Source organism: Biomphalaria glabrata, chromosome 9, assembly GCF_947242115.1.
Source record: "Biomphalaria glabrata chromosome 9, xgBioGlab47.1, whole genome shotgun sequence".
NCBI classification, from domain to species: domain Eukaryota; kingdom Metazoa; phylum Mollusca; class Gastropoda; family Planorbidae; genus Biomphalaria; species Biomphalaria glabrata.
The window spans coordinates 6,639,470-6,711,558 of record NC_074719.1 but is presented as its reverse complement, the minus strand read 5'-3'; the positions used below and the strand labels follow the sequence as shown (position 1 = coordinate 6,711,558).

The following is a 72,089-nucleotide window of genomic DNA, read 5'->3' as shown; positions in this document are numbered from 1 at the left end:
CATAACTAGAGTAGAAGATAATTTCTTTAGATAAAGTATATTCCTAAAGTATCTTTATATATTATCAATTTATTTTGAATTTTGTGTCAAAGTACCTAGATTTTCCCTCCATGGGAAAGGCTTACTCTCAAACTAGTAATACATACGACTAGGAGCACCGTTATTTTTATTGCCCATTAGTTGAAGAAGAAGAATCTGCAGTTAAGGTAAAACTTTCCATCGAAGGCCCCTATTTTTTCAGGTCAATTATTTGGCAGCTGTCAATCCGCACGTTTGATGACATACTGACGTGACCTCACCTGCGCATGCACACTCTACTAGCAGAGTGCGCCCGGTCACTGTCCCTCTCTCTCTCTCCTCTTTTAGTAAATCTTAGATCTATGTAATATAGATTTAGATTTTTTAAAATTAATTAATTATCTTCTCTTTGCTAAAAAAAATAATAGAACAACAAATTTGTATATGAAACATAATATCTGTAGTTGTGTAGTTTTAAATTACTTTTTCACTCTTCAACTCATTACAGTTAGAAATTTGTTTTAAAAAATGTTGATGAATTTGCCAAAATTTGCAAGTTGAGCAGGGGGTCTACCGAAAATCAGAAAACATGGCAGGGGGTCTACGAGACAAAAAAGTTTGGGAACCACTGGTGTAGCCTGTAGTGACCTTGTGACCTGATTACCGTAGCAATAGACAGCGCGGTGCTGCCACTTGCATAACATTCTTCAAAAGGGTCCTTCAATGGAAAGTTTTACAGAATCTGCTTTCAGTTGTTTTTTTTTTATGATAAAGTTAAACCTTCACCAAATAAAAAAAAATTGACCTCTAGAGTCTAGTTCCCAAGCCCAAGGTGTGCCAATATATGAATCTATAAGTATGTTAGTCAATATTATTATAATTATAAAATTCTATTTAGAATTATTATTAATATTAATTATATTTAATTATTTTAATACTATTAATAGATATAGATTCTAGAATCTAGATCTAAGTCTCTATAACTAGATCTAGAGAGTCTAGACTACTCTAGATGGCAAGTCTAGTCTTAAGAAAGTATTGAGTATAAGTTATATAAGTTTCAATAAGTTTTATAAAATAAATAAGACTTATTATAAGTAGCTAAGAATTCAATGAGTCAATGAGTTGTGATTATGATTATCATTTATGTATTCATTTTCAATGAGTAATCTGAGTAGAGACGAGTAATACTAGATTCTAGATCTAGTAGAAGTAGAATGACTTATTATAAGTCTTATATTCATAATATAAAATAATAAATATTGACTACATCTAGATCTAAACTTACACAGTAATCACAGTTAACACTAACACTCAGTAACGTCAGTTACAATACTCAATTGTCAATAGACTCACCTTCACAGAGAACTAGATCTAGATCTAGATCTACTTCTAGACTAGATCTAGTCAATCTAGAATTATATCATCTGTAGTAAGCCAAGGTTAATTAGAATCTAGATCTAGTCTAGACTAGAAAAAAAAACTTTTAAAATTAAACGAAGCACTTAACACAGAATGCGAATTTCCTGACTTACTTTTTTAATTATTATTATTTCATTCGGTTTATTCAAGGTTCATTGTCTCCTCTGTCAAATTTTTTATATAACCACAAAATTAAAAAAAAAAACTTGCAATGGAAATTCTCCTGAAGAAATGTCAACAAATCAAGACCAAGAACATTGACACTTAAATCCTTGAACATGTCTTACATGATTAAATCATTATAGTAGATCTATTCTGATTGATCTCATTCAGTTTGAAAAAATAAGACTATACAGCGGATCTCACATTTTTGTACAATCACAATGAGTAGTACAAGTCCTAGAGGCGAGGAAGGGCTTATTGAAAAATTTCCTGTAAGTGTAAATCATCATTTTTATTTAATTTTTAATCATCATTTAAGTAAGACATTTTAATTTTACATTTATCATCGTCTAGATCTAGATCTAGAATCTAGAAAATCTAGATCTAAGTCTAGAATCTATATAGATGTAGTGGTAGATCTAGATCTAGATCTAAATCTAATTATAAATAATCTAGACATTCTAGAATCTATAATGTATTTCTGGCCATACTTATATTATAATACTTGTACTGATCATCACTGATGATGACAATATTATTAATATTTTATAATTAATATTAAGGGTACAAAATTAAAATTATAATCATGTAGATCTAGATCTATCATTTTAAAGATTCTAGTGATATATATTCTATATATTAATTTATAGTCATAGGTCTAGTCAGTTTAGATCTAACTAGTCTATATTTAGACATAGAGTCTATTCTATCCTATGGCCTATGGACCTCATTCACCAATCGTAAACAAACAATATTTTGTCACGTGTCAACATCAAAGGAGCATTCACATCTCGTGAAAAGCCACCACTAGGATCATCGGACCACAAAACAATACAACTGCTGCCTACTTACCGTACAAAACTTAAAGAAGGAAAAATCATTCAAAAAAACGTACAAGAATGGACACAAGACAATATTCTCAAACTACAGGGATGTCTAGACTGCACTGACTGGAGTTTGTTCAAAGAGACCACTTCAAATCTGGAAGAATGGGTCGACGCAGTGACAAATTACATCAAATTCTGTGAAAACATGTGTGTCAGTACTAAGAGCATCAAGATATACCCCAACAATAAACCATGGGTCACTGCAAAAATAAAACGGGAAATAATCAAAAAGAAAAGAGCATTTATGAGTGGCGATGGACAGACAAGGAAAATTGCTCAACGAAATCTCAACGTCGTTCTTGAGGAAGGGAGGAGAAACTACCGCACCAAGCTGGAAGACTCAATTAATACAAGTGACATGAGACAGGCGTGGGGCATCATGAACAAAATGGCAGGAGTACAAGTCAAATTTAAAAATAATCTTGCTACAAGAGACGAAAAAACATTGGCCAACGAGTTAAATGATTTCTATTGTCGCTTCGACACGAAAGATTTTAATTATTTAAGACTCAAAGCCCTTGAGGATGTCAATGTTAACAACTGCTTAGAATTAGCGATTACTAAAGAGCAAGTTTGTAACATTTTCAAAAACGTCAACCCAATGAAAGCTGGTGGGCCTGATGGAATAAAAGGGCGAATCTTAAAAGAATGTGCTGAACAACTAGCTGAACCTTTCCAAGATATTTTTTCTACTTCATTACTAAACCATGAGATACCACCTGTGTGGAAGTCATCTATAATTGTACCTGTGCCAAAGGTTTCCAAACCGAAGGAAATGAATGACTATAGACCTGTTTCACTTACTTCCATTGTGTCTAAATGTTTAGAAAAATTGGTTAAAATGTTTCTTCTGAATGACCTTTGTAATAAGTTAGACCCTTTACAATTTGCTTACCAAAAGGGTAAAGGTGTAGACGATGCCATCCTAAATATTTTAAACTGTGTCTACAAACATCTGGACTTACCGAACACTTATGTAGGATTGCTCTTTATGGATTTCTCATCAGCTTTTAACACTATACAACTTCATTTACTCATTGAAAAGATGAAAGCGTTGCAGATTAGTCCATACATAATACTATGGGCTAATGAATTTTTGACCCAGAGAGCTCAGAGGGTTAGGGTAAACAATGTTATATCTAATGAACGCATAGTTAACACAGGGGCGCCCCAGGGGGCTGTAACATCGCCATTGTGGTTCATTTTGTACACCAATGATTTTCAATCCGATAGTTCTTGTTGCTCCTTCACAAAATTCGCTGATGATGCGGCTCTTCTTGCCCTGCTCTCAGAGAGCTCAGACGTAAATGAGTATTTCAAAGAACTAGAACACATTGAGGAATACTGTAAAGATAATTTTTTATTATTAAATGTAAAAAAAACCAAAGAAATGATAATCGATTTTCGTAGGGACAAGAAGGGAAATGATATTGTTTCTGTAGCTGGAGAGACTATTGAAATTGTGCAAACCTTTAAATACCTTGGTACTATCCTAGACAATAAACTAAATTTTACTGCAAATACTAATTATATCAGCAAAAAAGGGCAGCAAAGATTACGACTACTAAGAAAACTGTCCTCGTTTAATGTTAGCGAAAAGGCCTTGGCTATGTTTTATCACGCTCACATCTGCAATATTTTAAGTTTCAATATCACTGCCTGGTATGGCAATCTGAGCATTAAAAATAGGAATAAACTTTATAGAATCCTAAATGCTGCTGGCAAAATCATTGGCAAAAAACAAACCCCATTTGGTCAGTTGTTTGAGACAAACATCTATAAAAAAGCTAACAAGATCCTCGAAATAAAGAATCACCCTTTGTGTCAGGATTTTGTGATTTTACCATCACAAAAGAGATACAAGACACCGATAGCAAAGACAAACAGACACAAACACTCTTTTGTTCCCCTGGCAATCAAATCATTAAATAAGAACAATCTGGTATAAACTTTGTCACATGTAAATTATGAGTGAGTCTGGTGTGAATGTACACTTTGGTTTCTTATAGTTATAATGTTTTTTGTTTGGTGTAATGCACAAATTGTAAGACAAATTTCCTTACGGATAATAAAGATTATTATTATTATTATTATTATTATTTATAGACCTATGCAGTATGAGATATATCTAGACTAGAATCTAGATTTTCCATCTATTATGATCTATCTATATTATTTAAATCTAGATAGAGGCCTTTTTAGATTCAGTAAAGTGGTCTATAGGAAAATATCTCAAACTTTTAGATGAGCCCAGATCTAGATCTTAATATTCCTGCTGGATGGCAGGGGATGGTGGTGGGTATGGTTGGAACATGGGACCATTGTAATGACAGTCTATTGAGTACATACAGAATGACCATTTAAAAATCTCCACTAGTAGATCTACATTAGATCATTCATCTGTAGATATAGTAGGTAAATGAATCCGCAGATAACATTTAATAAATCTAGAGTATGAGCAGAACTAGATCCAGATATATATATGCTAAAACTAAAATATTTGAAATGTTTGTTTGTAAAATATTTTACATGTTTCGGATATTCCTTCTGAGTGTGAGATATTCTACTTCCTAGTCCAAACCTCCTGTAGGACATCAGGGAATGGCAGCAGGCAGGGTATTAATCTAGGACCATCAAGACGATCAAGGCACAACCAGACAGCCATCCTATGATTATTTATTAGAACTTTCCTTTGTCTGTGGCACTTTATGTCTCTAGAGACCATCTTTTTCTCTATGCTACTTCTCATTTGACTAAAAGATACCAATTCTTGATACACAACAGCAGTCACAGGTTGGGCATCTGTGATCACCAGACACTGTATTTGAACTACATGCATAATAATGTAGTATTATTTTAATATAGATTGGAGAGTCTTCTTTTCAAAATGTCCTTTGCACTGATTAGCTTTTAAACTAAAGATGCTTTGTAAATAAAAGATGATTCCATCTTATTTCTCTGATTGAAACTCTATACCCATATTGGTGTTTGTTTTAAAAATAACTTTTTCCTGTCTGTCACATTCCTGTATTGTTAGAAAATCTATAACGAATAAGTGAACCAGTCTAAACCAGGATACTCATTCATGGTGTGATCTAACCATCTTCTCTTTTTTTTTTCTAACCTTTTATTGTTACTTTTATCAGAACACTATATTAATATGTTTTATAACTTGTATTTCAGCATTATAAAACTTACAAAGCTTGCCAGTCTCAAGCTCTGATGTCGAGTTCTTTTGCGTTGCTTATGGGTAAGTGATTTTTGGAGCATTGACTCCTTGGCTGCGGCTTTTCCATGAGATATTTAGTGCAGGCACGAAATATTATTAATAAACTTGCCTTCTAAGAGATGACTAAACATTTTGTAAATGCAAGCCTATGGAAAAGAGGCACTTTTTAATAGCATGGATAGTTGCTTGCAATTATTTGTATTATAATCTCTAGGGCAATGCCCCATTGGGGAGGGGAAATTGATACCTGTGTGAGTTGACATTTCCATTAAAGGCCCTAAAGAGGAACTTTATCACTATCAAAGGACAAATGTGTGAAGTTGATAAAGCAATATTGTATTTGAGTACTTTGAAAGAAATATCAAATTAATTTATAAAAAATTGTCTTGATTTCAACAGATGTAGTAAAAAGTATGAAATGCACAAGGGATGGGCTTGTATTTTGAAAGAAAAATTAATCACAAAATACTTACAAGTACCAACCACTGTACTATTCATCGAGAAGCACAATGTGCGCAGATATTTCCTGAAGAAATGTGCCATGTAATTGAAGTGTTAATTAAGAATATCAACTTCATTGTGACTAAAGCTCTTTACCCTCACCAATTTACAGAGTCTGAGGACGAGTGTGAGTATGGAGATCTTCTGCTGTATAACTAAGTTTGTTGGTTATCAAGAGGAAATTAAATATTTTGCAACACTGATTAATGAAATAAAAGCATTTCTCATTCACTATGCAAAGCAAAACAAATGATCTACAAATCAAAAAAATGTTTTCGATGGTGGATGTTCCTTCACCACATTGCCTTTCCATTTGTCTGTTGAACTATTGGGGCACCACACATTTTGTAAAATGTTTTACATGTTTCGGATGTTCCTTCAGAGTTGAAGATAGTTTACTTCCTAGTCCAAACCTCCCACAGGACTATGGGGGATGGGAGAGGGCAGGGTTTGAACCTTCGACCATCGATAAATCCAAACGACAGTTCAGGCAGCCATCTATGATGATCTTTTGACTGTTTTTTCATTCCTTTCATCTAAAATAATAGTCTTTTTAGGGAGTTTCCTTCTTTACTTTATCAATGCTTTTTTTTATTAGAAGCAAGGGTGTCAATGTCCCATTAAGAAATTGACTTTTACTCATTTCAAATCAGTCATTATCTGGACAATTAGTCCAAATATACAATAGACCGACCACATGCACTAATATTAACTAGTTCAAGCTTCTAAAAATAATGTCAATTGTTTTTTTTTTTTTTTTATCCTGAAATAAATCTGTAGTTAATGAATTTAATTTTTTATGATAACATAATTGTATTTTAAATGTCAGTCAATTGCTTTTTTATGTCACATCTTAGCATCTTACTAAAGATTTATACCCATTCAATCATTTGTAGTTGAAAATGTCTCTTTTTCTCTCTCTAGTCTTAGCAATTCATTCTAGCTGATTGTAAAAAAAATGTTTTACATGTTTCGGATGTTCCTTCAGAGTTGAAGATAATTACTTCCTAGTCCAAACCTCCCGCAGGACGACGGGGGATGGGAGCGGGCAGGGTTTGAACCCTTGACCATCGATAAATCTGAACGACAGTCCAGCGCGCAAACCGCACGACCGTGCAGCCATCCACTAGGTACTGGCACTAACCTGCAAGCATTAAAACAATTTTTGAAAATAAGTATGGTATTTAAAATAACTTTTCAAAATGTGTATTTTTAGTTTATCCATTACATTACAAGAGCACTACAAGCCCCTATCACAGAGAGAGACCTATGCACATTTAATTTAAAAGATTACATTGTAGTGTCATGTAGTGTGGAAAAACATTTAAAAAAGGAAATGATAAGCATTATATTCAAGTCTGAAAGTTAAAGATTTAGTGCAATCTTTCACATGGCCACTTAGATCCAGTTGTGATCTGTATATTTTGCCACTCATGATACAGACAGAGCCATTTTTTGTTAGGGATCTATTCAAATCCCCCCCCCTAAGTGTTTTTCTTCTGCATGAGGTTTTCTTTGGGTCTCAAATGTCCATCTTGTGATCTTTGTAAGAATTTTCAGCTGTTCAGAAGCCATAAATGGTCATAATGAAGAAAGTAGTGAACGCAATATGTACATTTTATTGACTATGGTTTTAGTTTTTGGCTATAACTCAATTCTGATTAAATAAAGTAGCAGTCCTGATGCCTCTGTTGGATTGCGGTTATACAGTTATACTGTAATATACAATTTCAAAAGTAATTTATAAGCCACTTTGCTTTTTTTTTGGTTTTATTTTTAGCTTCTATGTGTAGTTATCTAGCAATGAATGCTTTCAATCAAAGATTCAAACCGAATATCAACAAAAATTGGCTGGTGGCTGGGCCTGTTCTGTTTGGTGTTTTATCTGCCTATGTCGTAGTACAGCACAAGACTACAAACTGCCAAAACATGTGGATGGCTATGGAAGAGAAACATTCTGTACTGACACCAGCAAGTGGTAAGAGAAATTATTTATTTACAACCATGTGATGCCACATTAAAGAGAAGCTCATATTACATAGAATGTGTTTATTTTATAACACATTTATATCAAAATAGTTCTTTTTTTTTTAACAGCATTTAAGCTTTTGATAAACAGTATAAATTAATAGATTTCACTCATTATATCAAGCCTGATTATGTTGTTTTTTTTTAAAATGGCTTTCTGTGTCCAGATGCCTTATAACTTTGAGCTAAATCGACATTCCACCACCCATTGACATTTACTATGAAATTCTGGGCAATTGAAGCCACTGTAGCATTAGATGATGTAATATTATGAAATTTAGTACACTACAGATCAGAAGAGGAGACTATCAGTTATAGGTATGGTCTCTGTAGAGCATTATGTACAACAACCTTTAAAAAAAGATATTTCAATCAGAAAATTATTCCCTAGTGTTACCCCTGTGCATTGTGCATTGTTCTTTCTCTCTGTAGTTACAGTATTTTCCATGTTTTGAATGAATTGTTCATTTTTCGTTTTAGTATTTCACTACCCTTTTTTTTTTTTACTAAGCTTCAATAACATTTTCACTCGTTGTTATAGAATTAAAGGGGAAGGCATGTTTTTTTTTTTATATATAAGACATAGTAAAGTTTGTAAAATCAAACATTAATTTAACTTAATGAGTTTGAATCAACGATGGTATTGTCAATTTGGAGAGAAAGAGTGTATGTTCAACTTACTTTTATACAGTCAAATTTATAAGAATGCACAGAAAGAGATGGGGGTCTATATTTGATTATAATGTCAACAAATCTTAATTTGACTCTGCTTAAAGGTTAGTTTACTACTGTATTTCTTTTCCAGACTGTAGGGTATAAATATTCCCACATTTTCTATTTTGTTTTCGGACACACAATTCAATTTCAAACTATCTTAGTCATACTCAGCATGAACATGTACATAAACATGCATGTCAACTAAATTTTTTTTGTTTCTTTTTATTCTAAAAATTCAAGAACGAGCAGCCATGAGAGAGAAAACATAAGATGATCAACTATTATGTTTTAACAGAGCTCATGTGATTCATATGATGTAAATTTGTTAATAAATTAGTAAGTTTTAATTGCCACTTAATTTCAATACATGTGTATTTTTTTTACATAAACATCTAAATAATCCTGTTTGTATGCCCTTTGTATTGATAATGTAAATATTTATTTGAGATGACAATAGGCACAAGACATTCACACATTTTGTAAGGTTACTTTTTGTTACAATTTAATTTGGACACATCTGTCCAAACCCGTTTTGCAATCTATGAATACCCAAACACGGTGTCATTGGATTCTTCTTTGAATTGCTTAATTGTGTTTAGTTCTTAGATGTAAATAGGTGTTCAGAATATATATAATATACAGTTTGTACAATAAAATTTTTTTTAAATGGCAGAATTAGATTACTTTAGCTTTCTTACACAATTGTAATGAAATTTGAAGTTTTGTTTCTGGTTGACTATATACTTTATGAGGTAATAACTAAGTGTTAAACACATTTAAAATGTTAAAATTTTTTTTTAATGAAGTCACTGAAATATAAACTTGGTAATATTTTTGGTGGAAAAAGTTGTCAATTGATTTGTTAAGTGGTGGACACCCTGTTGATGGAAAAAACGCCTAGCAGTATAAGTTTATATTTGAAAAAAAAAAAAAATCCCATTTTCAAATCTCTTTTTATTATTTTTAGTTAGCACATTTGACATTTGTAAATTCTTTTTTGTTTTAAATTGCTTTGCGATATTTTTTTTTTTTTTCTGTGTAATATCGTATAATGTAAAATGACTTAGAGATTTGCTATGATAGTTGAACATCCAATATTATTCTATTTGGATTTATGTTTGACACAATATACATCTCCTGATGGCTGGATTGCGAAGTTATTATGTACTATTTTGAATGATTATTAAATATTTGTCTGCTGAGAAAGTGTTAATTCTTAATACTTGTTTCGTAATCTGATTACTCAGCAGTCTTAGCAGCACTACGTCACAACAAGTTTGATAAAGGCAAAGTAATTTAATTGCAGCACAGAGAACATTCTGATAAGGCCAGAAGAGGCCCTGATATACTACTTTATCAAATCACCCTAGGACTTGACAACATTTAATAATAATAATAATAATCTTTATTGTCCGTATGGAAATTTGTCTTACAATTTGTGCATTACACCAAACAAATAGCCTATATTACATATATTAACATCTAAGATTTTAAAATTAGAAACAAATTAAACATCAAATGAACATGCTTTCCTTATTAAACGTTAAACAGCTCTTAGTGAAAACTTTGTAACATTATAGTGGTAGTTTCCTGAGGACGACTAATGAAAAACAAAATGGAACTTTATGAAAAGTATATTGATCGTTACAAAAACTTAAAAAAAAATATTTTTTAACATTTAAAAGTTCACAATAACTTTAGAAAATAAAAACTTAAATTTCCTTTTCAGGATTTCAAATATGAAATCTTCTAAATAACTTTAAACTCAATATATTTTGCGCCTTCGTTTTCAATGGACAGAATTGCTTGATTTAAAATCCGTTTTTCAAAAGTTATTAATAGTTGTTAGTTAACTTTAGTTTTGAAAAGCTTCTTTCACATGACGCCACGTAAACATGCATTTGGCAAGAAACAGTTAAAAGTCTAAATCAAAGGCTGGTAGAGATTCGTTGACGTCCTTCCAAACTTTGTTGCCTTCTAGTTTTAGTATTTCTGTTTACATATATCTTGTCGTCTGGCCCAGTATAAAAGAGATTGATGCACTCAGTATCTTTTATTTTTCTGTTGCAATTAAATGCTAATTTGATTTGACAAAAGTTATCTCAATAACATTTTGAGCTAAGTTGTCACACAGTTCGTAGAGTAAATGTGGAAGTGCTCAAACTAAGCCACCACTTTTCCAATAATTAACACTTTAATTTGAAGGTACTCTTGTGTTTAGTTGACTTTTTCCCCAGCACACCTGCCAACAAGAAAGTCAAGCAATGAAAGGTCTGCATGTATTCACAGAAAGCTGTCTTTGCGTTGCTCTTCTATTGTTTGTATTTTCAGAGCGACGGCAACAATTTTCGCCGTCACACTTTCATAAAATCTTTCTTACATGGGTCTAACAGCAACACGATGAGCACACCAGCGAGTTGTTCCTATGACACTCTAGCATTCATTAAAATATCCCATCGATTGGTAATAGGGGCAAAGAAAGAAAACCTTTTTTTTTAGAAAAACCAAGAACATTTTTGTTGGAAGTATTCTCTGATTAAGAATTTTGACCAAATAGCTGAAGTAAACTTTGTACACTTCCATTCAAGTTTCTTTTCTGTTCTTCATTAATTACTGCCTTCACGCCTTCATAAATCCTTGACATTGTAGCTGCATTACCATGTCCCCGAGCTCATCATATCAATACATTAAGCCCATCTCTTTCCAGGCGTTTTAAATTATCAGAACTGATACCATCAGCTTTTGGTCCACTTAAAGAGGAATATCCTACAACATTTCTGTCCTTTCAACATTGCCATTGCTACTGTTAATAGATCTTACAACTTCAGAGATCTGTGTTAGGTGTGCTGTAGTACAAGACACCAGAGTACCTTGCAGCATTATGTCTCTGATAAGTATATCCCTTGAGTGGTTTGCTCAAACATTTATAAACTCTCTGAGTTTTGGTACAAGCTTGGAAAGTAACTTTTTTTTTTTTTGGCATTGCTGCCTTGCAATCGTATAAGTTATTATTTCAGCACTGGGTCTTTTTTGGATAACATTTCCACAATCCCAAGAAAAAAATTCCAATATTCAATGAAAAGTCTTCTTCAATTCGCCACCGTATACCAACTTTTGTTTTGCTAAAAAAAATGCGATAGTAAGCAATCTTTAAGTGCAAGATGTTCCTTTGTTTTCCCATCTATACGTCAGTCATAGTAATGACTTCCCTGTCAATTTTTTAAGCTAAAGTCCGGCTACCAAAATATTCTTGCTATTGATTTTTTTCCCCATTAAGAAAAGGTTTATTCAAGCATTCTTATGCTTTATGATCTTGCTTTTGTCACGTTTTAAAGTTGATATTTTTTTTTGGAAAAGGGCATTTTTTCCCACTCGGGTGTCACCCCCTATCGGGTGTCACCCGGTACGGACCGTACCCCCCGCACCACCCAGTGACGCCACTGATTGTATAGATTGTCATTAACTGGAGAAATTCTGATAGGATTGAAACAGGGGATGCCTAGAATTCTGGAAACTTTGATTAACAAGCAAGTGACAGAGGCTTTGATGTACCTAGGCTGTAGACTGGAAAGGGTGTCCACGCGGACAAAAATAAAAACCAAACTGTCGGAACTAGAACATGTTCTTCTGTTTTGTTCTGAAGCCGTTTGATTTCAAAGTATTTAGAAAAATAGTCAACAACTAGGAATTAGTCATTATTTCGCCATTCAGATAAATGAATTGAAACATTTTCCCTTGATCTGTTTGGAACATACGAAGAAGCAATTTAAAAAAAAAATATAGGCCTATTATTTATTTTGAAAGCTGCCAATGATGAGCATTTCTTAACAACTAGCCGGATATTACCCATGGGATGCGGACCTTAGTTCGGGTATTATTGATCTAGTGGATTGGATGTAGATCCAAGTCAAACATGGCGAGTGTTTTCTTTTTTTTCTTTTTTTAAAATTTCGCCACGAAAATGAAACTAGAGTGTGAAAATGGGTTTACCCGTTCAGCCGATGTTGTCCACATCTAATATAAAATACTGTGAACAACGGATTTACCTGATTAGTTAAAAATATTTCGTCCTTCAATAGAGATATATTTAGTCGTTTTTTTAATATTATTTTTAGGGCCTTTCGGTTGCAGGTGGCACATTAAACATACACTACGGTCTCCGCCATGATCTAAGGAACATTTATGCCAAGTTTTATCAAGATTGATTAAACAGTTTTGATTTATATGCAGGACATAATACATGCTTACTTTCTGCTTTATATATTAGAGTGTCGAAAAAATACAATAAGAAACAATAGACTTACTTATTTAAACATCAAATACATCATCAAATACAATTTAGTTTTAAAAGTATCACTGATCTGATGTTCATCGATCTACAAAAAAATAATAATTCACAGTTGGATATAAACATATTGCAAAATATGTTATTACATACTATCTTTTTACAATTAAAACATTTATATTGAAATTAATTAACTTAATCGATACATCTAAACTACAACTGTTTTTTAAGGTCACTAAAAGTTAAACAGTTGTATTTCAAAATTTTGACTCAAACGACGCGCATTTCTATAAAAAGAAACACAATGCAATGGAAGTCACTAGTCCCAACCAATGCCACTGTAATTTATTCCAGATTTTAAACTTCCACCGTGAACAAGATCAGATACCAGCCAACTATATCCCAAACACTGGACATTGGCTCCACTACTTCCTGGACACGTGGATGTTGCGTATGTCAACCTTTTATGATATTTACTGTCGCCCACCTTGAATTTATTCTCCCAATGACCGACACTGACCTGTTTAGAACATCCATGAGGATGTGATACTATAAACATGAACTTATCGATATTCCTGGAGGCAATATATTTACTTCTGACTTGAATCCTGATATCTTTGTAATGTTTCCACATCGTCTCTAGCTTTTGACCCAAAGCTTTGTCACATGTCACACATTTCAACTTGCACAAGTCGTACTCAATATTGACTGTATCAACACTAACCTTGTCAACAATAGCAACTTGACAATCATCATTATCATAGAACAATTTTAAAGACGTGTGCACCGCCTCAATCTCATCAAACACGACGTGAGTTGCTGTGGTCACATAAAACTCCCACCACACCATGCTGGGAGAATTATTTTGTTCGCAATTTGTGCACCAACATTTTGTGTATTTCTCCCAATGCTTATCTCCATCTTGACCAACCCCATTTGTAAACTTGTAAACATATCCCATCATTCCACTTCCTGTTCTCAATGCGATATTTCCTCTGATGGTGTAGAAGGGATACACGTACTTTGACTTTGGCCAAACTTCCGGTCTGCGTGGACTGGTCATCGTAACATCCACCCTGACTGTTAGGGCCGCAACAGCTTTGATGATTTTATACAATTCATAGTCACGAAAACCTTCTGGTAGAGATTTTAAAGTGAATATATTAATAGGGATAAACTTTTCATGACCTGGATTCTTCTTACAACCTGTCATATATTTGTGTAGATCAGCTTCTCCAACTTCACACTCTTGAGTTTCATGATCACCTAGAGAAAATATAGATATTCTAAAGAAAGTTATACATTATCTTAACTTAAATTGTCTTAAGTTTAAAAATGCCGGTAATCATTGCATTGTTCAACAAGCACATATATTTGGACTTGCAGAAATATTCATTTTAATCAATAAGAAGGACATTTTTTAATGCTACACATTTTTGTTTCAACGACTAAAAGCTAGAGTAGCTAATAAAAGCACAAGAGACATAACAATTAATTTAACAATAATCAGAATCCAGATATGTATAGATGTCTTTTTAGATCATAGATAAAAGGGAGAAAATCTGATTTATTCATTGGTCTCCTTCAGTCGTAGAACGACTATAGTTCATTTCAGAGCACACGTCCTCGTGTGGCTGTGGAGTCCTATTTTGGAGAGACACTCCCGTCCACAGATAGAGCAGGTTAAAGTGGCTTTTGCTTCGGTGGTAGAGGAGCTGGCTGTTTTTTTGGATTGTACGTTTTTCTTCCTGAGTTAAGACCCACGTACTTTCACTGTCCATAGCTTTCTTGGACATTGTCTCTCTCCATCTGGCGCTGTCTAGAGCCATGTCTTCCCAATGGTCAGTATTGATGTTCACTGATTTGAGGTCACGTTTTATTACATCTATGTAACAGAGGTGGGGGCGTCCAGTTTTTCTTGTGCCAGTCGCGAGTTGACCGTAGAGGATGACTTTTGGGATGCGCTTGTCCTCCATCCGGCGAACATGTCCAAGCCAGCACAACGTCATTGTCTGAGGGCTGTAGAGATGCTGGGAATACCTGTTCGCGCAAGGATCTCAATATTGCACACCTTTTCTTTCCATGTGACTTTTAAGATCCTACGGAGACATCGCAAATGGATTGAGTTTAGTTTTCTCTCTTGCTTTGCGTAGGTGGTCCACGATTCACTGCCATACAGCAGTGTACTCATAACGCATGCCTTGAAGACTTCCATTTTGGTCACCATAGTTAGTTTATGGTTTTCCCAAACTCTTGGCCTGAGTCTAGCGAAGGTCGAGGCAGCCTTCCATATGCGTTTTTTTATCTCCTCTTCTAATTGTGGATCCCAGATAGCAGTATATATATATATATATATATATATATATATATATATATATATATATATATATATATATATATATATATATATATATATTTATATATTCATTGTAATTCATTTCAAAAGATTGACTGTGATTTTATTATTTAATTTTATATTTAAATTGTGCATTTATAGTTGAAGTATTTTGTGCCATTATTTTATATGCAATTTAAGTATTTGATATTGAATTACTTAATCTTTGACACATCAATGGCAGTTGTTTACAAAGTAACAATCCCTTAAGCTTCTGACGAGAAATTGACTTAATTAACGGTACCATCAATTTTATCTACATGCAGTGATTCATCATCTGTTATATCCGTATTGAATTAAGTCAAATTTTAGACAATTCATTAAATTATTGTATAAAAGTTGCAAATAACGAACCTCTTGGAACTGTTGTAGTTATTTCATTCTTCATTCTGGCAAAGTTTGTCTGAAGTAAGAAACATGCATACAATATATGATCATAAAATTAAAATACTGAAATATTTCTTGGTATCCAAAATTAATTTTGCGGATTATCTACATTTCAAAACAAAAATATTTTAGATTCTAATGTTACTTTAGAATTAATTGCTTTTATGTAATAACGTATGAAAATAATGTTATAAATCTAAGTAAACAACTCAACGAATGATAGTTACAAAAGATGGAGATGTCTCATTCAATAATGAGTATGATTATTAGATTTGACCAGTGATTCCCAAAGTGGTCTATATAGACCCCCAGGGGTCTACGAGACAAAAAAGTTTGGGAACCACTGGATTAGACTAACAGACATTTTGTCGATTTTCATAGAAGTCGAAAAAATATAATAAATATCTTAGCTTTTTAGCGGCCCTCGAAAATCAAATAGACGCTATTAGTTTTGTATGGTCTGTCCATCCCGTCCATCTATGTCATTTGCAGTTTGTGTGGAAACACAAACTCAGAATCGGCCCCCGAAGTGGTCCACCCGGGCAGGAAAAAAGGCAGATCTCAATATTTTCAGAAAGGACACCAGAAGAAAATTCTATCAAAGACAAATGACAGGGAAAAATGGAGAAATAGGGTTGATAGATCTTGTGTGGTGCCCCAGCGGTCCAGCAGACCGAAGGATAGGTGAAAGTAAATGTGAAGTTAGATGTGAACCTGGCCTCACTGATGTCTTATAATGAATATCTAATTGATCTAATTGTTTTGTAAAGGGTCAATCTCTTATTCAAATCCTCAAAAAAAAAAAAAAAAAGAGAACAATTTCGTAAAAATAAATTCTTTTGTTAGGTGTCCTATTGTTTCTATGTAATGCTACAGTTCACGCGATAATATGAAAAACTACTTTAAATTCTGTCCAATATATATGCATACTAAATAGATTTTTGATCTTTAAAAAAATAGTTAACATTAGTGTGTGTGTGTAAATGTAGTACTTAGTACGACAGAACTTACTTAACTTAGCAATACAAATGTAAAAATATATTTTTTTTGGACAAAAAATCTAAGACCGTTTGCATAAATGTTTTAAAAATATGGTAGGGCCTAGATTGTCACACTCCCTGCTAAAGGTCCTCCCGTGTTTGTTACTATTAATAGTGAGTAGTTGTAAAAATGGTGTAATTTTTATGAAAAATCTGCTTGCATAGATAATTCTTAAAATTAGATGGTTCACTTTCGGAAAAGAAAAAAGTAGCCGTTGCATCAGAACTTTGAATGATCTTAAATATGATGTCTGATTTTCATTTTCTCTCCTAGTTTCTGAGATCTAAACGGACGGACGGACAGACAGGCCTCACAAAACTAATAGCGTCTTTGCCCCTTTAGGGGGCCGCTAAAAATTTTAGAAACAAATAACTGTCATTTCCTTTCCAAACACAACTACTTCTGTACTTTGGTTCTAACCAAAAACTTGGTTTTAACCTACATGTACAAGCAATGTATCCGGACATAGGCCTAAAATGTCAGTTTACTTTAATGGTAATAGCAGCTTAGGTTCACATGTTGAAAATTAAGACATTAATATTAAGATTTGAAGACTTTCGTTTAAAGAAGAAAGGGGGAAAATTGACAGAGGCGTAGCGAGAGGGGGGCACGATGCCCCGGGCGCCACCCTGAGGGGGGGGGCGTCACACGCTGAGAGGCGTCAAAAAATTATTGTAGATATTTTAGTTAGGTAATACATTCTAATGATATTTGTATTATATTATTTTTAAATACTTTTTTTTTATTTATAAGCCTATATTTCTAAGTGATGTTCATGGATATTAGGGAAGGGGCGCCAATTAAGTTTCTTCCCCGGACGCACGTTTAGCTTACTACGCCTCTGCGCACCAGCCCAATCATATTGTCAAAGGGGATGACAGTTAAGGATTAACAAAAGATAGCTAAACGATTGTTGCTGTACATAATTAAATCGTTAATGGGAGACGTTTATTTAGAGCCATTATTAAAACGCAACATAGATCTATGTTGCGTTTTTTTTTTGCTTTGCTAATTATTAATTGCTACTGCAAATGTATACATTTTTTACATACACTATTCCTGGGCTTTATGAATTTTTCTTTAATGCCAATTTGCATAGACATATCCGCTGCCATTCGGAAGTTATCAAGTTGAGGTCTAATGATCATTAGTCTAATGCTTTATATATATATATATATATATATTCATATTTCTGTAAATCATATTAAATAGAATACTGTCATAGACACGAAAAAACTATTATAATGCCATGGATAATTAAATCAATCCATACTTTGTATCTGGTAATAACCAGTGCTAGACTGCTAGCCAGTAGGCCTGCATACTTCTAAGGTATACATTTAATGCCAAGTTTTCAGAACAAATAAATTATCAACATATAAAAATGAATATGAAAATGTCAGATAAGACTCAACGCTATTCTATACTTACCTTTCCATAGATCTTTTCAAGTGCGTCTGCTAGAAGTGGGATTATGCCGCACAAACACACTATTTTTATGATTCGCTATTTAGCCCTAATAGCTGACAATCTTTTGGCTCAACTGTTCTGCACTCTTGTGCTTTTGACACGATGGTTTAAAAAGAAAGAAAAACCGCTAGCTATGCACCACTTCCCCAGCGCTGTGACAAATATAGGATAAAGTTTTATTCTCTCTGTTTCATTGACTGGGCTTACCTAAGGGTACACATTTATAAAAACCTTTTCAAATCTGACGTGGCTCTTGATGCTTTGTGATAAAGTTCCTGTAACTAAGGTGAACAGACGTCAAACTTAAGCGTGAGAGTCTCGCTTTGGACCGTCTGTCACGCTTTTCAGAAAATGTCCGGGCGAAACAAACAACTTTAATAAAAAAAAAGTAGTCGGAGAATGTCACGCTTTTATTTTAAAATCTTTTGACTAATAACTTTAAAGTCGCCATCTTTCGTCGTGTTCTTCTTGGTCCTTATTTCTTGTTCACTGCCTAGCAAATCTTATCTTCTTATCTTATATAATACAGACGTTACTTCAAAAAAGAAGATGATTACGTCCTACGCGTCATGCATTTAGTCATGCATATTAACCAATGACTTAAATTCTGCCAAGTCACTGGTTTTCCTGGCTAGCTCAGGCAACCCATTCCATGCTCAAATAGCACTAGGGAAGAAGGAGTATTTGTACAAATTTGTCCTAGCATATGGGACGAGGAATGTGCCTTTATCTTTGTGTCTTTCAGAGTATTTTATTAAATTTTGTTTTTGTATTTGAAGATTATGGTTCAGTGTTTTATGTATTATTGCTACTTTACTTTTGAGCCTTCTGTCCTGAAGGCTTTCTAAATTTAGTGATTTTACTAAAGGTGTTACTCTAGTCAAATGTGAATATTCGTTTGTTATGAATCGCACTGCTCTATTTTGTGTCTGTTCTAGTTTCTTAATGTTTTCTTGAGTTGAGGGGTCCCAAACAGAGGATGCATATTCTATTATTGGCCTAACCAAGGTTAAATAACATTTTAGTTTTATGTTCTTATTTGATTTATAGAAATTTCTTTTAATAAATCCTAATGCTTTGTTAGATTTTTTTTGTAGTTTCATCAATATGTGGATTCCATGACAGTTTTTCATTTATTATAACACCTAGGTATTTTGCGTTTTTAGTCTGTGTTACTGGTTTGCCATGAATAAGATAAGTGGAATTAATTTTTTTTAGTTTTTTTGTTACTCTTAACAACTGACATTTTTCTGGGTGGAAAGACATGCTCCAATTTGATTCCCATTTCTGTAATTCATCTAATTCTCTTTGTAAAATATCTGTGTCTTGTGTTGTTTTTATTGTTCTATATATTATGCAATCGTCTGCAAATAATCTGACTTTTGTTCCTGAAGTAATGCAATTTGGTAAATCATTTATGTAAATTAAAAATAGTAGTGGACCCAAGACTGTTCCTTGAGGTACTTATCTTCTTATCTTATATAATACAGACGTTACTTCAAAAAAGAAGATGATTACGTCCTACGCGTCATGCATTTAGTCATGCATATTAACCAATGACTTAAATTCTGCCAAGTCACTGGTTTTCCTGGCTAGCTCAGGCAACCCATTCCATGCTCTAATAGCACTAGGGAAGAAGGAGTATTTGTACAAATTTGTCCTAGCATATGGGACGAGGAATGTGCCTTTATCTTTGTGTCTTTCAGAGTATTTTATTAAATTTTGTTTTTGTATTTGAAGATTATGGTTCAGTGTTTTATGTATTATTGCTACTTTACTTTTGAGCCTTCTGTCCTGAAGGCTTTCTAAATTTAGTGATTTTACTAAAGGTGTTACTCTAGTCAAATGTGAATATTCGTTTGTTATGAATCGCACTGCTCTATTTTGTGTCTGTTCTAGTTTCTTAATGTTTTCTTGAGTTGAGGGGTCCCAAACAGAGGATGCATATTCTATTATTGGCCTAACCAAGGTTAAATAACATTTTAGTTTTATGTTCTTATTTGATTTATAGAAATTTCTTTTAATAAATCCTAATGCTTTGTTTGATTTTTTTGTAGTTTCATCAATATGTGGATTCCATGACAGTTTTTCATTTATTATAACACCTAGGTATTTTGCGTTTTTAGTCTGTGTTACTGGTTTGCCATGAATAAGATAAGTGGAATTAATTTGTTTTAGTTTTTTTGTTACTCTTAACAACTGACATTTTTCTGGGTGGAAAGACATGCTCCAATTTGATTCCCATTTCTGTAATTCATCTAATTCTCTTTGTAAAATATCTGTGTCTTGTGTTGTTTTTATTGTTCTATATATTATGCAATCGTCTGCAAATAATCTGACTTTTGTTCCTGAAGTAATGCAATTTGGTAAATCATTTATGTAAATTAAAAATAGTAGTGGACCCAAGACTGTTCCTTGAGGTACACCTGAGTTTACTGTCATCGGTGTTGATTTAGAGCCATTTATTATTACAGTTTGTTCTCTCCCTATCAGAAAGTCTTTAATCCACTGATGCAGTGGACCATTAATGCCGAAATATTTTAATTTTTTAAGCAAACTATGGTGGTGAACTTTGTCAAAAGCCTTAGAAAAATCTAGTAAGATAGCATCTATTTGTTCACTATTATCTAAACCTTTTGAAAAATCATCAATTAGTCCTATTAGTTGTGTTTCACATGATCTATATTTCCTAAAGCCATGTTGGTATGGTGTGAGGACATTATGTTTGTCTAAGTGGTTTATGATGTTGCTACATATTATGTGTTCTAGGATTTTACATGTGATGCTGGTAAGAGATACTGGTCTGTAGTTTCCTGGGTCAGATTTTTCTCCTTTTTTAAATAGGGGGGTGACATTAGCTTCTTTCCAGTCCTTTGGTACTCTGCCCTGGTTAAGTGAAGCCTGAAAGAGTATTTTGAACACTGGGGCTATCTCATTACTTAGTTCTTTGAGTAATCTAGCTGGAATACCATCAGGTCCAGAAGCTTTATTTGGTTTGGTGTTGGCTAATAGTTTTTGAATTCCATTTTCTTGTACTACTATATCTTCTATGTTGTCTAGATGCAAAGTATTTGTTTAGAATGTTTGCTTTAGTTTCATTATCATTATGTATTATGTTATGTTCATCTTTTAATGGCGCTACGCCTGTTGTTTCCATTTTCTTAGACTTAATGTATGACCATAGGTTTTTGTTGTTGTCTTTAGATATTACATTGTTTATGTATTCACTCTGCAGCTGTCTGCTTACTTTTTGGGTTAAAAGTTTAATTTTTATATACTTTTTGTAAACTCTTTCTGCATTAGTTTCTTTAAATTTTCTATATAGGTTTTCCTTCTGTTTACAAAGCTTCATTAGTCTATTATTAAACCAGCATTTATTTATTTTGTTTAATGTACATTTTGTTGGTATTTGATTTTCTATAATGCTTTTAAGATGGTTTTTAATGAAATTCCAGAGGTCATCGACTGGTTGGTTAATGTCTTTTTCTAATAAGAATGTTTGTTGAAAGTTTAATGCAGCTTGGTGTAGTTGTGTTAGGTTACATTTATTCCAGAGTAAGATTTTTCTTTTGGGTTTTGTATTGGCTACTGCTTTTATCTGACTGTGTATTTTTATGATCTCATGGTCTGATAGACCAGGGATAATATCATAATCAACTACTAATCCAGGTCTGTTGGTTAAGAAGAGATCTAATGTGTTGTTTAATCTAGTTGGCTTTTTAATGATTTGATCTAAACTTAGGTTGTGTAAAGTTTCTATGAAAAGCTCATTTATGTCCTTAAGGTTTTGGTGTTTATCTATGGTTAGTGTTTTCCAATTTATATCAGGTAGGTTGAAATCACCCATAATCCAAAAAACTGCATTTTTATTTGTCTCTTTAAGTGTAGTAATCTGATTACATAGTTACAAATTCCTGTGTGTTGAGGCATGAAGAGTGCTTTTACTTTACAGCTTCCTGGCCTCTTTTCAGAAACTGACGTCAGCACGTTTTCTTTTGACGTGTTGTCGTTCCGCATAATTCTCGGTGATTCGGTTCATAAATTCCAGCATACAGTACTCCTTGGCTTGACTTTCTGTTCAATTCGATGACAGGGTGAGACAGGGGTTCTAAATCTGTGGGTCGGGACCCCCTTGGGGGTCGATTGACGATTTGCCAGGGGTCGCCTAAGACCATCGAAAATATGGATTGTTATTGTCTAGTCTTATATTGCTGTATGTGTGTGTGTGTGGGGGGGGTGTCGCGTCAGGGTGGGGAATTGTAAAAAAGGGGTCGCGAGCTTAAAAGGTTGAGAACCGCTGGGGTAAGGGATGTCGTACACAAAACATCAAAGGTCATAGGGACAGAGTTCCCGTTTATAAAAAAGGTCAAGAAAAAAATCAACAACCACAGTGGAGCGCGATGCTACAAATTTCGATCACAGTTTTCTGTCGCACAGGTGGATAAAACCAAACATCTGAATTCTGATCGTAATTTTCAATTGGAAGCTCTCAGTAAGCTTCCATTAAGGTAGCCCACTTATTCAACATTTATATATTTGTTTAATGGATCAATTCGCAGCCGCTAAAGGTATTTTTGTCCCTATCATTCAGTTTTCCATCATAATAGTTTTTTTTTTTTATCAATGAACTGCACTTTGAAAATGTTTAGAAATATAGGACCCAAAATACACATGTGCAAGAACCAAATGTGAAGCAATCCTTACTAAAGTTTTGGTCTCCATATAATGAACAAAGTAAAGAAACAGGTTAGTGATGCCCAGTTGGACAAAGTTCACGGATGCTTCGAGCCAAAATAAAGTGTAATCGTTTCCACCTGACGATACAATTCTGTGTTCCGCCATTCTCAGGAAATCTTTAAAAAATAAATTCGTCGATTTAGAACATAGCAGAATTTCTGGCTTTGGGCAGACCAGGTGGTTAGATCTGAAGCTTTTGGTGGAGAGACTATTTACATTTTATCCTAATTTGAAATCATGTTTCTTTTAATAAGAGGTGTCCCACCATAATAAAATGCTTCTCTGAAAACACGTGTGATGTATTGTCGCATTTTGTACACATCATTGGCAGTCAAAAGGATGGATGCGTGGACGTGCGGTTTGCGCGCTGGATTGTCGTTCGGATTTATCGACGGTCGAGGGCTCAAACCCTGCCCGCTCCCATCTCCCGTCGTCCTGCGGGAGGTTTGGACTAGGAAGTAAACTATCTTCAACTCTGAAGGAACATCTGAAACATGTAAAACATTTTACAAAACAAAGTAAAAATAATCTTGCTACAAGAGACGAAAAAACATTAGCCAACGAGTTAAATAATTTCTATTGTCGTTTCGACACTAACGATTTGAATTTTTTTCTCCCCCCGCCCCACGCGAAAAAAAGTATATGTATGTCTGTGTATGTACATAATTAATCTTTATTACATTCTGACCCTTCATTCTTTTGGAAGACATTAATTGTGCCCTACACAAGTTATTCTGGAGTTAGTGGGAAAATTCTAGACTCCGCCCCCTTACCAGCAAGGGGGTCTAGGGGAGCACTATTTCTGGTATTGAAAGCCAACAAAATGCATATTCTGAGGTATCTACAGTGCATTATGCTGCTGTTAAAAAGTTTTATTTCAAAAACCTAATGTGCTATTCTTACTGACTTAGATCCTCCCGCGCCGTTCGGCACATTGCGAGGAAAGCTGTTTCCACAAAAATTTGTCACTGAAGCCTCTTCCCACCTGCTCTGAGGACCTCCATGAAAGTTTGGTGCCAAGATGTACTAGGATGTCATCGCAACTCTTCTTATGCGTAATTCATTTTGTCGGAGAACATGTCCGCAAACCTCATGCGACGCTCTGTCACAATCTTACTATGGGGTCGACTCCCAGTTCGGCAAAATAATTCCTTGATTAAGATCCGATCTCTGTAACTGACTCCTAAAATCTGTCTTAGCCATCTTTGTTGAGCCACATTTAGTGTTTTTCAATATCGGCAGATGACTATTCACTGCACTTGATTAATTGAGCCCAGCCACTGGTAGAAATGTGTAACCTCTATTGACTACGCTCTTGGAATTAGGTGACTGTAGTTTGCTTTAGATCTTATATCGAAAGGGGAGCTTTATCGTCAAAATCATCTGTTGGGGGTTTTAAACTAAAAAATCTCTGGGGTTGTCTTTTTTTATTTAATTCAAAACCCCATTTATCTACGCTCATAGAATTTGCTGACTGTAGTTTGCTTTAGAATAATATTGAAGATAGAGGTTTTCAAACTGAATACTCTCTGTAGGGGGATTTATAAGTCAAAACAATCTGGAGGGGTTTTAAACTTTAAAAAAAGCCATCTGGTGAAGGGGGGTTTAAAATCCCCCCGCCCCATTAGCTTGGCTTGGCTACGCTCAATGAATTTGAGAGTGTAATTTGCTTTTTTTTATATTGAAGAGGTATTTTTTAGCATCAAACCTCTCTAAAGGGGGTTTAAACTCAAAACCACCTTTGGCTAAGCTCATAGCATTTTGAGAGTGTAATTTTTTTTTATATTGAAGAGGTATATTTAGCTTTAAACCCCACTGGATGGGTTTTAAAAATCAAAACCCCCTTTGGCTACACTCATAGAATTTTGAGTGTGTAATTTGATTTTTAAATTGAAGATGGGGTTTTATCGTAAATTTTGGAGAGGGGGGGGTGTTAAAATCAAAATCTTCCTTAGCTGTGGTCTTGGAATTTGGGGATTGTCGTTTGCATTTTGTTTTGTTTTATAGGGGGTTTTAAACTCAAAACCCCATTGGCTGTGCTGAGGCAAGTGATGGTTTAATATTAAAATCTCACCTAAAATAAACAAAAACAAAGCAAAAAAAAACAGTCACTAAATTCCGAAATGAAATCTTCCCTCGGCGGGGGGGGGGGGGGGACACCCCTTCTCCGGCTACGCCCATGGATATTGTATAGTAATGTGTTTTTTTTTTTAGAATGAAGTGTGATATGGATAATTGTGGATAGCTATGTTAAGAACTATTATGTATTTGAAGTTGCTCTATTTTTTTTAAAGTTACCTAAACACCAGAGATAAAGGAGTAATTTAAAGCAAGTAGCTAAGAAATATCTTCCTTCCTTATGAAGCTGATGGTTGCACAATCAAGTTAATCCACTAGCTAATAGGGTCAACAGTCCAGTTACTTATTTCTACAGAAGTCGGTGTGCAAAATGTTCATGTACATTTTGTTTTACATACTTTATTAGAGGGCTTCACTGTGTGGCAGCTAGTAATTTTTTTCAAAACCATACACATTGAATATATAAAAGCATAGTCTTAACCATAATCTTCAAATTCAAAAAACAAAACCTAATAAAATACTCTGAAAGTCACAAAGATGAAGGCACATTCCTCGTCCCATTTGCTAGGACAAATTTGTACAAATACTCCTTCTTCCCTAGCGCTATTAGAGCATGGGTCAGCCAGGAAAACCAGTGAGGTGGCAGAATTAAATGTCATTGGTTAACGTGCATGATTAGATTGACCTAGGAGCACGTGTTGGATATAATCAACTACGTTTTTGAAGTCTGTATTTTATAAGATAAGAAGAAATTTGATTCTGCATTGCTAAAATGTGCACAAATGTAACTTTTAAAAAACGTTTCCTTTATTTTATACAACAGATACACCAACAAAGCTTGCTATTTTTAGATTTTCCGCCATGTATTAAAGTCTCCAATAGTTACAATAGATTCAGCATTGCAAAAACTCTCACTCTAACAAAAAAAAGTAAATGAAAATGACCCCGCATATATGATGTCAAGTTTTGTGGCAAAAACAAAAGCATGTGTACGTATATAGTAGCTACATTAGTTCTATCCAGTTCTAATCGGATTCTGACATTAGTTTTGAAAAAAAAATGTTTCATGGGTATTCGCTTTAGCGGCCTAATCTGAGTTTATAGTAAAACACCGTCCTTGTAATATTTTCTTCGTTGTTGGAATCAACGTCTTTCAGAATGATCTTGGTGCACCACGATAGCTCCACTGTGATTGATTCCCTTGGATAAACTGCCACGATGTACAAGATGGTCTGCTATTCTCGTCTGGTTGTACCCAACACAGTGGACACTGGCTCCACTACTTCCTGGACATGTATCTGTTGTATACGTAAACTTTTTTAAAAAGCTAGCCACTCCGTCTGTGTCAATCCAGTGACCCAAACTGACATGTTTGGAACATCCATGGGGATGTGAAACTATAAAGGTCAATTTAACATCGTCCTTAGACTCGTCATAACTTTCATTTATTTTTTCGCTGATATTTTTATAATGTTCCCACATTTCTTTCAATTTATATCCTAAAGTTCGGTCACATGTTGCACCGATCAACACACACTTGTCCCACCTGTCTGCAATATCTACTCTGACTCTATCAATGATAATTTTAGGACACTTATCTTGATCAAAAAATAACCTCACAGATGTGTCTCTTGCCTCAGCCTCATTAAATACCACGTGGGTTGCTGTTACGACATTAAACTCCCACCACTCTTCACTGGGGGAGTCCGAAGTTTCACATTGTTTACACCAACACTTTTTGTAGTCGCTATGCTCGAGTCTATCCGGACTGACTCCATTTGTATAGTGGAAGACATTTTTGATCATACCACTCCCCGAACTTCCTTCAACGTCGTGAAACGAGTACAAGTGTCTTGAATTATAATAAAATGTTTGTCGTTCTAAACTAATTTTTTCGACACCTATTCTGACTGTCAGGTCAGCTACAGCTAGAATATATTGATACACATCTTTCTTCCGATATCCTTCAGGCAAATGACTGATGGTGAATTCACGAATGGGTATAAAACCTTTATGATTTGGATCTTTCTTACACTTGCCCATGTCTTGATGTAAATTAGCTTCTCCATTTTCCAATTTCTGACATTCATCCTCACCTGAAATATGAAAACTGTAATTAGTGACATTTTAATGATAATAATTACATTTATATAGCACTGTTAACAAACAAAATGTGGGCCCAAGGCGCTGTGATAACATTACAAACATAAACACGAGATCTAAATAGGACAAACTAATCCAAAAAATTTGTAACAGGTAGGTCTTAATGTTCTTGAATGTAGTGTACCATGTTGTCTGTCTGAGATCAACGTGGAGTGAGTTCCAAACCGCTGGTCCGTGAACTGAAAAAGTCCACAGTCCGTAGCTTTTGAGGGAGAAACGAGTCACCACTAGAAGCGTTGAGTCTATTGAGCGCAGAAATACCTGGAGTGATCAGTTCGCTAAGGTACAAGGGCATTTCTTTATTATAGATACACTGATAACAAAGTGTGGCCACCTTGTAGTCGATTCTCGCCTATTTTAGCCTATTCTTATCTTATATAATACAGACGTTACTTGAAAAAAAGAAGATGATTACGTCCTACATATTTCATGTGTTAATCTAGCAAGTAAAACGTATTTAAAATCAAATGGACAAATACTATGCGGTAATGAAATGGCGTTGATACTAAGAACCGCAACTCTTGAGATATTCAGTAAGCAACTTTCACTCCTTGTTATTGCTTATAGTTTATCTACTTATATGACTTCCACATTTCTTTGTATTGCTTTCTTTTCTTGCGTGTTCGTTCTGTGGGAATGGGTCGGTGGTTATGATTCTAATGACCTTTCCCCTCTTGTGTTGCATTGTACTGTGCATAGTACTGAGACTGCCCGCTCGTGTGTTATGCTTTTCGGACTGTCGTCCCAATGGTTCCGAGTTCGAACTCTGCCCACTTCTAATCTTGTAAAATACAGACGTTATTTCAAAAAGAAGATTATGTCATACGCGTGTCCCTACGCGTCATGCATTCAGTCATGAATATTAACCAATGACTTTAATTCTGCCAAGTCACTGGTTTTCCTGGCTAGCTCAGGCAACCCATTCCATGCTCTAATAGCACTAGGGAAGAAGGAGCATTTGTACAAAGTTGTCCTAGCATATGGAACGAGGAATGTGCCTTTATCTTTGTGTCTTTCTGAGTATTTTATTAGGTTTTGTTTTTGAAGTCCGATTTTAATACAAAAAAAAAAAAAAAGGAAAAAATTAAACTCATATTTGATCACTGAATAAAAAAGCAGCCATCTTGACAAGAGCACGTAACTTTTATCTTCTGCCGTCCTAAAAGAGTTTTGGGCAAGGACGAAATAATCTTCAACTCTGGAGCTTATAAAACAGAGCCTAAAAGACCAAAAACGCTTTCATAAATACACATATAGAAAAAAAATTTTTTTTACGCTTTTAAAATATTAAAGCAATTGCAGTGTTGACACGTGGCACAAGCCTTTCACATGCGCATCTCATTTTTTTAAACAGAAATGTGTATCAACAGGATGACATAGCTCTTTTATTACTATGTTTAAAGTTGGCAAGCTTATTTAAATTACCTATGATGTCTTTCTCCCATGATGCCATTCTGCAGATTGATTCTGTTTTGCACCTAAACAAAACATTTTTTTTCTTGAGTTTATTATATATAAAATGGTGGATGTATTTAAGTAAACAAAATAGGTATTAATAGAAATGAAAATTACTCTGAGATAAAAGAAATGTAAAAATAAAATAATTGTACGGGTCTAAGGGTGAAGGTCACAACGGAACGCCTCACTCTAGGATGCGATAATAAAAGGGTAGTGAGTAAATTAAAATTAATTATACTGAATTCGGAGGCGCGATGGCTGAGAGGTGAAGGGAGGGCTCCCGAGTCCTAAACCTGGTCAAGACTGGGATTTTGTATTTCGGAATCTTTTGGGCGCCTCTGAGTCTACCGAGCTGCAATGGGTACCTGACATTAGTTGGGGAAAAGCAAAGGGGATTGATCGTTGTGCTGGCCAAATGATACCCTCGTTAACCGTCGGCCAAACAAACAGATGACCTTTAATCATATGCCCCACAGATCGCAAGGTTTGGACAGTAAATTTTATTTACTTTAAGGTTTGTTTAACATATTTTCTAGTTCTCTAGCTTAAATTTTCTCTTTTTTTTTTTACTTTGAAAACCTAGAACAGTCAAACTAGATTTTCCCCATTGTGACAATACGTCTTCAGGTATTTCCACATGTAAGCCCAATTCATTGAAGTGTTGAATACATTAATGTTTAAGAACTAGTCTAGCAGATTTATACATACACTTAACCAGGATTTGTTTTTCCTCAGGGGGTGAGGGGTGGAAAGGGGCGGGGTAAATAAATTTCAATTACAAAAAAAAATCTAACATTCATTAAGTTATTAACAGCAAAATAATTGCTCTATAAAATAAATAAAGGAGGTATTGTCTTGAAAAAAAGTATCAATATTTTTCTTGTTGAAACATTGCACATCCGAGGTTTCTATTTGAAACACGTTAGGATCTTACAAAAGATGCTTCCCACATCCACAAAACAAAATTTGTATTTTTTATTTAATGTAGTATTTCTGTTCTGTTATACCTAATTATAGTAACACTTCTTACAAAATTTTATCTATTATGGACTAGAATTTGTATGTCAGACTTATAATGTAAAGTATTTCCAAATATGTATTTAGTATTAAAGCAGCAACTCAATTTAAATTTACTGACTGGAAAGAGATACTAGATCTAGACTGAAAGACTTGAATACTCAGATAGCTAATCAATAGGTCGCATTCATTGCCTTTCGAGACAGAAGAAGCCGTATATAAGCCTTAAAATAATAATAATATCTTTATAATCATCAAGCATAATAAAGGTACACCTATGTAAAAAGTAAATGAACGAATATTTTGACTTACTTTATTACAGAGCTTCTCACGGATACTGCACAGAATGACAGACAATGAACTAGTAAGCCTAGACCCTAAATTATATATTGATTCAGTGTTAATAGTTGCTAAAGTCAGGACCTAAAAATAGACTGGCATGTAATAATTGTGACACAGTTGACCTTGCACGACAGCACAGGAAATAAATATACACGCTTGATCTCGTGACTTAAAGAAACCTGAAACTGTAATGGAATTTTTTATTTTTTTTTGAAATATGGAATATTAGAAATGACAAGAAATTTTAACTTCACCATATAGGTCTACATTATTATACATTTTTTAAAAAAGGCCTACATGTATTTTTTTAAAGCTTTTTTCATGAAAGATGCCTTTCCAAAACACTCACGATTCTTAAAGACAACCTGCACCCATTAAACCACTGTTACATAAGATCTGAACGAAGTGGTCGTCTCCTTTCCATTAGGACAAAAACAGAAAGATTTAAAAACTCCTTCATCCCACTGTCGGTCAGAGTGTAACAAGATCAGCTGTCGTCATCGAGAAGTACATAGAAGTCAAATGGACCTCATTCACCAATCGTAAACAAATAACATTTAGCGACGTGATTGTCTATCTCTTCTATACAAATTACGATCACATTTTTTTAATACACAATGGCTATCACGTGACATTTTTTTCCCGCTGTTTTATCAATATTACCACGTGACTAAATGTTGTTTGTTTACGATTAGTGAATGCGGTCCATTCATAAAGCGCTGGTTTTGAATGTGTATGTGTTTCGTGTGTGAATGTTGTACGAATTTTTCATCTATACTGTTATTGTACATTAGATACGCTGATGTTGTCAATTGTAGGCTAACTGAATTTCCATTTGATTGGCTCAATAAAATTATCTTATCTTATATCAACTCGCTCTGTCTGTCTGGCAAAGAGTTAGAATTTAGTTAAATATTATAAATTGTTACATAATTAGTTATAGATCTATATAACATACGATTTTATGTAAAGTCTAGTCTTGCTACAGTTTTTTTTTTGTTGCTTTCACAAATATTATCTTATACACCCATACCAATTAATTAGCTTCCTGCAAATCTTAGTCACTTAGATCCTGCCCGCGCCGTTTGGGGCATTGAGTATCAAGATATCTCCACAAAGATCTATCCTTGGCATTTTTTTTTTTGCAGCTTTTTCCAACTAACAGTTAATTGCATAGATTTATTTCATCCCTCACCCCCCCACATGAAAGAGGTCTGAGAGGTTATTATCCCATATTCTAAACGTGTGTACAAAAAATCATGACCTTGTGCGAGATGCATGCAGGCTAGTCACCATACAAGTCTAAAGTACGTAAAAAGTATGTAAAAGTAAAATATAGTTCCCCTTTCAGACCTTGCGATCTCTAGGGCAGATGATGTAAAGGTCATCTGTTTCTGTGGCCTACGGTTAACTAGTGTGTCGTGTGGCCAGCACAACGACCAACCGGCTTTACTTTTCCCCAATTAAAGTCAGGTACCCTTGAGTATTTGTAGTAACTTAAGGGAGGCAACTCAACGAGGCAAAGATTTTTATTCACGGGACATCACAAGTACATAAAACAACATCTGCCTTCAGCACAGTCTCTTCATATCGGCTCTAGACTTGGGCGGAAATCGTTCTCTCCTCCTATAATGTCAACATCCATCTCAGTCTGGTGTCTGGCAGTGCGCACATTCTGCATTATCTAGGATGCCGGTGTGTATGGCAAGGTTATAACAGTGCTGAGTGGACTCAGGAGCGCTTTAAAAATCCCGTTACTCGAAATCGTGATTCGAACCCAGGGCCCCAGGTTAGGAAGCCAAGTGCTTAACCACTCAACCGCGCCCTCTCTATAAAGTATATGGCTTCGCAAATTTGTAACACGAATAATTTATTCTTACTAAGTAGTAAATAGAACTTACTTCAGAATATTTCACATTGATAGTAGTTTTCATATTCTCTATTCTATATGTCAGACAGTATGCCGAATTCTCTATCTGAAGATGTTTTTCTTCCGTTCTTCTGGTGTGGTGGAAGAGTTTATGAATAACTATAAGTAAGAGAGTTATTACGATACACTACTCTGTCTCTGTACGGGACAATTTTACAAGCTCTATCACTGGAAGATTCCAGAGTTTGAAAAACACGTTAGCAATCTTCAATAGGTATTAACTAAATGGGCAGCCTGGTTGTGTTGTATGCACTTTGCAAGGTCTCAGGGTTAGGGTTAGTCCTGGTTTCAAAACCTGCACGATTGCATCCCCCGCCGTCCTGCGGGAGTTTAGGGCTAGAATGTAATTGTCTTTAAATGTGAAGGAACATCTCTAACATGTAAAACAAAACAAGAACAATACAATAAGAAACATTCTTTAATATAATATAATGTTAGCCTAAATACACAATTACGAACAAAGTCATAGTAGAAAAAAAATTGTATGGTAGCAGATATTAGAGAACAAACAATTAGAGAAAGCCAATTTAAACAACAGACATATACAAAGCAAAGAAGTCAATTAACATTTACATTGATACTCAAGAGTCCAACTATAAATATTTATTTTATGGAATGACCTTTATTTTAAAAAATTGAACAATGTATAGAAATAATATGTACCTCATAGTAAGCTAACTAGTAAGCGTATCGCTCTTGTAAATACATAGAAGTAATGACAAAAATAAACAAGATGAAATCATTATGTATAGTTCCATGATTATATCCTTCATTCAGCAACAAGATTTCTCTTCAATTTGCATCTTACAAAATTCAAATGGATTTTTTTCCTGTTTGAGTAGAACGAAAAGTCTTTGTGAGATAAATGCAAAGTGAAGAAAAGTCTTTGTGAGATTAATGCAAAGTGAAGAAAAATTTCTGTGAGATTAATGCAAAGTGAAGAGAGGTCTTTATGAGATTAATGCAAAGTGAAGAATATATTCCGTGAGATAAATGCAAAGTGAAGAAGAGTCTTTGTGAGATTAATGCAAAGTGAAGAGATGACTTTGTGAGATTAATGCAAAGTGAAGAGATGACTTTGTAAGATTAATGCAAAGTGAAAAACTGTAAGGCTATAGAATGTCATCTCTGAAACATCGAGTAGTGTAGTTGACAATACATTAAAACATGAAAGATTAATCTAATTATTTTGGCCAACGTGCGATATAGTACAAGATTAATTAGATCAATTATATACTTTATGTTCAGTTACAGTGCGAACGTATACAGTTTGAAGACATTCGTCAGCTCATTCTACTGTTTACTTGACATTGTTTGGTTGTTAACTAGCCAGATAGAACACTTGATGAATCTAAAGCTCCATATAACTTCCAAGTCAAGGACTTTGTGTCGTGTCTTGAAAAGGATCATCTGATTTAGAGATGGCTCAACACTTTCCGCACAAATCTTATCTACACCGTACAGGTAAAAAATTCTATCCATGGGAAAAGACAGAGAGGAATGGAGAAAGACGGTCAACAGATCTTGTGTGGTGCCTCAACGGTCTTACAGACTTAGTGAGAGGTATCAAATGCAATAGTGACACTGTAGTCTTCAAACTGTAGTTTTAAATATATTACAGGAAACTGATGATTTACATTAAAAAAAGATGTATTCAAATAACTATTTTTAAAAGAAATGAAACAATTCCCTATACTAACCAAGTTGGAACATTTGCATGGTCCATTCTGCCCGGCTGTAAAATTGAAATATTTGCTATACCTTGAAGATTTCAAGATGGTAGCAAGTTCCGCTTTGACGTGACATTCTTCACCTTTCTAGAAGAGACAAAATATATTTTATTTACTTTGACTTTCTTGTTGATCGTCCAAGAGCTTATAGAGCTCTAATTTTGAAAAAAAAAACCTGTTTGAGCGTCAAACAGTAAAAAAAAAAAAACTGTCTGAACCACCGTTCTGTCTAGGAGAGACTCGAGTCAATGCCTATGTAAAGCATTGCTGTTTCTAATGCCTTTGGCATCCCGGACGCATGCTTGGCTGGTCATGGCCGAAGGCCGAGGGCACCGGGAGCCTCCGCCATTTTCCTTCGCTATACCAAGCTAACCGTGGGGGACTCGCCATTCATGTAACAGTCCCATGAGGAACGGTGCATGGATTTGTGACAGGTTCGTGGGGACTCTTTTGCAACTCCGCCCGTGCAAGAGGTGGACTCTCGTCTACCCGTGGGCATCCCCAAGAGAGTTTTGTGTTGTCATTCATTTAGCCTACTTACCCCCTCAAGTAACCGTTTCCACCCGGGTGCCACGATGAGGCAGAACAGCGTACCCGGGCTTTGACTTTCTTGAACATTGTATAGAACAGAAACAAGATGATAAAATCAAGTTTTATTGGTTTGTTATAAATCTTTTTTATCTTATAAATTATATAAGTTCCTTTAAAAAAATAAAATTACTTTCTAAAAAAAATCACATATATAATTTATAAGGAATACATAATGTGGGTTTAGTCTTCTGAGAGTTAGTTGAAACTTCGATACAAAAAGACTTAATACGGTATAGCCTATTTCTCGTGTGATCTAACTTAGCATATGATTACAGCTAAAAGCACCCGTTACCTGTAGCATTGTATTCAAATAACATACAATTTATTAAAAGGAAAAAAGAAAGTGCTAGACCTTGAATGTAATGGCATAATCAAAAGGTAACTCCTCCTCGTATCCTTGCACACCTCCATTGTAGACCACAGTGGTAGTCTCCCTTAAGTCTCGAGGAAGCTTGAACAGTCTGTAGGTGGCGGAGACAAACTGCGCGTCACCTGAAGATATCAAACCACTTACAGAACATTCCCTTAAAGAGAAACAGTACGCGCACAATTAGTTCATTCTATTAATCCACACTTAGCAGTTTAAATCTATTGTTGTAACCCTGCCTTGCACCAGTGCTTGAGATGCGCACTAGCGCACTGTTGAACGTAAACAGGAAGACACTAGAATGGAGAGAAGAACAGTGCATCAGGAACTGTGAAGAGTCTGAATGTTTGGGAAAATAAGAGGCCAACTTTTGTGCTGCCTAAAGGTTGTAGTAGGGACCTGGAGCGAAGCGGGGAAGGCTGTCGTTGGTCCACATTCGGGTTAAGTAGCAAAGGACTGGTATACTTAGTAGTAAGACTCTGAGGAAGCTGAAGGATGTTATGTGTTTGCCCTAGTGAATAAACACAACTATTTATTTCCTGTTAAACTGTGTTGAGTTGCCTGCCTTTTCATTGAGTTGCCTGCCCTAGAGTTACAACAATATTTTAGGCGATCCGTTTTAATGCAACGTATTCTGACAATTCTATAAGAAAGTTAAATATTAAGAAAATATGTTAAAAAAAACAATGGAGACAGGACAAGGCTTAATTTAGTGCTGTATTACATATATTTAAAAAAAACCCACTAAAACTAAAAAGCACAAGCTGTAAAAACATATGCATGAGCGTTGCAATTATAATAGAAGTAATGTAGGCCCTTTTTATTTTTAGTTAAATGTACATGTAAATTAAACGATTCTGCTACTACTCTCTTGTGCACACTTCATTGGCTTCCTGTGAATACAACAATTGACTACAAGATGGCCACACTTTGTCATCAGTGTATGTATAATAAAGAAATGCCCTTGTACCTCAGCGAACTGATCCCTCCATATGTTCCCCAGAGAGCCCTGCGCTCCACGGACTCAAAGCTTTTAGTAGTGCCACGCTACCCCCTCAAAAGCTACGGTCTGCGGGCTGTTTCAGTACACGGACCAAAGGTTTTGGAACTCACTCCACGTTGATCTCAGACAGACATGTTACACTACATTCAAGAACAGTAAGACCTATCTGTTCAAAACTTATTTAGATTAGTTTGTCCTATTTAGATCTCGTGTTTAAGTTTGTAATGTTATCACAGCGCCTTGAGCCTACATTTGGTTTGTTTGCGCTCTAGAAAATAAATTATTATTTATTAAATAACTCCATCATGGCCCTTATTTGATTCTACTCTAAGAAAAGCTGTTTAGGTGTTTAAACATAAATAAAAAACATGATACATAGAAGCTGTTTAGGTGTTTAAACATGAATAAAAAACATGATACCTAGAAGCTGTTTAGGTGTTTAAACAAGAATAAAAAACATGATACCTAGAAACTGTTTGAAGCGCTCATCTTGTACAGGAAACAGTCCGGCAGTGACTAGACGCGGGGAACTGAATCCTATTTCTTTAGCTAGTCGATGCAAATCTTTCCAATGTAGTGCTCCGGTGAAACCTTCACCTGTTATTATTATTTTTTTACAATGCACAATATTAAAGAACAATGAAAATTGTTTAAATTATTAGCTAAAATTTGTTTTGTTTCGGCTATTTTAATGGAATAAACTAGAATTACTACTAACAGAAAACCTTGTATAAGACATTAGTTACTAAATTACGTAGTTTTTTTTTAGAATACCTTTGAACAATGACTAAATGCATGACGCGTAGGACGTAATCATCTTCTTTTTTGAAGTTACCTCTGTATTATATTAGATAAGATAAGATAAGACGTACACCTACATGAAGAGACAGTATAATTTATAACCTAAAACTACAAGCAACAGAGCAGGTGTTTGGCTGTTTACAGTGTATCGCACATAGTGAATGATAACAGGGTGCCTGCCTAGTCGTGCGGTATGCGCTCTGGACTGTTGATCCGATGGTCCCGGGTTCAAATACTGGCTGTGACTATCCCCTGACATCCTACGGAAAGTTTGATCCAAGATGTGATGAGCTATAAATCTGGAGGACCACTGTAAACTAGTTACAGAAACAACACGTTGAATAATAGCTAAAGTCAGCACTAGTTTTGACAAAAAATTGATCCTTTCGAATTGGTAATTAAATGCTGTTCTTAATAACTGCTAGATATGCTCATCAATAAAAAGGGACTGAACTCGTCTGTCGATCAGAATAAGTCAACTCAACGTTCTCATAGCCATATTCGAATACGCCTTCACAGACACACACAGACACACACACACATCACCAAGGGCAAGGTGTTGTATGAATGCAGATCTGTTACTTTGGTCAGATCATCACAAAGATCAAGCTTTATTTCTTAAGGGACCAATGTCAGAGCTATGTTGACCCTGGAATTCATAACATTTCCAAATTTAATTTGTAGTTTCATTGGAATTAGAAGTCGCGACCTCTATGTTTGAAACTCAGCTTCCAAGCTGCAAAATATCTAGGTACCGGTAACATCACATTTTTTAAAATCATTATTTTGTTTTTCATTATTTTATTTCGCATTATTATTTTGTTTCGCACTATTTTTTTTGTTTCACATCATTATTTTATTTCGCATTATTATTTTGTTTCGCATTATTTTTTTGTTTCACATCATTATTTTATTTCGCATTATTATTTTGTTTCGCACTATTTTTTTTGTTTCACATCATTATTTTATTTCGCATTAATATTTTGTTTCGCATTATTACGCACACACTTCTAGAACTTAAACTGTCAGCTTACACCAAAGTTCTTCATTGTCTTTAAGATTCTCTGGCAAATGTTGGTCTCCATAAATATCACTAAAATATAACTCGCCACCTTCCTAGAAGAAAAAAAATTAAGCATTGATTGTATTAATAAGCACGGAAAGAGACGCTGTATATTTTATTTTCAAAGCAATTTTTAAAAAATCGTGAATAGTTTCCAAGGCGATCAGAATTCAAAAGAGTTGTTGGTATAAGCTATGTAAAAAAGACTTTTGATTATTGGTCAAGACATAATGTTTCATTTCTCTAGAAATCTAAATCAGCCAGGGAAACCAGCGACTTTGCAGAATTTAAGTCACTAATTAATATGCATGAGTTGTGTGGCACATTGAGAGTTGTGTGACACACTGATAGTTGTGTGACACATTGAGAGTTGTGTGGCACATTGAGAGTTGTGTGGCACATTGAGAGTTGTGCGACACATTGAGAGTTGTGTGGCACATTGAGAGTTGTGTGACACATTGAGAGTTGTGTGACACATTGAGAGTTGTGTGGCACATTGAGAATTGTGTGGCACATTGAGAGTTGTGTGACACATTGAGAGTTGTGTGACACATTGAGAGTTGTGTGACACATTGACACACGCGTAGAAGGTAATTATATTTTCTTTTGAAGAAACCTCTGTAATTATAAGATAAGAACTCGTACATTACATCACAAACTCTAATCAGTGTTCAGCAAATTACTATTATATATATACACAATACACATTACCTTAAGCACACGCAAAGCCTCTTTCAACACTTTAGCTTTGTCTTGACATAAATTAATAACACAGTTAGACCTGCAGGAGTATAGGAAACCTTGCTTGATTAGTCTCACAACGTAACTTTCTATATACAACTGATATAACCACTTTCTTCTTAGCTGTCATAACCCCATGTTTTAAGATTTAGAGGAAAAAAATCTTACTTCATTGAACTTATCGCCAAAACTTAGAGTGCACACTGCAGTAGTAAACATTAACTAGAAATTGGAGGGAGACCCGGCATAGTGTGATGCTTTCAATATTTGGATCGCACTTCTTAGTAATTTTAGATGTTGACCTAATGACATTAACTCCCTAGCCACAATCTAAACTCTACAGTAACGGGATTCCGATTGACTTTAAACTTTGCACACGTCACAAATAAACAAAAATCCATAACAGAGCACAAAGATCCCAACTATAATGTGCTGGACATGTAGTTTGTATGTCTGAAAATCGCTTCCCAAAAGACTTTTTATGGGAAGCTGTGCGCTGGAATGGGAGGTCAAGGAGGTCAACCAATAGTCTGACGGTATTGTCATGTAAATAAACGTCGTTTTTACATTGAAGAGTTCAGACATCACGTGTCACGTCTGCAAGTGGTTCCAGTGATTGTTGCTGACCATCCTGTTCAAACCCTGCCCGCTCCCATCCCCCGTCGTCCTGCGAGAGGTTTGGAATAAGTAGTAAAGTAAAGTTCCCCTTTCAGACCTTGATGTAAAGGTCATCTGTTTCTGTGGCCTACGGTTAACAAGGGTGTCATGTGGCCATCACAACGACCAACCGCCTTTACTTTTCCCTAACTAAAGTCAGGTACCCATTAGAGCTGGGTGGACTCAGAGGCGCCCGAAGAACCCGAAATTAAAAATACCAGTGTTCACCAGGATACGAACCCCGGTCCCCGGTTCGGAAGGCAAGCGTTTTACCGCTCAGCTACCGCGCCTCCGAGGTTAGGACTAGGAAGTAAATTATGAAGGAACATCCGAAACATGGAAAAGAAAACATTTTACAAGTATCATATTGATTAAAACAGATGGCTGCTTGGTCGTTACGATGGTCCCCAGTTTAAATCCTGCTTGTTCAAATCCATTTTGTAGGAGGCTTAGACTATGACGTAATACTATTCAATGCCGAAGAGGTGCGTGGAACATAAAATGAAACGAATCACAAATCTATTGCTAGACTTTGGACTCAATAAAATTAACACATGCATTAAAATTACAGGATCCTTACAAAACACTTTATTAATAAAAGTTTCATCTTGAGGGGGGGGGGGGAGAGACTTTAATATGAATATGACTGATATTAGAATATGTAAGCTTTGAAGATTCAAACAGCTTGAAAAGGAAGTCAATATATTGGTTGGATATGTTGAGCTGTAACATAGTAATAAACATATTCCTTCTTCCCTATTGCTATTAAAGCATGGAATGGGTTGCCTGAGCCAGCCTTGAAAACCAATGACTTGGCAGAATTTAAGTCATTGTTTAAATGTATGACTAGATTGACCTAGGAACACGCGTAGGACGTAATCATCTTATTTTTTGATGTAACGTCTGTATTTTATAAGATAAATGCACATTGCTATAATTATCTGCATATTGGAATAGCTCTAAACTATAAATCAACCCAGAATTGATCTAAGCAAAGATTCCAATAAACTCACACGACAACATCAAAGGTGTTGCTCTCTATACCAGCCTCTTCCATGGACTCCAAATAGCCTTTTACAAAGCTAACATTCGGCTTTGAATACTCAAACAGTTTGGTATGGAAGTCAATATATTGGTTGGCTATGTTGAGCTATAACATAATAATAAAATAAAATACAGCATAACAATAACCAAAATATTACATAAAGTTAAATATCATCGCAGGACATGTGAAATTTTTTTTTTCAAAACCTTCAATATATTATGCAAAGAGTTTCAAAGCTTAACAGGATACATCCTTTACCAATATATTTCTTCCAATTAATGAGATGAACTGTAACATAGCCCATAGATCAGGGAGCTCTCCATATAGTTTTCTTTCCATTGGGGTGTTTTGGGGCCAGTGTCTTGTATGGGCCTCATGGTAAAGAGATCAGTTTTGAAGGATATGGTCAGCATTTTCTGGTGTCCCTCCACATGGGCATATGATATGATTATAGGGAATTTCCGCTTTGCATGTCCATATGCTTATCGGCACTTTGATTTTAAAGATACCTTTAACGCTCTTTAAACAAAGAATTACATTATAAGAAAAAAGAAGACAGAACGATATAAAGAAAGAACGATATAAAGAAAGGTGGTAGCGTTAAAATGTAATCTTTAAAAAAGAAAAAACGTATGAAAATGAGAGATTTCGAAATAGATAAACGAAACAATTAATAATGTAAACAAAACAATTAAATAATGCAATGCACTGTGTGCTACACGCTAACCAAACAGCTAAATAACTGTGCGCTAAATGTAAGAGAAACAATTAATGCAATGCACTGTGTGCTACACGCTAACCAAACAGCTAAATAACTGTGCGCTAAATGTAAGCGAAACAAATAATGCAATGCACTGTGTGCTACACGCTAACCAAACAGCTAAATAACTGTGCGCTAAATGTAAGCGAAACAATTAATGCAATGTACTGTGTGCTACACGCTAACCAAACAGCTAAATAACTGTGCGCTAAATGTAAGCGAAACAAATAATGCAATGCACTGTGTGCTACACGCTAACCAAACAGCTAAATAACTGTGCGCTAAATGTAAGAGAAACAATTAATGCAATGTACTGTGTGCTACACGCTAACCAAACAGCTAAATAACTGTGCGCTAAATGTAAGAGAAACAAATAATGCAATGCACTGTGTGCTACACGCTAACCAAACAGCTAAATAACTGTGCGCTAAATGTAAGCGAAACAATTAATGCAATGCACTGTGTGCTACACGCTAACCAAACAGCTAAATAACTGTGCGCTAAATGTAAGAGAAACAATTAATGCAATGTACTGTGTGCTACACGCTAACCAAACAGCTAAATAACTGTGCGCTAAATGTAAGAGAAACAATTAATGCAATGTACTGTGTGCTACACGCTAACCAAACAGCTAAATAACTGTGCGCTAAATGTAAGAGAAACAAATAATGCAATGTACTGTGTGCTACACGCTAACCAAACAGCTAAATAACTGTGCGCTAAATGTAAGAGAAACAATTAATGCAATGTACTGTGTGCTACACGCTAACCAAACAGCTAAATAACTGTGCGCTAAATGTAAGCGAAACAAATAATGCAATGTACTGTGTGCTACATGGAAAAGAGTTTAGAAATTTGAATCCACACTTCTGAAAGTTAACAAAAATTACTATATGGTTTATTAAAATTAAAATACTTTGTTTATCAACGCTCTCCAATCTTCATACAGTGAATGTTCTTAATATAAATAATAAAAAAAAATTAATATATTCAGGTTTGGGAGAGTATAAATTATCATGTTTTATAATTATAACTACCAGTTTCTGGTATTTATAATATCCTCCCAGCCTAACCATCAATTGGAGTTCATCTCAGGTATTTATAATAATTATTACTAATTATTTCGTGAACAACAGGTGAACTAAGGTTTACAAGTGACTATATTATTCTAATATTTATTGATGGGCTTTCGTAAGTTGTAATACTTTTATTAGCAACTGCAACTTTTTCTGCTCAAGTAAAGATCGCAATTTTTCTGAAGAAAACATTTAATTTTCGGATATATTTTAATATGCCCCCCACCCAAAAAAAAAAAAGTTGACCTGCTCATCTGTCATGTCCAGTCCTACTACTTGACCTTCTGACCCCACAAGTTTACTAAGGATGTAACAGTCTTGTCCACTTCCAGAGCCTAAGTCAAGAACTGTGGCATCTTGCAGTCCCGGCGGAAACACTGGACCACAGCCGTAGTACCTGTTGTAGACAAAAGATCAACATTCTTAGTCTTAGTTATTATTAGTTTTACCTAACATTGTGTCGCAAAAAGGTCAGCGTTTCACAATAAAGTCGGTGTTTCATAACAAAGTCATTGTTTCAAAAAAAATCAGTGTTTCACAATAAGGTCATTGTTTCACAATAAGGTCAGTGTTTTGCAATAATGTCCATGTGTCACAATAAGGTCCATGTGTCACAATAAGGTACATGTGTTACAATAAGGTCTGTGATTCAAAACAAGGTCAGTGTGTCAAAATAAAGTCAACGTGTCACAAAAATGTCAATGTTTCACAATAAGAGGAACTCGGTGACTCACCGATATTTGGGGAAGTTGAAATTACAATTCATATAATAAACAATAACAATAACTCTTACTTAGTTTTCACATCGTCATGAACGAGTTCTCTGATCTTGAGTACGTAGTTTGGAAATTTTCCTTTCTGAGCTGTGCAGGCTCCAGTCTTCAAATCCTCTGTCTTCTTCAGACTTTTGCCATAATATTCTTTGACCGACTCAATTGTGTTACTGGCCATTATCTTGACGCCTGTGTTTCCTTGTCATACAATATTTTTTGATAATAATAAACAAGCAAAATAAACATAAGAAAACGTATGCTATTTGAAAAAGACAATACCTCCTTGACACCGCTGACCTTATGACATTTGTACGAGCGATTTTGATGTATACCGTGGAGAAAAGAATTACTAGCTAGCTGGCTCGTTGACGGTTATCATTTTTCAAAGTAAAAAAAAAATTTAAACTCGGCTAGAGAACTAGGTCTAGATCTAGATCCAACAACGGGTTTGATAGGACTATCGCCTTATTGAAAGCACTATGGCGTTCCATTCTTTTCTTTTTTTTACAAATCTAGCATTTATTAGTTATTAACTCTTTATCTCCGTTATTATTTTTCTACGTTCTGACAGAATTGTTAATTTTTCTCATCTGTACATTCTACCCTGTTAGGATTAAACTTTCAATAACATTTTTGTTTGTAATCAGAAAAAAAATTCTTTTGGTATAGCATTATAGGAGAATGCATGCTCTTTTTATATACCGGGTAACACAAATAATAAAACCGAAACATTAATTTGATTTAATGAGGTAAAAGCAACGGTGATATCGTTAATTAGGAGAGAAAGAGTTAAGATCAAAACAATCGCTTGTATAAAGGAGGTATGTGGTCGTTTTCAAAAAGTACTTTCAATGTTTTTCTAGTTGTTTTTTTAAGTGTGCGCCCATGAAGAGAGAATGTCAGAAGCTAGTAGTAAGAACTGAATACTACATTGTGTCAAAGATGTTTGAATCAAATGTCGTAACCAAGTAACTGTCACTTACAAAAACAGTTATCAGTGTGCTATTATTTTATTGACATCACTTTTAAGCAGTGTTATGGACTCTGTGTGTGTGTGTGTTTCCAAGGACAAATTCATCTGAAGTACTATTTTATTACGACAATCTTCATCTGAAGTACTAATTTATTACCGCAATCTTCATCTGAAGTACTATTTTATTATGACAATCTTCATCTGAAGTACTAATTTATTACCGCAATCTTCATCTGAAGTACTATTTTATTATGACAACCTTTATCTGAAGTACTATTTTATTATGACAATCTTCATCTGAAGTACTAATTTATTACCGCAATCTTCATCTGAAGTACTATTTTATTATGACAATCTTCATCTGAAGTACTAATTTATTACCACAATCTTGATCTGAAGTACTATTTTATTACCACAATCTTGATCTGAAGTACTATTTTATTACCACAATCTTGATCTGAAGTACTATTTTATTACCACAATCTTGATCTGAAGTACTATTTTATTACCACAATCTTGATCTGAAGTACTATTTTATTACCACAATCTTGATCTGAAGTACTAATTTATTATGACAATCTTCATCTACTATTTTATTACGCCAATCTTCATCTGAGTTACTAATTTATTATGACAATCTTCATCTGAAGTACTATTTTATTACCGCAATCTTGATCTGAAGTACTAATTTATTATGACAATCTTCATCTGAAGTACTAATTTATTATGACAATCTTCATCTGAAGTACTATTTTATTACCGCAAATCTTGATCTGAAGTACTATTTTATTATGACAATCTTCATCTGAAGTACTATACTATTACGCCAATCTTCATCTGAATTACTATACTATTATGACAACCTTTATCTGAAGTACTATTTTATTATGACAATCTTCATCTGAAGTACTATTAAATACGACTAGATTATTTTCTGTTCTGATAAACGTCTGTAATTTATAATGAATGTTTAGATCTAGATGGACATGTATTATAGATCTGAAATTAGAAATCCAACAAATTCTGACAGCCAATACGAGGCATATTAATCTAGATCAGCGGTTCTCAACCTTTTATGCTCGGCGACACCTTTTTACATTCCCCCACTCTGCCGCGACCCCCCTCCCCCGACACACAGATGCAGCACTAGGAGAGTAGACAATAACAATCCATAGTTTCGATGGTCTTAGACGACCCCTGGCTAATCGTCAATCGACCCCCAAGGGGGTCTCGACCCACAGGTTGAGAACCCCTGATCAAGATCTAAACTTTTTTTTTATAGAACTATTGAAAAGTACAAGAATATACTTCAGCTTTTAAGCACTTTACTTTTTGTGAGTATTTTTTAGTAACATTAATAAAACTCGTCTTTGATTATTGGAACGAAAAAATGGGGGGGGGGGTGGGGGAGAGAAAGTGATATAAGGTTCAACAGGCCAGAAGTGGGTGTATTTGGGAGGGCGATTTAAAGCGGACCATTGTACGGCTAAAGTATTATGTGAGCATTTACAGGATATAACAACAAAAAAAGGACCCAGGCCAAAAAAAAAATTACTCTAGAGCCTATGAAATATTTTGAATAAGACCTGAGAAGCAGAAGCCTGGTCATATGGTGTAAATAAGACTTAGGCCCTATTTGTAATGTAAGAGAGCTAGAGGGGGGGGGAGAAGCGGTCCATCAATTGACAAGCTGGTCCAACGCAACGTAAAAGTGACTAGAATTAGTTGACCTAAGGAATGTATGGAGGAACGTTTAAATGTGTACGTGTATAAGTAAGAAAAAAAGGAAGGGGGTGGGGTCCATTATATTGTTAGAAGTAAGAAAAAATGGGAGTGGTCCGTGGCTATATATATATATATATAAATATATTGTAGACCTCTAGCCAAACTTTAAATTATAACGATCAAACACGAGATTTCCCAATGTGGTCAATGTATATGTAGCTTGTATTATTTGTCCCCCAACGATATAGGCCCTACATCAACTGTCAAATTTTTAAGAAATTTGTTAGAGCCGTTTTCGAGAAACATGCCCAATCATAATACTTTGGTATCTGAATAGTTCCATGGTCTAAATTTGAACATCCCCTAATAGGCTCTAAAAGTAGTTAGAATCGTATTTGGGAATAATATGACACTTTACAAAACATAACATTGCATGACTCTTGTTTTTTATTACCACGAGAAGACTGCATAACGAATAAGAATTGGCTGTTTATAGATGTTGTAAATGATAGACATTTATCAACCGCTTATAACCTAATCAGTCCATGTTGACACAATATGTCAGATATAACCCACATGTGTCAGATTATCCATTCCGAAAAAAGGGAAATAACTTTGGGCATAACGAGATCACCCTAATGGTGGGTAGGGGAGGTCTAGAGGAGAACATTTCAGCCAAATGTTAATTCTTTACCACGCTACGAGCAGAGGTGTCATTATCACCTTTTCGAATGTGTTCCAATCATCAAGCTTTGCAATGTAGGTTAAAGTTCAAGGGTAGCGAGACATTTCAAATCAAGTTAGGCTAAGAGCAGGCTTAGAGAATCATTGGAGTTGAGAACTAAGAATATGAACTGATATAAGTCAGAACGACGTAAAACATTCAACCCAATGATTAAACCATAATGTTATAAAACACATACTTCTCTTGGTAAAATTTCTGTTTCTTGTGTTGTTTTTATTTTTCTCTATATTATGCAATTGTCTGCGAACACTCTTACGTTTGTTCCTGAAGTAGGCCCTAATGGAATTTGGTATATCATTTATGTAAATTTAAAATAGTAGTGGAATTAAGAGTGTTCCTTGTGGGACACTTGAGTTTACTGTTATTGGTGTTGATTTAGACCCATTTATTATCACAATTTGTTCTATCCCTATTAGAAAATCCTGAATCCAATGATGTAACGAACCATCAATACCAAAATATTTTAATTTTTTAAGCAAACTATGGTGGTGAGCTTTGTCAAAAGTCTTGGGAAAATCTAGTAAGATAGCATCTATTTGATCATTATTATCTAAACCTTTTGAAAAATCATCAATTAGTCCTATTAGTTGTGTTTCACATGATCTATATTTCCTAAAGCCATGTTGGTATGGAGTAAGGACATTATGTTTGTCTAAGTGGTTTATTATGTTACTACATATTATGTGTTCTAGGATTTTACATGTGATGCTGGTTAGTGATACTGGTCTGTAGTTTCCTGGGTCAGATTTTGTCTCCTTTTTTTAAATAGGGGTGCGACTTTAGCTTCTTTCCAGTCCCTTGGTACTCTGCCATGGTTAAGTGATGCCTGAAAAAGTATTTTGAACACTGATGCTAGCTCATTGCTTAGTTCTTTGATTAATCTAGCTGGAATACCATCATTACAGGGTTGATAACAGAGTATTGTCAATGTATTTTTACCGCATTTCAGATATTTCTTTTATGAACACGACCTTTAAATATCTCTATTATTCTTTTATAATTTGTTGTTGAAGAAACTAGACCATGTTACTATCTCTGGGTTATTACCCGATACTGTTGCACTCGACATTTCTCTTACTATATTGTTTGTAAAATTATAGTAAATAAAACCCTTTAATATAAACTACATAGCATAAATTTGATTAATGTTTGTTTTTCGTTGTTTTAAGCTATACTGTTAAGCTTATAGATTGTAAAAAAAAATATGTCCTGCTAGTGTACACTGCAGCCAGTCAATAATTCTTTTCATTGTTTTAAACCAACGAAAATTGAAGGAAATTGATTTTCAAAAAAGAAAAAAAATCTGTTTACAGCAGTACTAAAGTTTTAGGTGTTAATGGGTTAAACCTAACTTCGATGTTTGTAAACATTTATGTGTAAAATTCAGTGTTTTTCTTTCTTTCTCGGCGCTGCAATACTTGAAAATCAAAATGCACTTCTTAAGGATCTAAGTATTTCAAATTGAAGTGATTGAAAATAGTTACGTATCATTCTCTCTATATATAGCTCCTTCTGTCTCGAAAGACAAAGGATGCGCCAAGATGAGATATTCGATTGATTAAAAATTGTTACGTGTCATTAGCTAATGTCTATCTGTATGGATCACTGTAAATCTCAAATTTTGAGTGTCTACATCAATAGATCTAGTAATTAAGATCTATGGGCATTGTACATATCATGTGTTACTTAGATGCAAAGAAAGCATTACAAATATAATTTTAAAGTTTTGGTATAGACTTACTTGAAGAGCAATGTCCACCAGTAAAAAAACTTGACACAAACGTTGAAACCATTGACCTTTATAGTATATATAGGTCTGTGGTTGAAACTTTCAACTCTCATGTGTTATAAGTTAACACTCTCACTCAGATCACGTGATTCAATAATCTTTTTTTTTTTTTTTTTTAATCTCTCGATTTGTATGGTCACAATGAGTTTGCATAGTCTGCTAGATCTAGACTAATCTAGAGTATAGTTACACTGCGGTCTAGTCCTACTTTATTTCGGTCTCTGAGAGACCCAGGACCAGAGAAAGGTGGGGGGTGTGGGGGGGGGGTGTAAGATAGCTGCCTGTTTCAACTGTGTTGCGATGTCTGGCGTCCTCCAAACGGCCCATTCTTTTCGGTTCTTCTGCACTGATTATTATTATTATTTTTTTTTGGAATGTAGATTTTGACCTAGTTTTATATGCGATTGTTATTGTGAAAGGTGAAAATATGTGCTGATTTGACTGAATGATACAGGTTGAACATTAAAACAATTTTTTTCTGGGTCATTATACTGACATTTTCACTCTACAAGAATAACAAACAAAAATAAATCTCTCATGAGTAAAAGTTCCCTGGCCTATAAACAACTCATGAGTCAAAGAGGTTCCCTGGCCTATAAACAACTCACGAGTCAAAGAAGTTCCGTGGCATAGGCGTAGACATTAGGAGTCGAAGATGTTCACTATCCTATAGGCCTATACGACACATGAATCAAATAAGTTACCTAGCCTAGAAAAGTTGTTTTTGTGTTGTTTTGTTTTTTGTAATGGGTCTAACTGACACATTTAAACATTTGTTATCTTATCTTATCTTACAAAATACAGACGTTACTTCAAAAAAGAAGATGATTACGTCCTACACGTCATGCATTCAGTCATGCATATTAACCGATGACTCAAATTCTGCCAAATCACTGGTTTTCCTGGCTGGCTCAGGCAACCCATTCCATGCTCTAATAGCACTGGGGAAGAAGGATTATTTGTACAAATTGGTCCTTCAAAGAGAAAGTCTTAGAAATGTGTATTTTTTTAAAAATGTAATTCTTACTTTATCAAGCTGATGATGGCCTAGAATAATCTTACTTTATCAAGCTGATGACGACCTAGAATAATCTCATTTTGTTTATCTCTTGTAATACTCCATTGCTGGAATTTGTTCTTAGAGCTTTGCTGAACTCTTTCTCTCCTGATTGACGATACCATAGTTGATTTGACCCCATTAAATTAACTTAATTTTATGAGTTTATAAACTTTAATTGGTGTTATATATATATATATATATATATATATATATATATATATATATATATATATATATATATATATATATATATATATATAAAGGGCATACATTAATCTTTACCAATTATAACATTTTCTGACGTTTAACCCTAGCAGGGTAGTGAAATTTAAATGAGAAAAATGAATAATTCCTTCTGAACGCGTGAAAAAATTACGGAGAGATAGAGTTAATACTACTAGCATTCCAGCCAATGTGCATGTGGTTTTTAACTATAAAACTCTTAGCTGAGTATCAAAAAATACACGTTTAAAGCAATTCCCGCTGTAGCCTTTTTCACAACAAGCAGAGTACAAAAAAACAAAAGCGAGCCGACCCGCGGCGTAGCATACGCCCCTCCCTCTGTTTTTTTCTCGCTCTCTGTCACCGCGAAAGCTAACGTGGGGTAGCTCTAGTCCGACTTGCAGCAATAAAAGTTATCTTTTCTTTGAATTTTTCACTGTGATGTCCAGCATGGTTGAGCCACGAAGATAATTATTATAGAGATACGTTTTTTTTAAAAACAAAGTGTGTATCACTACGACTGGCTCAAGTCATGTCATTAAATGTGTAATCGATCTAGACTAACAACAATAAATCTGTGCGATTAGAAAAAAAGTTTTTTACCAAATGTTTTTGTTTAGCGCTATTTCATGCTTTGATCCTTTTCAAAACACTAAGATCCTATCACTTGTCTGGACCAGTTGGAAATGGGGGGGGGGGGGGGGGGATAGAAAGAACGAGGTATCTGTGTGATCGCTTTTTCAATGCATTTTTTTTTTAAAGGGAACGGCCTGAATTCAAACTTGTGGGCTAAAGCCTTCTCGGGCCTCTCAAGCCAACGCTGTAACCACTCTACTAGCGAAGAGTCTATGAAGATGGAAGATTGTAGAGTTATCTATTGTCTCTATTTCATGTTTGTGTTCACAAAACCTAAAATTGCATCCTAATCTAAAGGGGACTAATTCAACTTATGCCACCACTTTAGACAAGATAACAAACAAAAGTAATGTATTACCAATAGTCAATTAACTAATTGGTTGATTTTTTAAATGGATTCTTGTGGTGTCAGGTAAAAGATATAATTGTGCAATTGTTCAGCTTGATCCGAGATTGGTCGTCGAGAAATAACATTTACAAACTTTTGATCTGAATGAGTTAATATGAGCAATAAAAAAGACTTAAGCCAAATGTTATTATAAGACGATTCTATTTCGAACCTTTTCGACTGTCAAACTAAAGTTATCCTAGCGCAATACGGTTGGTAGTTACTTATTTCCTGACAAGAGCAGTGTTTTTTTGGTGAGCTAAAAGGTGGTCGACGGAACACAGGTGCCCCTCGAAAACGCTTTAAAGACTAGCTTAGCCGCCAACTTGCCTTAGCTGACATAGAAGAGAGCATCTGGCGGCATGCGGTCTCAGAACGAGGCAGCTAGAGGTCGCTCACGAAAGCCGCGGGATACACATTTGAGACCAAAAGAAAATCCGCTGCCGAGGACAGACGCAGACGGCGAAAAGAAAATCGTAATCGACCACCGGCAACAAATGTGTGTCACAGCTGGGTCTGCGTATCCACGGGAAATAGTGCATTCCTCACTAATCTTCGGACTCGAACACAAGCCTTATATTATTATTTCTATGTTTTTATCCATGGGAAGCATAAGGCGACAAACTCACCTCTCCACGAGTACAACTACTAGGACTATTGATTGTCTTTATAAACTTAAAGCTGAGCTCGGAGGACAGAGATTTTATATTGAACTAGTCGACCGGCGGCGTAGCATGCGCCGCTATTTTGCAGGGCCGGACTTAGGTTACTGCAACCTATGCGACCGCAGTGGGCCCCGCACTTTTATAGGACCCGCGTAAACTGTAGGTGTAAATTATTAAATTAAATCATTTTATAACTTTTAACAGATTTTCCGCGGCTTTGGTCTTTCCATTACTTGGTGTCCTGAGCCATGAAGAGAATCATATATAGAGATGACGTTAAATAATTTTTGACTATAAACTAGTTGCTTACAAAGTGGCTGGTAGTGCAGTGTGTGTGCCTGTGTATGAAGTGACCAGTGGACCTTGAGTGTACATGGTTGAGTGAGCAGCAGTGTGTCAGGGACTGTGTTTAAAAGGAAGTCAGTTTAGAGAACAAGTGGCTGGAGTGAGAAGCATAAATAGAGACAAATAGAATCATTGTGTTTCTTGAAGCTCGTGTTGTTCCAGTGTGGCTATTACAAGATATAAACTTCTTTCCTCCGAGCGCAAGATTTAGAAAAAAAAAAAAACGCAACCTAGGCCTAGAGTATGTACTGGTTTGAGTTGGTTAGAGATGGTTTGAGTTGGTTAGAGATGGTTTGAGTTGGTTAGAGATGGTTCGAGTTGGTTAGAGATGGTTTGAGTTGGTTAGAGATGGTTTGAGTTGGTTAGAGATGGTTCGAGTTGCTTAGAGATTGTTTGAGTTGGTTAGAGTTGGTTTGAGTTGGTTAGAGATGGTTAGAGATGGTTTGAGTTGGTAAGAGGTGGTTAGAGTTGGTTAGAGTTCGTTAGAGATGCTTTAAGTTCGTTAGAGATGGTTAGAGATTGTTTGAGTTGGTTAGAGATGGTTAGAGTTCGTTAGAGATGGTTAGAGATGGTTTAAGTTCGTTAGAGATGGTTCGAGTTGCTTAGAGATTGTTTGAGTTGGTTAGAGTTGGTTTGAGTTGGTTAGAGATGGTTAGAGATGGTTTGAGTTGGTAAGAGGTGGTTAGAGTTGGTTAGAGTTCGTTAGAGATGGTTTAAGTTCGTTAGAGATGGTTAGAGATTGTTTGAGTTGGTTAGAGATGGTTAGAGTTCGTTAGAGATGGTTAGAGATTGTTGGATTTGGTTAGAGATGATTAGAGTTGGTTAGAGATGGTTGGAGTTGGTTAGAGATGGTTTGAGATGGTTAGAGAAGGTTAGAGATGGTTTGAGTTGGTTAGAGATGGTTCGAGTTGCTTAGAGATGGTTAGAGATGGTTTGAATTGATTAGAGATGGTTTGAGTTGCTTAGAGATGGTTAGAGATAGTTAGAGATGATTAGAGTTGGTTAGAGATGGTTGGATTTGGTTAGAGATGATTAGAGTTGGTTAGAGATGGTTGGAGTTGGTTAGAGATGGTTTGAGTTGGTTAGAGATGGTTAGAGATGGTTTGAGTTGGTAAGAGGTGGTTAGAGATGGTTAGAGTTCGTTAGAGATGGTTAGAGTTGGTTAGAGCTGGTTAGAGATGGTTAGTGTTGGTTAGAGATGGTTAGAGTTGGTTAGAGTTGCTTAGAGATGGTTAGAGTTGGTTAGAGTTGGTTAGAGATGGTAAGAGTTAGTTAGAGTTGGTTAGAGATGGTAAGAGTTAGTTAGAGTTGGTTAGAGATGGTAAGAGTTAGTTAGAGTTGGTTAGAGATGGTAAGAGTTAGAGTTGGTTAGAGATGGTAAGAGCTAGTTAGAGATGGTAAGAGTTAGTTAGAGTTGGTTAGAGATGGTAAGAGCTAGTTAGAGATGGTTTGAGTTGATTGGAGTTTGTTTGAAAAGATACAACAGAGACGCAATAACTACTTAAAAGAAAAATTCGTTTCATTATTTGGTAGGAAACTTCCTTAGATATACAACAAAAATGAAAATTTTATGACTTCTGAAAACAAGAAATCATAATTATTAGATTTACTTATAAATTAAGACTCACAGACATTTAAGATGAAAATTCGGTTTTATTAATTTTAAAATAAGTGTCATTGTTTTTTATCCTATTTGTTTCACATTTCGCTACGAAATAAATCTACACACACAAACACATTGATTCACTTTATTAAACTAGAGCTTACTTTTTAAATTGGAATGTGCCACTTGTATAAATAATCTTCCGTCATTGCTACTTTTACAAAACGGTTCATCGATTGACATATAACAACAATAATCTTCCGTAAATCTTACTTAGAGAAAAATATTTGAAATAAATGAACTAGACATGTTCTAGAAGTTGAGAATTTTAAAAAATTAGACATACAATTTTGTTGCACTCTGTTTCTAGTATGATGTCACCTTTACAGAAATAGATCAGTTACTGCCATGGAAATATCCCTGTGTGATATCATTAGGATAAATATATATATATATATAATAAGACTAATGAAGTATGATACATTTTTATCACTAAATTATAATTATTCACTAAGCTTTTTTGGATTATTCTGATAATTTTGTAATATAATTTTAATACAGCAACTATTCCTGATTCGTTCACTGAAAGACATATTTGCAGTATTCTTATATGATCCTATTTATTCTTATAGAGTCCACTGTGGTCAGCCGATGGAAAGATTGTATTCTTATATGATCCTATTTATTCTTATAGAGTCCACTGTGGTCAGCCGATGGAAAGATTGTATCAGAATTCATGAAGTCTCTTGAGCTGGAAGAACATTGGACTGAAACTGACCAGCGACGTTGCCTGGCGGGAAGTAGCTGACCACTACGATGGAGCGCCCGTCTCTGGCCTGGGATCGACCCACTCCGATCTCGGTCGAGTTGCGCCACACCATCTGAGTAAAGTGGCCTAGACAACACCAAAAAAAGTAAAAATGGCAAACTAATTAAATATATAAATAATATATCTATACTATAAAGCAGAAAGTAAGGCTTATGTGTGTATGTATGTATGCATTATATATGTATGTATATATGTAGGCCCTATGTATGTATGTGTGTATGTATGCATGTATGTATGTATGTATGTATGTATGTATGTATGTATGTATGTATGTATGTATGTATGCCTGTCCCGAATACAAATTAAAACCGTTTGAACAATCTTGATAATACTTGGCATAAAAGATCCTTAGATCATGACGGAGACAGTGTATGTTTAATGCTCCTCCCACAACCGGAGAGCCCAAAAAAATATAGAAAAAGTACCTAATTGTATTTCTAATAAAGTATGAAACTTTTTAACAAATCGGGTAAACCCGTTTTCACAGTATTTTGTTGCAGACGTGGCTGGATATGTGGAGTAATTTCCCCAATCACGTCTTGTACACGTTATTTCCTCCTTTTCCCATTGTCAGATCGAGTTGAAATTTTGCATAATTTGTCACAGTCGATGACGATACTTGAATCCATAAAAAATTAACTTATTAATTAATCAATTAGGGATAATTAATTAATTTTTTTTGTATAGAAAAAGGGAACTTATTTCTTCAGTGAATAAAACTTGAAAGCATTAAACTCATGAGACTGCATTCATGACTTTGTTTCTTCCGTGTGTTTAACAAGAGACCTCGAGGTACTTACGAACTCACTTATGCCATCACTGTCATGTACTTTGAGAAGACATTACTACTCTTCAATTTGACAATTGTTTTTGTATTGTCCCAAAGCACACTACAAAGGCAGCCATTACAAAGAATAACAGGATACAAAATAACATACTCAAAATAATCAAAAATGAAACCAAAAGAAAAGTAATAATGATGTAACTTGTAAATTACATGATAAATTATAATAAATAATAAATAGGCATTCTGGCTTGATATATTGAGATCAGCTATAGATCTAGTTACTAGGGCTGCTCATTGGTTCATTTTGAGGCTTGAGAAACTTGTACAGCTCTAATTCAGTCGTGACACATTGGGCATCCTGGAAGCTATCAGTATCTTTATGTGTGTGTGAATTTGTGAGTGCTTGCCAGTTCTTGTGTTCTAATCTAAAGATCTCCCTGCGCCCTATTCTAGAAACGGAAAGAGTCGTAAGATTAGATGTATAATAGTACACCTGATATTTGTTCTTACCAGCGGTCACAATAGGTCCAGTAGGTTCCGTCCCGAAGTTATACTTCCTGACCTCGCTGTACCATGTGTCACATACTTCCTGGGCTTTAAAAAAAAAAAAAGAAAAATATAAAAATACTTTTTAAAAAAAAAGCTTATCTAAAGGAAAGAACTCCACACTTAGAACTATGTCTCTTAATAATCTAGAAAATATTTTTCGATATTAAACAAAATGATTAATTACCAGAAATTAATTGTCTAATTATTTACTTTTTAAAATTGATTCATGTCTTGTTTATGTCAATGAATAATTGTGCGAAGTTTCAGTTTGATCCAAGAGTGTGTGTAGGAGAAATAACGTGAACAAACTTTTTACCAGACAGACAGACAGAGTAAGTTGATATCAGCTTTGTAAAAAAACAACAACAACAAATAAACCTTATAACGCATATCGCAACTTTTACATGAAATATAAAAGATGATATATAGCATAAATATGCATGTATAGTCCTTAGAAAAACAAGACGAGATTCTGCTACTACGCCCCTGCACACGCTCCATTGGCTTCCAGTGAAAGCGAGAATCGACTACAAGATGGCCACACTTTGTCGTCAGTGTATATCTAACAATGAGATGCCCTTGTACCTCAGCGAACTGATCTCTCCATATGTCATCCAGAGAGCCCTGCGATCAATGGACTCAACGCTTTTAGTGGTGCCACGTTTCTCCCCCAAAAGCTACGGTCTGCGGGCTTTTTCAGTGCACGGACTAAAGGTTTGGAACTCACTCCCCATTAATCTCAGACAGACAACATGCTACACTTCTTTCAAGAAGAAATTTAAGACCTACCTGTTGAAAATTTGTTTAGATTAGTTTGTCATTTTAGTTCTCGTGTTTGTGTGTGTAATGTTATTACAGCGCCTTGAGCCTACATTTTGTTTGTTAATAGCGCTTTATAAATAAAATTATTATTATTACTTATTATTAATGTAGCACTACAATGTCAGCATGTTTTTAATAGAGCTTATATCCTCTCATTTTGTTTGTCTGGTACAAAGTGTAAACACGTCTATTTGTCCCACACAACCGTTCTTGAATCAGGCTCTAACTTTGCACAATTATTCATTGCCGAAGATAATAGATTAATCAATAAAATGAATTAACCAATTTTTCAATTAATTACTGGCAATTAATCCTTTTATTTGATACCAACAAGGGAAATAAATCCTTCAGTAGTCACAGATACCGCTAAATATGTAGGGATTCGTCCTCTTAGATAATTGTACACGTTATTTCTCCCATACCTCATGGGATTAAGTTGAAACTTTAAACAATTATTTATTTTACCTAACAAAACACGAATCGATAAACAAAAATACTCAAATTAGTCAATTAATTATAGGTAATTAATTAATTTGTATGATATCGAATAAATCAAATAACTTGTACATTATTGATACAGTTGATATATATAATTTAAAAAAAAAAGTATTTTTAAAATTGTTTTGCTTGTTTTATACTTTATAAGGTCATTTCAAAGTAGGGTCAGACAGTTGGAGGTCTGGGTCTTACGTTTATATATGGCCTTGTTGGATGCCCACTTCATGGCGATATTCTCTCCTACCCTGCCTCCCTTGTACTTGTTCTCGCTGTGGGCCAGGTCCTCGCTGGCTGCAAGCTTGTCGGCCCACTGTTGGGTCATGGCGCACAGGTCGTCGTTAAGTCTTGGACCATGAGATAAAAACTATGCATAATTAATGTATTTATAAATCATAACAAATTGCTTTCATCGATTTCATACTATTAAAAACAAACTTGAATAAATAAAAAAACAGCATTTGGATCTTTGTCAAAATGACTACTCTAGCCATGTTACGCCAGCGGTGGATCTACCTTTATTTACCCTCAGAAATAATTCTTGAAATATTTTCAAGTATTATGAAGAAAAAGAAAGTCTTATATTTAATCACATCTCCAAAAGCTTTCTATATTTCTATAAGCTTAGAGCCTTATCAAGTCGGCCCCTGCGTCACGCAGTACAAACACCATATCGTTCCGTTATCCACGTACATATCCGGAGTTTGTGCGTTTAAAAAAAAATTACTAATGTTTTTGCAGTTTTATTTAAATGAATAGAATGGTACGCTGAAGATCTTCCTTCAGAAATGAAGAGTATAAAGCACACCCCCCCCCCCCATATCTCCTAGACAAAACTCCTGCTGGGAGAGGAAAGAAGGCGGATTTTGAAATCAGGAACATTGTTACCATAAACAAAAACCGCAATCCTACATTACGGATCCATTAAAAAAAGGAAATCTTTTGCATGTAGGATTATCCAATCCTTGAAAGACCTATTAAACAAGCAAGTCACTTGACTGCTCCGGCATCGTTACGTGGTTTCTGCATGAATAATACAGCCAAAATTTTTTATTTTAAATTTCCATGCTTGTAACTTCAGAAGACAAAGTTTTAAGCGAGATTGTAAAATAAGTTAAAATTTAAAAAAAAATTAAAGTCGTTCTTTTCTTTTTCCGAGGTACTTTTTTTCTCTTTTATCTCTTTCTCAAATAAATTATTGAATAAAATGAATTATATCACAATGTGTATTGCATTTCTCTCTCTCCCCCCCCCTCCCAGTTTCCCCCCCTTTTTATGTGCTATTTAAGGTCACTTTATGTTTGAATAGTTTTTCTTTTTTTTTTAATTTAAATTTTCTTTTGAGACCTTGGGATATATGGGACGAAGGTTTATGAAGCTGTCATGTGGCCAGCACAAAGACCGACCGCTTTTACTTTTCCAAACTTACATTATAAATGGGTTGACTTCATGAGTCCGGAGTTCAAACCCCTTTCTTCGCTGGGACTAAAAACGAAACTCGAATCTTAATTCGGTTCGGAGACCAAGCGCTTTACCGCAACGTGGCATTCACGTTTTCCTTCGGATGTCAACTAGCCTTGTGTTTGTGCCGTTTGTGAGTTATTATGTACGTTTTTCTTTTGGCGACAGTTGCGCATTTCTTTCTTTGTGAGAGTTATCTTTTATAGCTTACTAGTCGACCCACGGCGTAGCATACGGCGCTATTTCGCAGGGCCGGCATTAGGCCACTGCTACCTATGCGACTGCAATGGGCCCCGCACCTTCATAGGGCCCGTGTAAACTGTAGGTGTAAATTATTAAATGAAACCATTTTATAACTTATAACAGATTTTCGCGGCCTCCTGATTTACCAGGAGCTCCTGGAAATCTCATGAAATTTCAAAATATACGAAAAAGTCCTGGAAATCTCCGGAAATTATTAAAATCTTTTGAAAACTCATACAAATCTCCTGAAATATAAAGACAAAATTATCATTTTTGGGTGTCATACAATATGGAAAACGCCAATCCTACGCGCGATTAAAAAAAAAACGGCATTATGCAATATCCGTAACTGTGGAATTTGGTTAAAGAAGCTTCTTGCGCCTCACACTAATGAAGAATTACTTAAGGTCAACAACTCTCATAGATAGATTGAAACATTTGTTAATTCTTGCTATCGAGCGTGATCTATGTAGGAAATAGAATTTTTATGATATACTGTATGACTTCGTTACACGCAAGACTCGTAAAGTAATTCTGTAATAAAATGCAAAGACGAATTTATTTTCTAATACAAGCTCTTCATTTTCAATTATTAACCCTACCCATACTTGGCCCCGCAAGTGGATTACTTGTTCTCCCCCCTCTCTTTTTTTCCTCCACTAAAGTTACGTGGGGTAACTCTAGTCCAACTTGAAAAAGAGTTATCTTTCCATTACTTTTTGGTGTCCAGACTGTTGAGCCATGAAGAGAATTATATATATATATATTTACAATACCTCCATGCAAGTCACATAACCTGGGCTAAACATGAAACCTTATTTGTGGACACGCTTCTCGAAAACGGCTCTAACGATTTTCCAAGAACTTCGACAGTTGATGTAAATCGTTCGGAAAAGAATTGCTAGATCTTTAGCCACTATTGGAAAAACTCTAGTTTGACAGTTATCATATTTCAAAGCATTAACAAAATCACACTCGACCTACTGGAAATAAGCGAAAGGGTCATCTTCCTCTGCCTGAACCCTGGGGGGCAAGGGGAGGTCCACTACGTTACTTTATGTTCACCTTAAAGCGTAGGCTCTGTGTTTTTTCCGGTAGTCATTGTGTATTCTAACGACGTCGTCTGCGAACTCTTGATACGAGATGATGCCAGGTTTCTGTAGACAGAGGAATCACATTTCATTAGTGCTTCTGACATGAGTAGGAGCGGGAGAAGGGTTGTGGGTGAGGGGGGGGGGGGCCGGGGGTCACCATGCGCCGGGCACCACTCTCAAAGTTAAAAAAAATCTGATTCTAAATTCTATTTCCGTGAACAGTATTGATGAGTAAGACTGTTAACGTAGAGTTCAATAAAATAATTAAACAGACAATAAAAGACAATACTTATATGATGTTGCTAGATCTAGATCAACAATCTATACATTTTTATAAGTTCCCATTTTGTCTTTGTTCATAAGGTGCTGACAAAGAGGGTGCGAAATTTTTTTTTTTTTCCTTTCTGTTTGTGTGGAATAGTTTGTACGTTATTTCTCCCACATTTTATTCTTGAATCAAGCGGAAAATTTACACAATTATTCATTGTCAATGACAGCACAGGAAAAAAAAATTAACCATTTATTTAATCAATTAGTCGTAATTAGTGAAATTTCTTTTATACTGAAAATGCACTAAGTTCAGAATGGTACGTATTCTTAGATATATTTTTAGTACGGTAAAACAGCTGCGTCAAAGATGTATATTTAGGTCATGAAGTAGGTGCATTAAAGTATTGAAGTTTCAACTTGATCCGAGAATGGGTCTCTGAGAGAAAAATGTGTTCAATTATCTAAGGGGACGTAACCCTAGCCTACATATTTAGCGGTATCTTTGAATGCTGGAGGATTTGTTTCCCTTATTGGTATCAACCAAAATAATTAATTATCAGTAATTAAATTATTATTTTGTTATTTTTAAATTGATTCATGTCATGTCTTTGCCAATGAATATTTGTGCTAAGTTTCAAAGTGTGGGAGAAATAATGTGTACAAACATTTTACCAGACAAACAGACAGATAGACAGAATGAGTTGGTATAATGAAAAAAAAAATAAAAAGAGTTTTTTTCTACTTCATCAGGGGTGGTCAACCTTTTTGTATGGAGGGCCGCATATATTTTTTTAAATGAAGGGCCGCATATATATATGTGTGTGTGTGTGTGTGTTTGTGTGTGTGTGTGTAAATGTTAAGTTTTCAAAGCTTCAAGTACTGCGTGAGGTTTAAAAAAACTCCTATCCCTGGTGTGGTTGGTCAATGTATCAAAAGGGTCACACATATGCTCAATATTCAGTGAAGCTATGCACCAAGGCTCCTGATGAATAACACAGAGGTATGAGCGAATGGTCAGGATAGTGCTCTTTAACCTTATCCTTTATTAACTTCAACAAGCCTATTTTTTCCAAGTCAAAGGAATCGCTTCATCTGTTGTTGCACTTGCCATATGTTTCCATAGCAACCCAACTCTTTCAATACACTTCTTGATAGCAATGAATAAATCCTGGCCTTAGTAACTCTTCCATCAGCTGAAACTTAGTAACTCTTCCATCAGCTGATACTTAGTAACTCTTCCATCAGCTGAAACTTAGTAACTCTTCCATCAGCTGAAACTTAGTAACTCTTCCATCAGCTGAAACTTAGTAACTCTTCCATCAGCTGAAACTTAGTAACTCTTCCATCAGCTGAAACTTAGTAACTCTTCCATCAGCTGATACTTAGTAACTCTTCCATCAGCTGAAACTTAGTAACTCTTCCATCAGCTGAAACTTAGTAACTCTTCCATCAGCTGATACTTAGTAACTCTTCCATCAGCTGAAACTAAGTAACTCTTCCATCAGCTGAAACTTAGTAACTCTTCCATCAGCTGAAACTTAGTAACTCTTCCATCAGCTGAAACTTAGTAACTCTTCCATCAGCTGAAACTTAGTAACTCTTCCATCAGCTGAAACTTAGTAACTCTTCCATCAGCTGATACTTAGTAACTCTTCCATCAGCTGAAACTAAGTAACTCTTCCATCAGCTGAAACTTAGTAACTCTTCCATCAGCTGAAACTTAGTAACTCTGCCATCAGCTAAAACTTAGTAACTCTTCCATCAGCTGAAACTTAGTAACTCTTCCATCAGCTGAAACTAAGTAACTCTTCCATCAGCTGAAACTTAGTAACTCTTCCATCAGCTGAAACTTAGTAACTCTTCCATCAGCTGAAACTTAGTAACTCTTCCATCAGCTGAAACTTAGTAACTCTTCCATCAGCTGAAACTTAGTAACTCTTCCATCAGCTGAAACTTAGTAACTCTTCCATCAGCTGAAACTTAGTAACTCTTCCATCAGCTGAAACTTATTATCTATTCACCAGATGAATATCAGTAATTGTGATTTGTCCTGTATATCAGTATTTTTGTCCATTGACGGCGAATACAACAGTACCTTGATTGTATTGTGAAGTTGGTGCATCAAATTATCATCTAATTTTTCAACAGTCCTAACTACACTTCTAATTGACATCCCTTTTCTGTTCAGGAAACATGGAAGCATTTCATTGGCTGCGTCTGACAAGCTTTCTTTAACAAATGCACCATCCGAGAAAGGGATTGTTCCGTTTGACAATCTTGCGTTGCAGCACCAAACTGACTTCACGAGCCCTGATTGTTTGGTGGAAACCTGTCGCAGCTTCGTCAATGGACCAACTAACTTCTGATTCACTTTTATTTGCCTTTCTTCAATTGTGAGATTACATCCGAATCAATCAGGATGTCACGTTTGGCAGTGTCGTTTTAAACCACGATCTGTTCACTGCTTTACCACAAAAATAACTGGCCGTGCCGTCGTCGTTAAAAACCAAACATTTTTTTTTGTAAACGCATTCATGATTAAATGATTTTGTTTTGAAACAAATCCAATCCAACAATACTTCAATGTTTTAATTTATTATTATGCTTTTTATTTACACAACTTTATAACAAAGCAAAGACAGCAAAGACAGCTTCCGGTAGAGCTAAAATGCAATTCGGATCTTTACCTGAATGTTTCGACATATTGCTAATTAGAATATTTTTGTCACATAGTTGCCCCCGTGTCATAATATCCCCACCCCTGTGCTAGATCTATAAATTAGAATCTAATTGATTCTAAATCTCGAAGTATAGATCTCGAATAGATTAGATTGGAGAGGCAGCCGCATTTTCGCTGGGGGTGATTCAACCATGGAATCTTAAATTTGGCCTAGATATACGTAGGTTTTGTGATAGTACTCTGTAAAGCATCCAACCTGAACTAGCCAACTAGGTACTTTTTTTTAGTGGGATGTGGATTGTCCAGACCATAAGCATCTAGGCTTAGGCCAAATGTCGACCACAGTGGTACAGAAGTCTGAGACGGCTATGGACAGCATATGGCTCAAGTTTAATTTTGGAATTTCCAATTTTAAGACTGGCTGCTGACCATGGCTATGGACTCCAGCCTCAGAGTCTGCTCCTCGACCGTAAACTTAATAATACTTAATTCCGTACATCAGCTTTATCATTTAGATCTAGTCTACAATCAGGGAATACAATTTATAGATAAATAAAACTAAGAAATTATTTGTAGACTGACTCAAACTTTACAACAATAAATCGACGACACCTAAGAAAGTAGTTACCCAAACTGGTGGCAATCCATTCTGTAGATAGTCCAACAAGGCAAAAAATGACATTTTTCAATCAAGGGGATTGATTTCAGTGGTAAAAAATAAATTGTTTACTAATTTTCGTCGGCAATTGTTTTTTATAAAGAATAGACGACGAGAATTGATGACGTCAAATTAAAGGTTTATTGTTATATCACTGACCTAGAAATCAATATATCAGATATTTAAAAGAGATATAAGTAGTTAACTATATTTTACTATATACGTGCATAGAAAGAAAAAATAATTATAAAATGGAGTGACACTGACCTACATTATATTGACAGGCTCAAGAGAAAAATACTAACCAAATGTTTACACCCCAAGTCTTCCACAATAAGGTTATACCAGTCCAGGAAGGGTGGAGATTGTGGATTGCAGAAGTACAAATTATGTAAGATGCAAGTTTAAAAAAACCCAATAAAAGCTGAACGCCTCCAGCAATGAATTATTTTTCTTCCTAAGCAAACACGACTCCGAAGCAGCACCTCTGAATCTAAACAAAAATGACTCCGAAGCAGCACCACTGAATCTAAAAAAATATGAATCCGAAGCAACCCCTCTGAATCTAAAAAAATACGACTCCGAACCAGCCCCTCTGAATCTAAACAAAAATGACTCCAAAGCAGCCCCTCTGAATCTAAATAAATACTACTCAAAAGCAGCCCCTCTGAATCTAAACAAAAATGACTTCGAAGCAGCCTCTCTGAATCTAAACAAATATGACTTCTAAGCAACCTCTCTGAATCTAAACAAATATGACTTCGAAGCAACCCCTCTGAATCTAAACAAATATGACTCCGAAGCAACCCCTCTGAATCTAAACAAATATGACTCCGAAGCAACCCCTCTGAATCTAAACAAATATGACTCCGAAGCAACCCATCTGAAGCCTGAACAAATACGACTCAGGTGCAACCCCTCTGAACCTAAACAATGCTGATGCTAATGTTGGTTAAGTCAACACACGACATTAGGTCTGCCAATGGGTAGAAGATAGCGCTCCACAGAAATTTCCCGACTTATTACATAGTGACAATACTGACAGGGCTGTTTCTTTAACATGGCTCAAAGCAGGTCATCTCTACTCTGAAACAGAAAGCTTTGTTATAGCAATACTTGACAGAGTAATTAGGACAAAAAATTGTGAGAAGCATATTCTAAAACTCAATGTTGTAGACAAATGCCGAAAGTGCGGATATGTGGTTGAGTCAATTGAACACATTATGGCAGGGCAGCATGTTCAGCTTTATCAGATCTGCCCACCTAGGTCGCCTTAACCAAATTGCAAAACTAATACACCAACACGTGACTTTGACACATCATTTGATCCACAAAGATACTTCTCGTTATTACAAATACTCGCCACAAGAGGTTCTCGAGTCAACCGATTACTTATTGTTCTGGGATGGACCTATTTTAACTGACAAAACGATATACTTCAATCATTCTGATTTACTGTTTACTTAGACTTAGGTCCTCCCGCGCCGTTCGGCGCATAGGGCGGCAAGCTGTCTCCACAAAGCTCTGCAATTTTCTTTATGTGTTAATTTACTGTTTATTGACTAAAAAAAAACATTAAAAAAAAAAACCGCTACCATCATTGACATCGCCGTACCACTATCCCATAATATAAGTAAAACTGAATAGAAAAAAACAAAGAAAATATAGAAATCTAAGCGTCGACACACTTAAAGGAACAACAATGAATTTTGTTTCTCTCTAAAGAAGCTGGAGCCTGGCAGTGCTAGAGAATGAATATTAGTTTGTTTTTAACCTATGGGAACCGAGGCTTGAAGATTCATCGTATATGTAAGTTATCTAAAATAACAATATGCCCCATTGTTATATCAACCGAGGGGATAATAACAACTGACCTCATAGATACCTTAAATGCCTTAACATTCCTAAGAAGATTCTCGTTGCCTGTCAGAGGGCGGTACTGCTGCAGACCTGCCACATCACCAGAAAATTCCTCAGTGGACATGATAAAGGGACTACAATGAATTTTGTTTCTCTTTAAAAAAAACTCGACCTTGGCAGCGCCAGAGAATAAACACTCGTTCGTTTCTGACATAGTAATAATAGTCATTATTATCCACGACGAAATTTGTCTTATAATTTGTGGATTTCAAAAATACATTATAACTATAGAAACAAAGTATACATTTCTAAAGGGCTAATCTATCTATCTATCTATCTATCTATCTATCTATCTATCTATCTATCTATCTATCTATCTATCTATCTATCTATCTATCTGTCTGTCTGTCTGTCTGTCTGTTTATCTATCTATCTATCTATCTATCTATCTATCTATCTATCTATCTATCTATCTATCTATCTATCTATCTATCTAGTTCGTCCATCGTGGTTCGATGATGACCACTTTGTCAGCCATGGGGCTGAGGGCTCTGCACTGAGGTTTTATGCCTCCTCATGTGGCTAGTGAGACCTATGTGAGCCCGGAATGTTCGGCTGCACACTGGGCAGGTTATTCCAGCTGAAGCTAGTGTTGTTTGCCTTGCTTTTCTTCTCTGGCGTTTTTCTTCTGCCAGCATTGTTCTTTTTTCCTCAGCAACCTGTGCGCCAGTTTTCACAGCCATGATGCTTTGTCATGTGCCTCTGTCTCCCAGGTGCCTGGGTCTATGCTGAACGCCTTCAGAGAAGCTTTGAGGGTGTCCCTGAAGCGCTTTCTTTGACCACCTTGCGAGCGCTTTCCTTCGCTTAGTTGGCCATACAAGAGTCGTTTAGGGATGCGGTGGTCTTCCATTCTGCAGACTATATCTATCTATCTATATAGTAGGCCTTTCACGACACTCTATATATTAGATTTCTTTTTGTGAGTCCCCATTAGTTATAGGTATAGGCCCGGATGCATTTAATCACTAAGCGCAATGGTTGCTAAGCCACTGTATATCGAAGAAGAAGAAACGCCAAAATTAAAATTGAAAAAGAATTAAATAAAGAAATTTCCCAACGATTTCAATATGCACACTTGCTTTGCTTACTAAACAGTGAGCCCACAGGGTCCCACTACTTGGTATCTCTATTTAGTTGTTCTGATTCGATTTCATTGTGTCCAATGAGTGTTCAATTTATTTTAATAATAACATTTGTTTTGTAAACACGCAGGACCTTTTTGTGTTGGTTGTTTGCTCTGCTAATGAATTTGTATTCAGATATCAATCGCACTACGGCTATTATCTCATCAACCAAAAATGCCGATAACATAGTAGGTAATAGTGTAATAGAAAAGACACGAAGCTACAATAACAGATCTAGTTAAATCTGATATAGAATTCTTCAAAAGCTACGTTTTATCTTTAATAGAAATGTAAGCTGTGACCAAATGGAAAGCGGTTCTCTAACATTATATTTTTCTGACCACAACATACAATTCCTTCACTATGCGAGGACAGCCCAAAAAATAGAAGAGTTTTTTTCCTATTCTCTTGAAAATGTTAAAAGGTTGTTATCATAATGACAATTTCAGTGTTAAAAACTAAGCGTTGCCAAAACTCTATAGTTAATATGCTGACCAGTATAGTTAAATTCCAAATAAATTAAATTTTATCTTTATGACTTGCAATTATTTATTACAAAGCTTATATTAATTCAATCTATCTGTCTGGTAAAAAGTTTGTACACGTTATTTCTCCCACACCCAATCTCGGAGTAAGTTGACATTTTGCACAATTATTTCTTTTACTTGGCAACATAAGAATCTATAAAAGAAAATAACTAATTACTGTATTAACTATTGATATTTAATTTTTTTGTATATTAAAAAAGGGAAAGAAATCGTACTTGATAGAATTGGTTGCATAAGCTGAATTAGTCCCCTTGAGGACTCTTAAGCCCACAGTAAACAATTTTAAATGCTTTAAAAAAAATGTTGTAAACATTCACCCAGATACCATTTCTTCCTTCCCCCTTACACTACTGGTCCAGACAAGTGACAGGATCATAGCGCATTGAGAAAGCCAAAAGCTAAACAAAAACAATTAGTAAAAATATTTATAATCGCTCAGATTTATTCTGTCCAGGTCAGCCCCTACACTATATATGACTGAACCAAACTGAGACATTTATACTTAATATAAGCTGTGTTTTTTAAAGTATATTTTAAAATGTTTTTCTTGTTTTTCTATTGCGTTTCCCCCATATTTCCGTTGCAGACGTGAAAATGTGAAAATCAAGACCAAGCTTGTACACCAGTCGGAGCGACTGAAAACTACTTGGTCAATAAACTGCTGCGACAGTTTTCTGCCAACGGGTCAACGTCAGTGCAAAGTTAAGCTCGTTGCTTCTTCTTCGTTCTCATAATTATGTTGGAGGGTTCAGACAAGTAATCCTACATCTGACAAGTAATCCTACATCTGACAAGTAATCCTACATCTGACAAGTAATCCTACATCTGACAAGTAATCCTACATCTGACAAGTAATCCTACCTCTTACATGAACTGAGCACTGGTTTCCCATCAGGCGATCCTCCATATTGTTGTTCTCATACCAGAGGGTTTTGGATCCAGAAGCGTGGTCGAGAGGCTAAGTGCGCTTGAACTTGGCCTGTCTTGGCTACCTAGAAGGGGGCTCGAGGTTCGACACCCGACTCGGGCAGAGTTGCGCTTACTGAGCTCCCCCTCCCCCTCCCCCCCACTAGTCCACAAATGAGATTGGACCAAAGCGCTCTGAGCATGCTATAAGCATGAAAGTAGCGCTATATAAAAGCTATGATAATAATAGTAATAATCTTGCTCGTGTCTCTCTTTTCCTATCAGCTTGAGCAGTGGACAAAAGGCTCCAATTAATTTATATTTTGGTCTCACCATTGTTAAAAGTAACGCAATCTGTTAGGGATTTCTAATTTGGTCCACAAAGCATTAATCCTCTCACCATTGTTACAAGTAAATGAGATTTTCTGTGTAGTGGTAAATAAAAATGCGCAGTTCTCCCACTCCAACTCACCACAGAAGAAGATCCGCAAATCTTCGAAGCAAGATCAGGTCTTACACATTTATTCCAGTTTGTACAGCTTCCAGCGGTGAGTTTTTTTTAATAATTTTTTTATTTATCTCGCAGTTTAAACTTTTTTGAAACTTTTTATCAAACTCTTTCTTTTAAAAAGCTATTTCGAGAGGCCAAGTGCACTTAAACTGGGCTTGGCTTTGCTACCTAGAAGGGGCTCGAGGTTCGACTCGAGCAGAGTTGTGTTTACTGAGCGCCTAAAGGCAGCACGGAAAACCAACTCCTAGATACCCCCTCCCCCCCCACTGGTCCACAAATGAGATTGGACCAAAAGCGCTCTGAGCATGCTATAAGCATGAAAGTAACGCTATATAAAAGCTATAATAATAATAATAATAATAACTATGTCTAGCACTTTAGCATTTCAATGGAAGGAGCACGAAAAATCCCCCAATAGACCGACATTTAATGACGGGCTTTATTTGTAGAGAAGTCAGCATTACGTGTAAATAACTAATTAGGCCTATCTAAATAATGTATAATTCTGTAATGAGGGAGGCAACTATACGAAGGGTCAAGCCATCGATGACGTCTATAAGATGACACGTCCAAAAAATAGATAACAGTTTGGTTTTTAGAACTTCTTATTCTTACCTGCAGGGCTAACTGGTGCCGCCTATGTCGTTTCTATCGCCCTAACTCAATCTCCGTGTCGCTATCTTCTGCTGTTTGTTTTTTTTTTCGTTTTTTTCCCCCAAGAACGGTCATCTTCAAAAACGACTTGGAATGTCTAGCGATCATGGGAACAACCCTTTCACTGTTTCTCAGACACCTGCCTGACCAGTGGCGTAGATAGGCTGGGGGAGGAGGGGGAGAATTTTTTACATTAAATAGTAAGAAAACGCAGGGACCCCCAAAGAGGTCAAGCCCCCGGGCCCCCAAATGATGGAAAATTCCTAGCTTCGCCCTTGTGCGTGACAACACAGTCCATACAAAGCCCCCCCCCCCCCCTTTCGTAACCAGTGTCGTAAAGTTCCCACTTTCAGATCTTGTGGTAGGTTAACAAGGATGGATCAAGGATCCCGATATTAAAAATCCAAGTCTTCATCAGGATTCGAACCCGAGACCCCCGGTCCAGAAGGCAAGCGCTTTACCGCTCAGCCACCGCGCCTCATGACGAGTATTTTGCTGAGACATGTTCCCTTATAACACTTGAAAGAAATTAAGCAATCACATTTAGGTCATTTTGTCCATGTACAAGGAAATAATGGGGCAAGGTTACTGACTGGTAAAGCGCTTGGCTTCCGAACTGAGAGGTGCCGGGTTCGAATCTCTTTTTTTTTTCGATTTTTAATTTCGGAAGTCTGAGTCCACCCAACTCTAAACTGGTACCAGGCTTTTGATGGAGAAAGTAAAGGCGGTCGGTCTTTGTGCTGTCCTTATGACACCCTGCTCGTTAACCGTTGGCCAAAGATACAGATGACCTTTACATCATCTGCTCCCATAGATCGCAAGGTCTGAAAGGGGGTACTTTTACAAGGAAATAACCCATAGCCGAATACATGGGCGTAGCTAAGAATTTTCCATCGTTTGAGGGGCCGAGGATTTGACCTCTTTGGGGGCCCTTGCTTTCGCGTAATATTTAATTTTTAATGTAAAAAATATTCACTTGGGGGCCCCCTCAAATGGGGGCCCGGGGGGATCTACAAATTCTCCCACCGCCACCCCCACCTTACGCCACTGGCCGAATATATACCATTTATCCTCTCTCCATTTATTGTCTTCTATTGTACAAGACAAGATACTCTAGCCCAGGGGTGGCCAACCTATGACCCATGCGCTAAAAGTGGCTCGTTGCACTAGTACAAGTGGTGCATTTCTTAGAGAGAAAAAAAAATCAAGAAAAAGCATGCCTGTTCGAAAAGAAAGGATAATAACTGATTTCTAGAACAAAAAAAGGTCCAGACGAATTTAATTGACTAGCAATTAAGACGCCCAAATTGACCGAAATGTTTATCGAACTAATAAGACCAGAAAACAAAGAACACGTTGGTTTAATGTAATTGTTAGTAGTGTAAGCATTTATCAATATGTATGTCTTTCGTGACCTTTGGACATTTTTTATGTTACTGATTTAAGCTTTTTGTTATTAGTAGACAAATATAATGATAATTTCAACATTTGTTAAAAAATTAATGGCCTTAAGTCACTATAAAAAAAAAAAAAAAAAACAATGGTCAAACATATTTTAGGAAAAAAAGTCATATCTAGGATACCATTAATTAAGTAAAGTAAACTAAACTAAAGCACTAGTAGAGTTACTGAAACTGTAATCTTGCTTAAGATAATTTTAGATTGTCCTCTTCTGAGATGGTATTGCATTATACATTGAGAGGTTGTGTGGGAAACACTTCTGAACTTGCTTGTTATGGATACCAGTTGTGAAATGTTTGAATAAAAATAGGAAAAAAGTGTTCATAAATTATAATTAGTCTATGGGTCTTACAGAAATAATAATTTAAAATTATAAATGCCAACTAAAAATGTGAACAAAGACAAACTGAATAAATGAAGTTTTTTTTTTGTTTCATAAATACCCTCCTCTACTTTACACAAATGTGTACAACAAAACAAATATGTACAAATGACCATACTTAACACTTTTTCTCCGTCATTATTTACCACATTCTGGTGGAATCAACGCCGGTATCCTCAGTTAGGAGAGAAAGAGTTAAAATCAGGAGTGAAACAAACATTGGCACATAGAAGCAAAAGTTTGGTCACCTCTGATCCAGCCTTCAGCCCTTTGTGCAGTGGCGGCATTTTGAATTCTACGCCAAGTGGGCAATGGCCGACAGGGAACTGGCCTGTTGTCCTCATTTCATTGGCCACCATGCCTCTTCACGGTCTACTTTCTTCATCTGTCTAACTCTTTGCCATTGTCTGACTTGTCCCAGCAATTGCTCCAGAGTTTCTGTTCCCTGTCACAGACTAAAGCTCGAATATTTTCACAAGAAAACAGCGCTTCGGGTACCAGGTGCCAGAAGGCAAGCTGAATTCGCTAAAACGTCGGCTAGTTCGTCACCAACCAGACCTCAATGGGCGGCCACCATTGCATGAAAGCATCCAACACTCATTTGAGTTCCACGCACGATAGGAACTTTTTCAAACTTCAAACATCTTGGTCTTCAACCTCCCCTAGTGTTAAGAACATCTACACTGCTTCTTTCTTGCTGACTCATTCATGGCAATGGGAAGCGTGGTCGAGAGGCCAAGTACAGTTAAGCTTGTCTTGGCTTGGCTACCTATGAAGGGGACTCGAGACTCGAACAGAGTTGTCCTTACTGAGCGCCTAAATGCAGCACAGAAAACCTATTCCCAGATACCCCCTCCCCCTCCACTGGTCCACAAATGCTAAAAGCATGAAAGTAGCGCTATATAAAAGCCATAATTTAATGATCCCTTTTGTATCTTTAGTCGCAGAGACCTCCTTCTTGCCCAAAACGGCATGTTTTTCTATTGTACCATTTACGAGCGTTTCTGATTCATCAGTTCAGGAATTATAGGACAGACTTTGCAAGATCACAATGAAAGTCATCTTCAGCATCAGTCTATCATTCAGTTTATTTCTGAATTTAGACTTCATAACTAGCAAACTAGAGAAACCTGTTGTCGCAATGATATGTTGTTGGAGTTGGAAGAAGAAGGCACAAAACAATCTCAGATAGAACGGAAGATGTCAGCAAGCACTTGATTCAGAATTGTAGAACTAACGTTGAAAATAAATAGTTTTAAGCTGCATCGCCATTGATGTAATGCTGGTGGCAGTGTCTTCTTTGCTAATGCATATCCATGAATCCTACCGTAAGTTTTTTTCAAGGGATCTTATAGTTTCCCAAAAATGAACCGACTTTATTAAATATATAACTTGCTGTTGAGGTTGTTTTAAGAGGTTTGTAAAATAAAAACTCGTCTTGAAAATCATGTAAGCCAGTTAATTGTTAACAATTTGCAACCTCTGTGAATTCATCAAGCTGGATGCTAAATATTTGAAGCGGAGAAGAAATCATTGCCCGAATCACCTGATCGATAATATCTGCAGAACTATTCTCAATGGAAAAAGTGTCATTAGATAAGAAAATTGCTCTAAATTTAGTAACGAATTCGACTCCATTCATTACGCCAGCGGTTCTCAACCTTTTATT

At 35.6% G+C, this 72,089-nt stretch overlaps 5 protein-coding genes across 11 annotated transcripts in view; 1 reads left to right on the top strand and 4 right to left on the bottom strand.

Moving 5' to 3' along the window:
• LOC106071052 (glycerophosphocholine phosphodiesterase GPCPD1-like) overlaps positions 1 to 1,570 on the bottom strand; it is a 25,742-nt gene extending 24,172 nt beyond the window's left edge. For 3 of the 6 annotated variants that reach the window (XR_008779763.1, XR_008779764.1, XM_056041113.1), the window contains exon 1: positions 1,375 to 1,545. The gene's annotated coding sequence lies outside the window, so the exon portion shown is untranslated. The other 3 variants (XM_056041110.1, XM_056041109.1, XM_056041112.1) reach the window with 2 other exon arrangements.
• An 82-nt stretch (positions 1,571 to 1,652) lies between these two features.
• LOC106071034 (uncharacterized) lies at positions 1,653 to 10,151 on the top strand. Of its 2 annotated transcripts, none has more exons than XM_056041115.1 (4): positions 1,653 to 1,874; positions 5,673 to 5,739; positions 8,000 to 8,197; positions 8,415 to 8,622. In XM_056041115.1, exons 1-4 carry the CDS (start codon positions 1,824 to 1,826, stop codon positions 8,423 to 8,425), a joined length of 327 nt encoding a protein of 108 aa, XP_055897090.1. In that variant the 5' UTR covers positions 1,653 to 1,823; the 3' UTR covers positions 8,426 to 8,622. The 2 variants fall into 2 exon arrangements, with proteins under 2 accessions (XP_055897090.1, XP_055897089.1); XM_056041114.1 differs by lacking the exon at positions 8,415 to 8,622 and adding an exon at positions 9,205 to 10,151 and having other exon boundaries at positions 1,655 to 1,874.
• A 15,755-nt stretch (positions 10,152 to 25,906) lies between these two features.
• LOC129928008 (uncharacterized) lies at positions 25,907 to 30,468 on the bottom strand. Its single transcript, XM_056039788.1, has 3 exons — positions 30,309 to 30,468; positions 28,947 to 28,999; positions 25,907 to 27,454 (listed from the first exon to the last, which is right to left on the bottom strand). Exons 2-3 carry the CDS (start codon positions 28,972 to 28,974, stop codon positions 26,502 to 26,504), a joined length of 981 nt encoding a protein of 326 aa, XP_055895763.1. The 5' UTR covers positions 28,975 to 28,999; positions 30,309 to 30,468; the 3' UTR covers positions 25,907 to 26,501.
• A 2,200-nt stretch (positions 30,469 to 32,668) lies between these two features.
• Positions 32,669 to 48,204, bottom strand: LOC106071078 (arsenite methyltransferase-like). The gene is made up of 10 exons (XM_056042866.1): positions 48,060 to 48,204; positions 42,896 to 43,073; positions 42,349 to 42,499; positions 40,235 to 40,371; positions 38,535 to 38,604; positions 37,795 to 37,876; positions 36,425 to 36,556; positions 34,942 to 35,081; positions 33,969 to 34,085; positions 32,669 to 33,098 (listed from the first exon to the last, which is right to left on the bottom strand). Exons 1-10 carry the CDS (start codon positions 48,109 to 48,111, stop codon positions 33,042 to 33,044), a joined length of 1,116 nt encoding a protein of 371 aa, XP_055898841.1. The 5' UTR covers positions 48,112 to 48,204; the 3' UTR covers positions 32,669 to 33,041.
• A 4,959-nt stretch (positions 48,205 to 53,163) lies between these two features.
• LOC106071202 (Golgi-associated plant pathogenesis-related protein 1-like) lies at positions 53,164 to 63,009 on the bottom strand. The gene is made up of 5 exons (XM_056039808.1): positions 62,885 to 63,009; positions 59,278 to 59,369; positions 56,704 to 56,855; positions 55,153 to 55,236; positions 53,164 to 53,921 (listed from the first exon to the last, which is right to left on the bottom strand). Exons 1-5 carry the CDS (start codon positions 62,936 to 62,938, stop codon positions 53,761 to 53,763), a joined length of 543 nt encoding a protein of 180 aa, XP_055895783.1. The 5' UTR covers positions 62,939 to 63,009; the 3' UTR covers positions 53,164 to 53,760.
• Positions 63,010 to 72,089: the final 9,080 nt, after the last annotated feature.

What these genes read in the sequence shown, in the direction of transcription:
- LOC106071034 (XM_056041114.1), top strand. Translation starts at nt 1,824, where the DNA reads ATGAGTAGTACAAGTCCTAGAGGCGAGGAAGGGCTTATTGAAAAATTT. An exon ending in GGCTTATTGAAAAATTTCCT is followed by an intron (nt 1,875 to 5,672) that starts GTAAGTGTAAAT and finishes CTTGTATTTCAG; the next exon opens with CATTATAAAACTTACAAAGC. An exon ending in TGTACTGACACCAGCAAGTG is followed by an intron (nt 8,198 to 9,204) that starts GTAAGAGAAATT and finishes TAAAAATTCAAG; the next exon opens with AACGAGCAGCCATGAGAGAG.
- LOC129928008 (XM_056039788.1), bottom strand. Translation starts at nt 28,974, where the DNA reads ATGGCATCATGGGAGAAAGACATCATAG. An exon ending in ATGGGAGAAAGACATCATAG is followed by an intron (nt 27,455 to 28,946) that starts GTAATTTAAATA and finishes TTCATATTTCAG; the next exon opens with GTGAGGATGAATGTCAGAAA.
- LOC106071078 (XM_056042866.1), bottom strand. Translation starts at nt 48,111, where the DNA reads ATGGTTTCAACGTTTGTGTCAAGTTTTTTTACTGGTGGACATTGCTCT. An exon ending in TGGACATGACAGATGAGCAG is followed by an intron (nt 40,372 to 42,348) that starts GTCAACTTTTTT and finishes ATTATGTTATAG; the next exon opens with CTCAACATAGCCAACCAATA. An exon ending in AGGCTTTGCGTGTGCTTAAG is followed by an intron (nt 37,877 to 38,534) that starts GTAATGTGTATT and finishes TTTTTCTTCTAG; the next exon opens with GAAGGTGGCGAGTTATATTT.
- LOC106071202 (XM_056039808.1), bottom strand. Translation starts at nt 62,938, where the DNA reads ATGTCATTTTTTGCCTTGTTGGACTATCTACAGAATGGATTGCCACCA. An exon ending in CACAGAGCCTACGCTTTAAG is followed by an intron (nt 56,856 to 59,277) that starts GTGAACATAAAG and finishes TCATGGTCCAAG; the next exon opens with ACTTAACGACGACCTGTGCG. An exon ending in TGGACCTATTGTGACCGCTG is followed by an intron (nt 53,922 to 55,152) that starts GTAAGAACAAAT and finishes GGTGTTGTCTAG; the next exon opens with GCCACTTTACTCAGATGGTG.